Source organism: Vipera berus (genome assembly GCF_964194415.1).
Source record: "Vipera berus genome assembly, chromosome: 11".
NCBI lineage: Eukaryota > Metazoa > Chordata > Lepidosauria > Squamata > Viperidae > Vipera > Vipera berus.
Window position 1 is genome coordinate 11,921,540 of NC_138214.1, and position 71,324 is coordinate 11,992,863.

Sequence of the window (71,324 nt, forward strand, 5' to 3'; positions counted from 1 at the left end):
CTAACCTATCACTTGTTAACCATGGTTTGTTGAACAAACCACTGTGCTAAGCCTATCTTTGGTTTATAAGGCTACAATGGCTGAACCAAGACTTCCATTGAGGCTTGATATCTGAACCCAACCACCAACTGCTCTTCAGATGCCATTTTAACAGGTTGTTGAACTTTTTCAGCAGGATTCCTCTTTTTTTGTTACTTTCTTATTTCAGACTGAAAAGTAGGTTTTGAAGGTATCGGAGATCTTTAGGGATAAAAATATAACATGCTATCTTCAGAAATCATACAATACTTTCCTCCCCAACCACACTTGATCTGTGGTTTCCTTAGTGATAACCTATTTGCAACTGATGCATTGTTTTGCTTCTCAGCAGTTCAAAAGTAATTTTCCATTTCCTGGGTTGCGCATGCAAGCAACTCAAAAATAGATATATCTTATTTGAAAGTCAAAACGGTGGTTAGAGTACAGCAAATAGAAGAGAATGTTGACAGGATCTTATAGCCTTCAGCTCTTCCTGTCTCTGGGCAGTTTTTATTTATTCATTCAATTTGTATGGCCACCCATCTCACCATGTGATTCTAGGCAGTACACATTTTAAAAATAAACACCATCGCAAGACTACTTAAAACTTAAGTATTAAAACTTACAATATGGAGCAGCTGAGAGTAATTCACCCATCCTAACTCCTAATTCACCCATCCTAACTCCTAAATTAATTAAAAGAAAAACCTGGCTTTCTGCATGCACTCAGGGCTTTTTTTATCTTTGTCAAGAAATGATCCAGATCATTTAATCTAGGCAGGCTAATATAATATAAGGAAATAACAGTTAGATCTAAACTGTGATCTAATTGAGACTTGGCTCTAAGCCTTGATTTAAACACAACGCCTCATAGCAACTTTAGTCCAAAATGGCTGTTTTTTTTTGTTTTTTTACAAAATGATCGTTTTCTCCTGTCCTGATAGACAGAAATAGAATCCTCTATGAAGTAAACTTTTCCCATCTTTATTATATAACTCTTTTCTCTCCAACCTGAAATATAACCTATAATCACATGGCTAAATTTTGGCCACTTGGTTAAACAAATTTCAGCCATATAATTTCAGTTTGTTCAGGCGCGTTGCGCAATACGTTCACATGGTGCAATAAGATTGTGTGTTTGTTAGTAGGATTCATTGGGCGGGGGGGGGGGGGAGGGGTGCACGAAGGGAGGCTCAGCTAATCTCATTGTACACATGTTGTACTCTTCACAATAAAGGTTGATTTGATGGAAGATGCTTAAGGGTGGAAATTAAAGCAGAAATATTCCCTTTCCTACTTTGCAAAACAGGAGAAGGAAGGAAGGAAGGAAGGAAGGAAGGAAGGAAGGAAGGAAGGAAGGCTTTCCTTTGATGTCAGTCTTCCTCCAATGATGCCACTCACAACAGCTGTGGGATTCGTTGTCTAGTTTGGAATAAACAATCCCCAGCCAAAACTTCCAAGAGAAAAACAATGGTATTTTTATTTTTACTACTTTGCAAAGAGGGTGTGTTACATATAGGCAGGTACAGCAGAGATGCCTTAAATCCGTGGTGGCGAACCTATGGCACGCGTGCCACAGGTGGCACGCAGAACCCTCTCTGTGGGCACGTGCACCATCGCTCCAGTCCTAGGCCTTCAGCTGGGTTTTATAAAACCTTTTTGCTTTAGGCCTCCGCCGCCATACGCAAAAAACCCAAAAAGGTTCGATCACTCAATCAGTTTCAACTTCTCACGGGGGAAAAAAAAAGATCTCGCAAAGTTGGAATTGATTGACTGAACTTTTTAGTCCCACCCAGTCTGCCGTTACCACCGCAGCCACGCCCACCCAATGGGCCACACCCACCCAATGGGCAACGCCCACCCAGCACCACCCAGCACTGTAAGTGGGTTTGGGGTTGCAGTTGGGGCACTCGCTCTCTAAAAGGTTCGCCATCACTGCCTTAAATCATCAATATGCTTTCATTATATTCCCTAATACTGTCGCAAATTTACCTCCCACCTTTTCCTCATTGGCTGAGTACTCAGGCTGTCACAACCTATCTGAAGCGCCTAAAGTGAATACATTATTTCCCCGCCCCTGATTACACCTCACATTCCTCAAATTCTATGGCCCCTCTGCCCTTATTTACAAATTACCTTTTATGGCTATTATTTCCTTGGGGTTGCCTCTGAAGTAACTATCATCCTATCGGCAAATTCTGGTTAAAACTAGCTTTGAGCACAACCGGGGCCTGGTCCTACATACAGTTTCCAAGCTTCAGCCAAGCTTATGAGATTAGTAATATATACAACATATTTTGTTCACGTCTTCTGCGGTTTCTGTAAAAACAATAGGTTTTTTTTCCCCAGACAGGGTTTAGGAACAAATTCCAGCTTTATAACAATATCTTTATTCCAAGATATGTTCCATGTTTTTGAATAAGCTACATTTGGCAGAGTTCACATATGATAGGGATAAGCCACTGAGTCACCTGCTGCGCTAAGCCAAAATCAAACAGAAGAAAACTGGTTGTGTTCACATACAAAGGTTAGTTACTTTTGCATGCTGTGTGGCACAAACTCAGGCATTTTTTGTAACCCCTCTGGCTTCTACTATGGTTTACATCCATCTATCCAATTTTGGTTCACTGAAGACTGCGTTGAAGTAAAACATATCTTAATACAGCCTGGGAACGCATCCAGGGAATGAATAAAGAGCAAATAAAGTAAATCAGATTATTTGGGGGGGGGTTTCATTGTTAGATTTTTCAGGGGTTTTTTGGGACGGGGAGAAAAGATAAGGGTGAAAGATGGCTTTTCAGTAGCTGTAGATGAAATAGAATCGCTGTTGGATCTTGATTCTTCCCGCAAAGTGTTGCAATGTGCTATTCTTGCCTAACGCTACCACCAACCTTCCAGTATTTCATCACAATTTTAAAGATCTGCTAAGGGCACAAAACGGTTATAGTAATGAAACACAGCCAGCCACATTTGCTTTCTGTTTAATCCATTTCACAACAGCCATTTGTTCATGCTGGCTACCACCAGTCCATCCTGTCTCTCTCCTTTACAAATAAGTCTTGGGAAGTAAGAAGATGAGAACCCGTTTAGCCCTGACATCCACAACTGAAGTTGGCTCTCCAGAGCAGCTTCACCAATGACTTTGATCTTGGTTTATTGAATAAATGAGAATTTAGGTCCTGCCTGGCTGAGGAATTCTGAGAGTCGAAGTCCACAAGTCTTAAAAGTCCCCAGGTTTGGAGACCCTTGCTCTAATGCATTGCAGAATCTGTGGCCAATGTAGAAAGATACCTCTGCACCTTTTCACGTGTACACTCTTCATGTTTCCAGCCCCCTTCTCTTCTTCTGAATCTGCAGTTTGAACGGCGGATCGTTTGCTTTCCAGCCACCAAAGCAACCGCAGCTTCCCAAGCTGACCCCATTTACCAGGCTTCGTTGAGACTACACCACATCCTCAAAGCCGTGGTTAGTTTGCAGCTCAGCCAAAGCCGCTCTTCCAGCTGTTATTTTGTCGTTTTTAAGTTAAAAATTTTAACTCTTGGAAATAAAACAAAAAACCAAAACCAAAACTCTTCCGCCTGAAGGGGGCGCCGCGGAGCCTCCTCTTGCCCTTTCGCTTTCTCTGGGCTGGAGGCTCGAAGTGCGCACGCATCCGGTCTCTCTCCTCTCTCTCTCTCTCTCTCTCTCTCTCTCTCTTTCCCCCCCCCCGCCCTGGCTCTCAGGGGAGACCGAGCGCGTGCGCACTTCGAGCCTCCAGCCCTGGCAGAGAAAGACAAGGCGAAGGCCCGCCTTCCTCCCCTCCCTCCCACCGAGCGCGTTCCTAGGGAACAGGCCCCGCCGCGCCTGCGCATAAAGCTCCCCTTCGCCCCTCCCGCCTTGCTTCCGCCGCAGGCTCCGCCCACCCAGCGAGGGAGAGGCCGCTGCGCAGTTCCCGGATTCGGCGGAGACAGAAGCGGCATCGGAGGCGCTCTCGCTGCGAAGGAGCCTTTCCCCTCACAAGCGGCCCTCACAGCCCGCCCCCCCCGCCGCCGCCATGGTGAAGATCGCGTTCCAGTCGCCCTTCGCCCTCAAGGACGAGCCCAAGAAGGAGGCGGCCGAGGCCCTGGTGGCCGAGCAGGTGAGGAGAAGACGACGCGCCGCCATTTTGTGTCGGGGGCCCAGCGGCGGGCCCCGCGCGCCTTGCCCCCCTCCCTCCCTCCCTCCCCCGGGCAAAATGGCGGCGTCCCTCAAGCGCCTGAGGGAGGGAGCGAGGGGATGGGCTTTGTAGTCCTCCGTCGTGCGAGAGGGAGCCGAAAGAGGAATTGTGGCCCTTTGACTTCCTCCTCCCCTCCTCGACGGGAGGTCCGCCCCAGTTTGTTTATCGAAACTGTGCGTGGGGCGGGGGGGGGAGGGGGAAATAAACGCATCTATTTTTTAAAAAATTCCCACTTGGGCGGTGTAGAAATTGTATACAAATGCGAAAAGTTGGAGAAATAAATGCAAATAAGTTGGAGGAATAAATGCAATAAATTGGAGAAATGCGATAAGTGGGAGAAATAAATGCAATGAATTAGAGAAATGCAATAAGTGGGAGAAATAAATGCAATAGGTGGGAGAAGTAAGTGCAATAAATTGGAGAAATGCAATAAGTGGGAGAAATAAATGTAATAAATTAGAGAAATGCAATAAGTGGGGGAAATGCAATAACTTAGAGAAATGCAATAAGTGGGAGAAATAAATGCAGTAAATTGGAGAAATGCAATAAGTGGGAGAAATAAATGCAATAAATTAGAGAAATGCAATAAGTGGGAGAAATGCAATAAGTGGGAGAAATAAATGCAGTAAATTGGAGAAATGCAATAAGTGGGAGAAATAAATGCAATAAATTAGAGAAATGCAGTAAGTGGGAGAAATAAACGCAATAAGTGGGAGAAATAAACGCAGTAACTTGGAGAAATAAATACGATAAGGTTTCCTCAGCCCACCCTTCCCCCCTCCCCCGCGGCAGTTAGGCAACGCCTCCCTTGCTGGCAGGAAAGGCACCAACATCTGTGCAATTCTGGACTGTAAAGTGTGGGACTGAAAGGTCAACACGCCACAACGTCTATAGCCGGGTCTGCACATATAACGTGGGCTTCCTTTTGATGTAAGTAGAATATATAGGCCAGCATTGTATGCGTGCAAACGATTCTCCCCTTATTTGGGATTCGTGGACTTTCATGTCTTAACTGGCATTTAACAACCACCACAAAGCACCTTCTTTGATTGGGCATCTTTCCTCCCCCCCCCCCACACACACACACTTCATAGGATTCTGTGCCTATTATTGGCTTGGTGTGTTTGTGTTCTGTGTGCAGGATTTAGTGGAGGAGAGTGGAAGATTTGTATGTAGTTAGATAGTTATAATACTAAAGTCTCTTCTTTTTGTGTGTGTTAGTATGACTAATTCTCTATTGGTGTGAGTAGAGTCACAGAGCTATATAAATGAATGTAAATAGATATACATATATTTTCATTTGTAGAATATACTTTCTTCTGCCTAATTTGAGGATCGGTCTCAATCCACCAGTGAACCGGCCCTGGTTGATGGGTTGATCCTTGAAGACTAAGGAGGAAGGCAGAAAAGGGCCTTTGGCTAGATGGGTGGCATACAAGTTTAATAAATAAAATCAAGTAGAGACAGGAGTTGCAGGCATTTTCTTAATTAGTTCTGTTTGTTTATGCTGAGCGGTAGCAGTACTGCCTTGTCTAGGAGTGGGGCCTAGAGATATTTTTGGAGATATAAATTAGGCTTGCAAGTGGTGTATTATTTTGCACCATAAACAGCTTCCCATCCCTTTCTAAATTGAAATTCTTTTTTAAAAAAAAAAGTTAGCCTTGGAAGGAAGGTAGGAAATGGGAGACAGGGAAACATGTTGCCTTCAAGTTGAAAATAAAGATATAAATCTAAAATAATGGAACGTGTTAGCATGGGGATCAGGTATTTTTTCTTCTTCCAAGTGTAGCTTTTTGTTTTTAAGAAGCTTAATCATTTTCATGCTTATATAGAAAGTTCCTGGGTCTCAGAGAATAATGAAGATACTGTGGATTTTCATCTTTCTACCTGGTTTGTAGCATTTCCTTAACAGCTTTTTAAGATCCTAGCAATTCCATTAATGAACCCTTCATTGTAACAGCCTTACCCACTTCAAATGCTTCCAGATTATCCTTGCTCCTACTATTTTGCAAAATACTAGTTTTACATGAAAAATATATTTTACAATCAAATACTTTTTTTAGCTGCCCTTATATGAGAATACCATGTGATTCTATTTGCTTCGAAAGGTATTGTAGGAACCATTTGACCTATAAACAAAAAAAACCCTTTTTTTTAAACATATTAAAAAGTAGGTGATGGCAAGGCTGGGTTAGGATATAATCTCATTGAAAATACTTAATTCATGAGGTGGGAACTACTGAAATTAGTGATTTTTATCTTGGCCTTAGCATGTTTAAATAAATTTGGAGGCCTATATTAAACCTTGCAATTTGCTTTGAAAACATGGTAGTGCTAAAAACAAATTTTCCTTCAGAACTGATCCCACATGTTGAATGGTTTTGGAATGCATGCTGGTGGGGATTTTTGACCAAAATTGGAAGGAAATTTGAAAGAATTTACAAGGTACATAACTAACAGCACAAAGAATGTATTTTGCTTTTTGATGGTAGAGAATATTAGGCAAACAACAACTAGTATATATATGAAGTCTGCAAAATTATCTGATTTCCTGTGTCTGCTTTCACTTTCAGAACAGTTTATAAAAAGTAAAAGCTTTGTTGACAGTGTACATGTTTGTGCCTGATTATGTTTGGAAATTACTGAAAACATTCTTTTCATGCTGCTTGTATATACAGGACAATTTCAGGCAGTTAAAAGTTCCTGATTTGTGACAAGCGTTGATGGTTTGTCCCTAATGGCTGAGATCATATACTTGACTGATATTACATGAGTTCTCTTTAAAAGGCCATGTAAAATCCTACTGCGAAATGCACAGAAATGGATGCTTAAATTCTTCAATCTTGCACAAAATACATGCCTAAACATATGTAAGAAATATGAAATAGTTTTACCATTGATTCATGTTTCAGAATTCCACTAACTTGCAGAGTTCTGTTTAAGTTCCAGAAATTGTAAAGGTTGTATAACATCAATTTTTAATTGTTTAAAGAGAAAAGTCTAGGATAGCAATTTAACAGTCACAACTGGATATCAAATAGAAGCTAGTGGGCTAAAGGACTGCACAAGGAATAGTTATATGTATTACCGTCTAATATATATGGATTTTAAAGATCTGATTTTATTTTCATTGTAATAGTTCAGCTTATGCAGAGTAAAATCTCTACACCCAAGAAACTGGGCCAATTTCATTGTGGATTACAGGACGTTTTAAATCCAAACATAATTTGCATAAAATTCATAAGGGTTTTTGAGTCTTAGTCTTCCTAAGCCCCATTAGACGTAGCATCGTTTTTTAAACTGTCCCACCATTGATTATTGTACTATAACAGTTTTAATGAAAAAAAATCATGCTTCAAGATCAAATTTATATGGGATTAGTTCTAACCTCTTTAAATGTGCAGTGGTTTCAGTGTTATAGATAGATCCATATTTTAAAATAGGGATATTCAACTTTTTTCAACCAGTGGGCATGTTGGGATTTTTTTAAAAAACAACAACAACCAATTCTTGATTAACTTACCTATTTACAGAATCCCTGTCAAATCTCAATTTCAAAACACTATTTGTCAAAATACTGCAACTATTAAACACTCTTTTCTAGTTTTCTTTTGCTCTTTTTCTGGGTAGATGTGTGCTTTCCAAACAAAAAAAAATGGTAGAATTCTCTCACTGTTTATTTTTGTTTCCTAAAAGTAGGATATGTGGGCGTCTTGGATATGAAGATGAAACTAGAAATTGGACCTCTGTTTTGCAGTAGGCAGACTTCCCATCTTAAAGTCACAAATTGCTGCATTGTAAAAGTGGGAAGGGCCAGGTGTATTGGCAGTGCCTAGAGAGCTGTCTGCAAGCACAGTAATAATGCCTTTACGCTTTGTGTTGGCAACACCAGTCTTAAGCTGTGTACCTAAACATATTGTATATGAAGGCCAGCTCTGTACACACCCAGGATTTCCCTTAGCAGAACATGATAAAGATCAAATGTTACCTAACCCAGTGGTAGTTTGATTAGACAGCCTTAGTTTCCTGTCTGGTGGCCAGACAACGTGGGTTATAGGGAGTCCTATCAAACATCAGATAGGAAAGTTGCTTTATTTGTTGTCACAGATGTTTCCTGTGTGCTTAATCTACTTTTGTATTAAGTCAGATGACAACCTGCTGAGCCAAAATGTGCACGTAGTATATCTGTCTTCTTCCCCACCCCCAAATCTCCAGTAACAATTGGGCGGCCTGCTTTTCCAGTATCTGAAGCTTTTGCAAGCACAAAAGCATTGCTGTGGATTATCTTTGCAATTTAGCACCAGTCTTGTTCTGAGAACGTTTAGAAGAATGTTTATAATACTGGATATTTTTTTAACTTCATCAAAAAAAAAGCCTCACGGAAAGTGGAAGTTAAAAAATCATAATAATTCATTTTCAAATGTTTATTGAGGGAATTTTGTTACAGAACTTCAAATATACTTTTTGGAGCCTTTGTTCTATTTCATAAATCCTTAGGTACATAGGTAAAGGAGTTTTAAGATTGAATGATACAAGTAAACAGAATATTTCTGTAGGCAGGGGTACTTTACCTTGAACTATGAAATGCTGTGTTAGCATTTGTGTCAGTTGCTGATACAGAAGGTTTGTTGGGAATTTCCAGTGAAGTATAAAGAAATCTGTTTCTTGCTTACACAGATAGTTGGCTTTCATTTTGTTTCATTCTAGGTCAGCATAAAGGCTCCAGACAAGTTGCAGCATGATTTTTTTTATGTCTGACTTGATTGGACTACTTGTGTTAGCCAGTGTCACAAAGCAGCATTTAAAAAAAAATTCAGGATAGAGTCCATTATTTGAACAAACTGAACTTCATAGTTTGTATTTTGCCCATATGGACTCTTCATGAGTTGTTCATAGTTGTGGAAAACATGTACAATTGTTGTTATATGGTAAATTCAAGTAAAATCTAAGTCTTTTATTTGTTGAAGATGCTCAAATAATTGCAATGGTTAGCATTGTTCATTGAAACAAATCTGTGACAGTTGCATATATTGGGTTCTGGAGAACTCTGTTCCCCCTCCCATAGAATTGTGATTTTTGTTGTTTGTTATTTGCAGTTCCGCTTTTAACTAGTATTTTTGCAAAAAGCCCCCACATAATTCCAAAGAATTCTGAGCATATCTAAAAATACTTCCTCTTCATAGCCATTATGAACTTATTCTGTAGGATGGATAGTTAAAAGACCACAATTGATAGGTAGAAACCAGAGAGTAATTGTAGGAAATGGAGTACTAGAATTAGAAACAGCTTTTAATATTTCTTGCCTCAAATTGCAACAGAGCATTCTAACGACTCTTAACATTTTTTTTAATGCCCAAGTAATCCTGGGGGATGAGTAGAAATTCAACAGCTTTGAGATAATTAGTTATCAAAAAATTCATTCTAATTCTCAGCGCCATGGTAAAAAATCTATAATCTGATGGCAAAATTAGAGGAGGAACATTTACATTATGTGACTTGGCAGCTGGGTTTGTGAAGCCATGAGAAATAAGGGTCTTTTGCTTTATCTTGTCCCCTGCCAAGGTGACCTTTTACACCAAGTGTTTTGGTGGAACGCGAGTTGAATCTTATCCTTGTATTTAGGGCAAACACTAACCTTGGGCCAAAACCCTGTTGTGTCTCACATTATCTTTCACTTGCGAGGGCAATGCCACCCTATTGATTCAAGGACAATAGTAATTAAAGATAATTTCATCTTTTCAATAGAAAATTTAAAACAGCTTTTTCTCTGTTTTCAAGGACCCAGAAGTTGCAACACACAACCGTGGAGGTTCCTCTGGAAGATGTCTGCTGACTCTTTTGGGACTTGCCTTCATTTTAGCTGGAGTAGTGGTTGGGGGAGCCTGCATCTACAAATATTTCATGCCAAAGGTATTGGAGAGTTGGCTATTATCCCACTTATTTCTGAGTTTATTTCCCCGATTTTTAATTGCTTCAATCTAACTCCAGGCAGCACACATTCAGTAATATGCACAGTAATGATGGCAAGCTAGTCCTTGACGGTCTTCCAAAATAACCCAGTTTTTAACAATCTCCTGGAAGGAAATGAAGGAAGGAGCCACCACAATCACAGAGAATAAACTATTTCTTAGGAACGGGACACCAATAAAAATGCCTCCTTTTGGGTGATCATTCCTTGGTAAGAAGAGGTCCTTAGTGTTCCTGTACTGTATACACTAAAAAGCAGAGACATCACCCTGCCAACAAAAGTGCGTATAGTCAGGGCTATGGTCTTCCCAGTTGCAATGTATGGCAGTGAAAGTTGGACCATAAGAAAGGCTGAGCGCCAAAGAATTGAGACATTTGAACTATGGTGCTGGAGAAGACTCCTGCAAGTCACTTGGACTGCAAGGCGATCAAACCGGTCAGTCCTAGAGGAGATCAACCCTGACTGCTCTTTAGAAGGCCAGATCCTGAAGCTAAAACTCAAATACTTTGGCCACCTAATGAGAAGGAAGGACTCACTGGAGACGAGCCTAATGCTGGGAAAGATTGAGGGCAAGAGAAGAAGGGGACAACAGAGAATGAGGTGGCTGGATGGAGTCACTGAAGCAGTGGGCGTGAGCTTAAATGGACTCCAGAAGATGGTAGAGGACAGGAAGGCCTGGAGGAACGTTGTCCATGGAGTCGCGATGGGTCGGACCGACTTCGCAACTAACAACAACAACAACACTGTATATTGGGTAGCAGATTTTACCCAGGTAGCCAGTTCCAAAAGTAGCCAGTTCTCTTACAAGGCTTTATAGGTGATAACGCATACCTTAAATGGCAGCAATCAAAAGAATCTGCTATAACAAGGGGCCGTGCTGCAGTGTTCCCCAGTGGTCAGCTGTATTCCATACTAGTTGAAATTTCTGGCTCATCTTTAAGGATAGCTCCATATAAAGCAAATTACAGTAACTGAATCGAGAAGTGACAAAGGTTTTGTGTGACTGTACCACTTCCCCCCATTTTGTGTTCTCCGCATAAACAAATGACTTGAGAAGAGGAAGTTTTCTTTGTCTTCCTTCTTGTTTGGTGAGCCAGAAAAATTCAAAGGCAGGTTAACATACTCCAGTCCTTGTCCAAATAGCGGTCAGTGCACATCACGGCCAATCTCTCCTTGCGGCCTTCCAGGATCCAGTAAGAATTTGATATTTGCAGAGGTTTGGGGGGGGAAAAAACAGAATTGGTACCATTTTCTTTGCCCATTCAGGGGAAATTACTTAAGCAACTCCAAGATAGTTGAACTATAAAATGAATAACTGCGCCTTTAAATGAATATTAATAGCTGGCGATTTCTTTTTTTTTTAAAGAGCAAAATGTTCCGTGGTCAAATGTGTTATGTGGGAGAAGAAGATCGGAGCCAGGCAGCCGAGCCGTATTTCCTGCCCATTGCTGAAGAAGCTGATATCAGAGAAGCAGATAACATTGCCATCATTGACGTACCTGTTCCAAAATTCTCTGACAGTGATCCGGCTGCTATTGTGCATGATTTTGACAGAGTGAGTCTTTTTTTTTTTAGGGCGGGGGAGGGAACTGTGGGTTCTTTTTTTCTCTTTCTTTTGGTAAAAAAAAACGATGGATGAAATCTCTTTAATGAGGATTGGGTTTTTATGCCTTTTTCCTTTTTCGATATTCTGGTAGTCTTTTCCCCTCCCCCACTCCTCAGTTTTCAAGTGCCAGCAGCATGTGTATACTAAATGTAAAATAATATTTATTAGGGCTTTCTGGGAGAAGTCTCAAAATAGGAAGCCTAATTGCACAAATTCCAGGAACAAAAATTGTATTGCCAAACGTAGGAGGAGTGATTTCATTCTTGAGAGCAGAGATTTTCTATCTCTTAAGGGAGGCTCTCCTTAAACAGATGTCCCCCCCCAAAGAGTTTGGCCTACAATTCCCATCATTCCTAATCATGGCTGACACTGGTGGGTGTAGGTTGGGAACGCGCCAAGTTGGGATAGCTGTCTGTGCCTAATAGCATTACCCACTGGTACCAAGGCAGGGAGCTGACCTTGAGAAAGAACCTAGAGCGCGGGTTTCAAACTCATCACATGACATGTCATGACATATTGCGACTTTTTGGGGAGGGGCATTGCCAGAGCTGGGGTGGGTGCAGCCTCTGTATGAGTACGGCAGTTTGATACCCCTGACCTAGAAGGCTGCTAGGAAAACACCAGGTGCAGAAAGGGCATGCAGTAAGGCCAGAGGTGGGGTGTGTGGGGGGAGAGTCTTACAAAGAGATCACACTACCCCTCCCTGGAATATAAGGGAGACAAAGCAAGATGCGGAGATTTTCAAGACTTATTTTGGCCTGTTCTCAATAAAATGTAATTTTAGTCTTGTGGAATCTTGTTTCCTCTACATACAGTTGGCTGGGAATAACAAACACTTGTTTCTGAAAGCATAGTTGCAGTTCACAAAAATTACCTTGGGACTGCACAGGCTTAGACATGCTTAGCACAGCCAATTAACCAGCAGGCCTTATATGGGACTGCTCCCTTATTATGTCTAATCCTGTGAAATATTTATAGTCATTTCCAGTCAGCGTTAAGATAATTGCAACGGCAACATTATCAGTTTGGAAACATAGAAAATATGTCATTCTCTTCTTTGCTTTCTTGTTTATTTTAATGCCTAACCTATTAGGACAGTGGGTTCGTTTCAGTGTTTCTGGTTATCTGAGAATGTTACAAGTGGAAAAGAATCCAGCATTGTCCTCCATTTTACCCTCTTACTTTTAACCTGATTTTTTTTCTTGATCACTCGATTCCCTTGGATTTTTGTGCTATGCAGGCTGTTGTGCAACAATTGGATCTTCTGATAATCCCATACTTAATGCAGCTTGTCCCTCCTGGCACCTTGATTGTGTTGTATCTGCAGTACTCATCTGGCTGTTTTACATAAAAAGTGCTACTGATGTGACATCTTTATTTTCTCTCTCTTAAACATGAATTTTAAGTCACAAGTTAATGTGATTCATAGAAAGCAAGTCTTCAACATTTATCCTGGGAGATTGATCATGTGTTGAGTTGCAAAAATGAAATGTGTTTACAGATTGCTACTGTGAGAACAGCTTCCTATGTTGTTGCATTGAAAAAAAAACAATTTGGGGATGTAGCATAAACAAAGTTTGTTACTTTTGTTTTCAGATCAATTATGTTAATTTTGTTGCAGTAAAACATCACTCTTTTGCAAAGGGCTGATTTGAAACAAGTGGCAGAATTGAAAATCCATCACTGGATGTTTTTTCCCCCCTTATATTCCTGTAGCTCCTGACAGCCTACCTTGATCTCCAGCTTGGTAACTGCTATGTGATTCCTCTGAACACCTCTATTGTTATGCCACCACGGAATCTGATCGATCTTTTTGCAAAATTAGCGGTAGGTAGCAATTAAATGGAGCATGGAAGATATATGTGTGTTCTTGTTGCAGTGCACATCTGCCCAAAGAAAGTTTAGAATAAACCATCTTGCGTCATTGCTAGAATTGCTGTAATGAACAGTTGGTGAACTTGTGACCTTTCAGATCCTGTGCAAACTGATGAGTTGCATTTTTAAATCTTGAAAGTCTGAAGCATCTGAACTTGTGGGTGCTCACCAAAGTGGGCTCCCTTTAGAGTATCATCTATCCCCCACCCTCTGTAACATGCTTAATTGCCTTCAGGTGTAACTTTGGTCTTGGTGGAGTAATCCCAAATGTCTGTATTAAGAATGGTATTTTTCCCACACACACACAGATGGGTTCCTACTTGCCTCAGACTTACCTTGTTCGTGAGGAAATGGTTGTGACTGAAGAGATAGATAACATATCAGATCTGGGTCTCTTCATTTACCAGCTCTGTGTAGGGAAGGAAACCTTCAAACTTCAGCGCCGAGAGAAGATCATTGGTGAGTATTTTATTTTGAATTGTTACTGCATTTCAGGATATGAAAAAGAAAGCAAGGGAAGGGAAAGGGAAAATTGTTGAGCGTTTCAGAGTGTGATTTCCTATCTTAAGGGGAAAAGCTGCCACGGGAATAATAAAAGTTCAGTAAACAAGTGAGTTTATTTATTATTATTTTATTTTAATTCCATTTATATCCCGCCCTTCTCCGAAGACTCAGGGCGGCTTACAAGCTTAGCAGTTTGTTAAATGGAAGGATTTTCCACCAGGAATTACCTCACTAGGATCTAGCTGTTATTCCTGATGGGTATATAGAGAGCCCTAAGGTTTGAATTCAATTCTAGCTAAACCCCAAATTCTGCTCTTTAGCTGCAGTCAAGCCTTACAGAATCGGGAACCATTGCTATATCGTCAGACAGAAGAGAGCAAATGTTCTTCCAGGGTGTGAGGCTGCTGTAAGATTTAAGTAGTGGTGCCAGATAGATTAGCAGTCATTTCCTGGCTGATCCTTTTTTGTGTATGGAATAGGGTGTGGTGAGAAGGAATGTGTAACTTGAGTTGGCTTCCTTAGTATTAGCTAACAAAGTGAAGGGCAGGGCCCGTTACATAATATCTATCGGAGCACCCAATTTTATACTATCGCTCGTGTCTTGCTGAGTATACGGCTGATATTCAGTAACCTTGAGTAGTAGTGAAGGAGACACCGTAGAGTATTACGTTTATACCATTTTGTACACCCTCAGCTTATAAAAACTTTTAAACTAAGAGCAAAGTGTTTGGTTGTGCTTTATATACATGGAAGTTAGGAAGTTTTTTTTATTAACTCTGTAATCCTGCTGCTCTTATTTTAAGTATTTTTCTGTGGTTATGTGCATTCCAAACAGCTGAGGTGACTTACACAGCCACTTTACCAGTGTTGGCAGTTGTATTCATGCCCCAGATGGCTTCCCTAAATCCTTTCAGCATCTTTGCTGAGTACTTTAATCCATCCCCTTTTTGAAAATTGGCACTTGCCTCTTGAAAGCTAATGTTTGAGAGTAGACTTGGGCTCTCTGCAGATAAAATTAGGTCACAGTCAAGTCATCGTGAGTTCTTAATAGCACCATACTTGCAGCATAGGAAATAATATAGAAAAACTATGGCCATATTTACAAGTTCATGTTCATTCTCTTATTACAAGGATAGCAGTGGATGGATGACATTTTGGCCCAGGATATTTTCAGGTGCCATTTAAGGATCACATAAATAGATGACCATTTCTTGCACAATTTTGCTTGTGACCAGCAGTGTTGTTGTAGTAAAAACAAAGTATGGAAAATCTGCAAACATCTAGAATTCTTTCTAGCCCTTTTACCAGCAGTGAAGGGGATGCTTAATTCTTTTTCCTTATGCACGGTAAATTAATGTGTTCTTTGTGGTGTTTCTGCTTTCCCCTTCTACATTACATTTGTATATATACACTGGGAAACAAGGGGCAAGCTGCATAGGATTTGCTCTCAAGCACACAATGGTGACCTTATTTTGTGAATCACCAAATTCTGAGCCACTGCCTAACTTCCTTAGAGTTGCATTGGAGGGATGTCTTTCTTTGCAATTCCTGATCAGAACAGTCCTCTTTTTAAACTCAGCTTTTCTTTTGCTGGGCTTCTTTACCTCAAATTTGCTCCCATTCTGTTCTGTTTTGGGAGAGTTAGCCTGCAGATGGCATCTTTAGCCCCTTCATGTGGCTTCTATTGTTTCCATTAAGATGGAAACAATAAAAAGGCAATGCCAGCTTGAGGAGCACACTTTGAATTCCATACTGTATTGCAGTCTTAGCCCCACCAATGTCCAAAGAATGAGGTTCATGGTGATGACCCTTTTAATAACAACTGAACATGGTTTTCCTGGTGTTTTTTTCTTCCTTTCATTGACCTAAAGCTCCAGTTGGCGTACCTAAGCAGTTACAGTCAGTCACTATAACTCAGTTTTTCAAACTTAACTTTTAAAATGACTTCAACTCCCAGAATTCCACAGCCCTCATGCTTTGGGAAGTCATTCATGCTGGACGACTGAACTTGGAACATCTGTAATCTATGGAAAGAAAAACCTGTTCTATCTAACCTGCTCCTGTTCCCTGGATAATTGGCATTGTGTTTTTCCCCCCCTGTCTTTCTAGGCCTTCAAAAGCGCTCTGCTGAAAAGTGCCACATAATCCGTCACTTTGAAAACGTGTTTATTGTTGAAACCAAGTTCTGTCAGCAGTGAAACGTATAGGGCGGAAAATGACAATCACGCATCTTCATTAAAACTCCAAGCTTTACACCTTCAGTTTCAGAATTAAATGTGCAGTGATAATCAAAAGCCTTATGTTTCCTTTCTGTGAATTGCTCAGATGAAAAGAGAAACCCTTGAAATCCACAGTAGGCTTTTCTTTGAAACTTGTGGTGCTGCTAATTTTTTCAGCTCCTTCAATTTTGAATAGTAACATTTTAAAATGGATTATTCTCTTAAAACATCTGTATGTCTGTTTTAGACTGAAGAAACAAATTGAAATCCAAATACCAGTTCCTCCATAAACATGTAACCGAATCATTACTTGACTCTTTCACAAAAACTAATACATTAATCTCTAGTTTGCACATTAGTTTCTGGCTTCATAAAAATGTTCTGCACTTGGTTTTCCACTAAGGAAGCAAAGAAGACATATCCAAATTTTAAGGGTTTTATTTAAACTTCATTTGTGAAGCATGTAACTTTAACCTTGATAATCATAAGCAGCTAACATTGCTTTTTCATTTTGTGCAATTACTGTATTAAATTTGTATGTATATTTGGAGCCGATCTTGAGCTGACTTTACTACTTTTAATTCCTCCCTTCTGTTTGTTGTGATATTTAGTTGTATAGCTAAAGCACATTTATTCTTAAAAGCTTTTCCATTGGTATTTTGGGTCACTGGACCTACTTCTTAACATCTTAAATCCAAATGTTATGTGATTGATATTTTTATTAGGTCCAGTTTTCAAGTGTTTCCATAGCTATAAAATTCCTATCTTGTGAAACTTCTAGAGCAGACCTTACGAGCAAGTTACCACTATTATTGCAGAGAGCTTATCCTTGTTTGGGATTGTGGTCTTGAGTTGGTAAAGGGATTTCTAGAGAGCTGCAAACCGAGTATTTTATAAGGGACTTTATATTTCACACAGATTGTGCAACCCTCTAATAAATGTTTCTCTTAAGATGATGGTGGTGGCTTCCATTTTGTTCTGACTGCGAAAGAAACTGGGGAAAGGGCATATTTTAACAAGGTTTATGAACTGTATAGCATTGCCTCAGGTCTCAGATTTCTTTAGGATGCTTTTATGTCCATTTCAACTTCATTGGGAGTCCAGAAGCCCCTGAATGGATGAGCTGATGCACATGTCTGTAGTGGGATATTCCGTTTGTTCTGAAGTGACTGCTTAGTTCTTCTGCGACAAAGTAATCGTAGTAGACAAAACAGAGGAGTAAAACCTCTAGCTGTTATGCATTAGATTTCCTTGCCTTTTCAATTGGTTACAAAAATAAAGCCACTAGTGGATAGTTCAAGGAGAAAAACGTGCCTTTGTGATTTGTACAATGTACGTTGCAGAATTCAGTTTTCTGTTGCTGTGATTTGTTAGCCATAAATCCTCTCCAGTGGATTTGCGTCATCATCTCCTTTCTTGAATAACGATGCAAAATCCTCTAGACCAGCTTTGTCACAACAGAGCGTGCGAGTTTCCTAAGCTTTAGGCTTTCATTTGGCCCTTTAAAAAGATGTTTATGTAATTCCAGATGGCAGTTCTTGGTAGCGAGGGAGTTAAATGTCATGTTTTTGTTCCATAGTGCCTGTTTTATTGTGTAGAACCTATTATAAACAACTGTTCACCAGTTGGGACCTTTTCTGATCTGGTTCCAGGAAAGAGGACAAAGCAGTTCAGTTTGATTTAGTATTAATTTGCTTAATAGTTCATGTATTTTTCCCACATGCAAAGTGCACAGCTTTTTGTTGCGCTAATCATAATCCGAGGCAACTTTTGAAGGGGTAGCAGCCAGTGCCTCCCACGAAGTAGTTGTGGATTGTGAACTGCTGCCTGTAACTTTGCAAGCAATAATTCAGGTGGGGTGGAATTAAATTTGGGGTTTTCCTCTACCATTCCAGGGGATTTTTTCGGTCCATGGATAGGAGACAACGGTGACCTTGTGCTGCTGCAGGTAAATGGTGTCTGAACCAATTACATTTACGTTGGTTTTTTTTCTAGGACTAATAACTGCGGAGGAGTAATCTGGGCAGTGCTCTTGCTGGAACTTGTCTGCTCAGCATGTCAGTCACATGCTTTATAATTTAAGTATAATTTTCCTCCTGGCCCAACATTCAAGTAGGGGGGAAAGAAATCCCGTCTTCCCACTAGGTGGCAGTGTTGGCAGTCAAAAGGATATCAGTTGTGTGTTCAATGAAGATAGTTGAGTTGTGTTCACCAGCAAGAGGGCCAGTAAGTGTGGCAGGGTGTAAATGCAAAAAACGCTTTGAGTAAAGGCAAGTAATCTTGAGAAGGTAGGAGTAGCAGATGTCCATCTCCACATAATACAGGTGGTCCTCAAGAACCTTTCATTTAGTGACTGTTCGAAGTTATAACAGTATTCAAAAAAAGTGACATAACTTTTTCACACTTAAAACTGTAGCAAGCATCCCCGTCACATGACTGAAATTCAGATGCCTGGCAATTGGCATGTATTTATGACAGTTGCAGTGTCCTGGGGTCAGGTGATCACCTTTTGCCACCTGACAAAAGTCGATGGGGGAAGGCAGATTCACTTTACAACCTTGTTACTAACAAGAATTGCAATGATTCAGTTAACAACAAATGGATGGGGCAAAACAGCTATCTTGCTTAGCAACAAAAATGTTGAACTCAACTGTCTGTGGTCGTAAGTTGAACCTTGTAGGTCCACCCCACCACCACTGCCTATCCTTGAGACTGTAACATAACCCCAAAAAAATTCAACTCTTTAATAGAGGTTGTGCACTGAGATAAAAGAGCTGGTTTGGTCTAGTGCTTAAGGCATCAGGTCAGAGGCCAGTAAATGGTCCTAGTCCTGTTTTTGGTGTGAAAGCTGGCTGGGTGACTGTGAGTCAGTTCCTCTGCAGAACCCACTTGTGAAGAAAATAGAAGGTGTGTTAGATATGTTCATTGCCCTGAGTTATTTATGGAAAAGGATTTTTTTTTAAACTGCTCAAATGGTCCCAAAATCTGGCCAGGCCTTTTAGTGATGTGATTCAATGGAAGGCCGCTGAAAATTTGAGAGGAGGCAGAATTGCAGCAGCATCAGAGGATCAATTCAAATAATCGCACTCAGTTTGATCTAAAAAGGAGTGAGGAGGGACTAAGAGAAACGGATCTCTGTAGCCACTTCATCAGAGTCCCAAAGCAGCTGGTGCTAGAATGAAAGAAACCTTTTCTTCCTGGCCCTTCAGCCATTAACACAGTGCAAAAAATAAGTTTGTTCACCTGCTCCAAAACACTGTGGTTTCTTTAATAGGAGATTAAAAGAGAATCCCTCAGAGCCAAAGCTCAAACCTGCAGTTAGCCATCCTGACTGGCATGTTGGCTATTGATGCACGTAAGCCGTGTAAAATAAAATGATTCCCTTCTGGTCTGCTTTCTCATTTTTGCACCCATTTTAGATCAAGGCCAGTTGGAAAGGACAGGAGACCTAGTTCAGCATAGCTAGAGGGCACCGTTCTCCCCATCTTGTCACGGACCATCACAAGTATATTTCAAAAGGCGAGCTGTCTTAACCGGTTTCTTTCCAGGAAAAGCACATCCTTGATTTAAGAAGTGTGAAATCCAGGGGGTTAATTCAATCTTGAAATAGTTGCCCTATTGCAGACAAGCCAAACTCGTGACGTCCCGTGATGTCGCGCAACGTATGGAGACAGTTTTGCCATTGCCAGCAATGGGTTGGGTGTGGCTTCCATGTGACGTGCAGCCTGCGGGCCAGCAGTTTGACACCCCTGTCCTATTGATACGTTGTCATGGTTAGATATTCGCCTATCTAGTTCCCTAAATATGGATGCCAAAGGGTTGATATTATTTGTAGTACCGTTAGTTAAAGTATTAAATCATTTTTATGCAATTTGAGAGTCAATGAGTCAAGGAGTTGAGTTTGAAGAACCCTGCCCCATGTGCTTCTAAAAACCCTAAATTTATGCAGTAGCTCTTCTTGACAACTGTAACTAGTGCCTTGACTATTGTATCAGTAAACAAAGGTCAAGCAACATTATTAATGGGCCGAATAATTCAAAATAAAGTTGATCATCAATGGCCCTCTGCATTCTGCCTAGCTGAATTGACTGGTTTCTTTACAAAATGAGGTGCAAAATTGCTTTCTGTTCTCATGTGCAGCTGCTTTTTCACCAAGAAAGCTACACAAACGAGCCTCGATTTTCTTTTTCTGATTGAGATGTTTGCAAGAACAAAAAGGGGAAATCTCTACTAAAACTTCCAAAGGTGCATGAAAGATTCTGCAGTGGCAGTCAAGTATATTTTAATGGTAAGCAATAGCCTCCTCAGTGGTTTACACCCCCCAAAAAAGGCTCCAGGGTCACTTAAAAGCTGAAATGAAAATAACTTGTATCTTCTGGTACAGCCCAATCTTGCTGTATGAACACCTCGTGTATGATTGTGAATGAAATTTCTACAGCTTTGCAAAAATTTTGAGACTGGAGTGAGGATGAAACATCCTGTCAAAACAGCCCAGGACCATCTGACGCTTTACGGTAAGTTATTTTGATTTTGCATATTTAGTTTCAACAAAGAACTTCCTAAGTCAAAAAATACGCTTCTGTTCTACTTCCGCCGAGAAGTGCAGATCGAATGTTCACATCTTTGTTACCCACTCAAAGATAACATTTTGACACGTCGGGCGTGTTAGGAGATATTTTTAGGGGAGATGTTGCACTGACGATTTCTTGCTAACTGTTTCTCTCAGCAGGTCAATGACTGAGTTAATGGGCATCATAGGGAGAAATGGGTTGCACAGGCCAGGTGATTTCTATTATATTGCCAACCAATTTGCCGGCACGACAGCCTAAAATTAACTTATTTCTGTTGCTATGTGAGACATTTGTTAACTGAATTTTGTCCCAGTTGACGACCTTCCTTGCCACACTTGTTAAGTCAGTCAGTGCAGTTGTTAAATTAGGGACACGGCTGTTAAGTGAATCTGACTTCCCCATTGAGTTTGCTTGTCAGAAGGTCGCAAAAGGGGAATCACAAGATCCCAGGACACTGCAACCGTCAAATATGAACCACTTGCCAAGCATCTGAATTTTGATCACGTGACCAGGGGGATGCTGCAATGGTTGTAAGCGTGAAAAATGGTCATAGGTCGCTTTTTTCCCAGTGCGGTTGTAACTTTGGTCACAAAACGAACTGTTGTAAGTTGAGGGCTGCCTGAACGCCCAGTTTGGGAGTACTGGATCTCTTTAGCCAAGTGGCCACTTTTTAGCCACATTACAAGCAGTCCTTGCTTAGTCACCAAAATTCATTCAAAGGTATGACAAGACACCCTTCCACCCTCCCAAGGTGCTTACAACCCATTCTAGACGTTATGCTGGTCGCACACCCAACCCATGAGCTTATAATCACATTTTGGGAACCTGGCAAGCAGTTCACCTTAGCAATAGCACCACAAAGGCAAAGAGGGAAGTTGTAAGAAGCAACAACAATCTTAACCTAGCATTCGGTTAATAAATCTTGTTAGTGTTCTGTACCAGCCTGCTAGCGGCCCTGCAGCAAAAGCAGGGACAACCCCTTTACAAATGGCAAGAGGCTGGAATAAAGCCTGCCAAATTTATTCACATAAAACAGCAAGACAAGACACCAACCATAAAACAGGAGCTATGAAACAGGAACTATCCAAACGGTTGCCTTCAGCAAACCAGCCCTCCCACACATTCCCCTTAAATACCGTTCAGGGCGTGGCCTCTCTCTGCCTCCTTCCGAGGTGCCCCATTGCCTTCCTCTGTTTACTCCTGATTGACTGCCTCCTGCGTTGGGCGTCCTTGAACAGGGCCAGCTGTGGGTCATCTTCATCCACGCTGTCAGGCTCACAGAGCTGGGTCTCCGTCATGACCAGGTGGGAGGGGCCTGGCTGAGGGCTCTGCGGAGCCTCAAAGCCATCATCAGCAAGCTCTTCAACAACCCCCTCCTCCTCCTCTGAGTCGTCCAACCCAACTGCCGAACCCACAGGCTGACCCTGAATCACAACAGTTAGGATTAGCAACAGCACTTAGACTTATATACCACTTCACAGCCCTCTAAGCAATTTACAAGATCAGCGTCTTGCCCCCAACAATCTGGGTCCTCACTTTAGTGACCTCGTAAGGATGGAAGGCTGAGTCAACCTTGAGCCAGTTAGAATCAAACTGCTGACTGGGCAGAGTCAGCCTACAATGCTGCATTCTAACCACTGCTTCACCAGGGCTGCTCTTTGGACCATTTCTGTTTCCCACAATCAGGTGATCATAATTTTCAACATTATTATTATTTGTGTGTGTGTGTGGTTTTCTGCCTTTACTTTTGCTTTCTGGCAAAAAAAACACCCCTTGGATAAAATGGATTTGCTTAACAACCGACACCAAAAGGGTAATAAAATGACACGGTGACCTGTTTAACAACTGCAACGACTTCCCGGCCATAATTCCAGGCTGAATTGCAATCATAAGCTGAGGACCATCTGTACTTTTGCTTGACTTGAGGGGCCGACAGAAACAGAAGTGTAAATCCTCGTAGACAAAGCACTGCAGTTCCCTCCCTTTAACCTTCAGACCAAGAGGAAACAACCACCCAATGAATTATCCCATCTGAGGTCCAGATGAAGTTGTAAACCCTAATGCACAAACAGTAATCAGTGGCCCCTGCGCACTCCTAACAATGGTACAATTTTAACATGGTTGTGGGTGGGCATTTAAATTACACTGGAAAGCAACTATTAAATAGTGTCATTTTACAACAACAAAGTGGCCCACAATGAGATACTTCTAGAAGAGAGAATCTTAGCTGACTTCGCATTAATCTGTACAGCCAGTTAACAAAACACAATTACCTAAGCCACATTTAAAATTTCCATCACACGTTAAATGCTGTGCTGTGCATGCAGTGCAAAGGACACGAATAACTTTCTGAGACAAACCTCAAATTATGCAAAGCTTTCCGGAACAAACTGGTTACATAGGTCGGGGTGTGCCGGTAACAGCTTAAAATTAATGATGCCTTCCTTCACACACAATATTAAACCAGTGGCCAACTTCCCCAACACAAGGATATCCCATGCTACCTGATCCAATATAATTGAACATGCTAGACAGACTTGACCAATTAGCATGAAAAGACTGATAAAAGCAAGAACTTAAATGGTTTTCAATATTTGAGGGGCTGTCACAGAGAAGAGGGGGGTCAAGCTATTCTCCAAAGCACCTGAAGGCAGGACAAGAAGCAACGGATGGAAACTAACCAAAGAGAGAAGCAACCTGGAACTAAGGAGAAATTTCCTGGCAGAACAATTAACCCAGTGATGGCGAACCTTTTAGAGGCCGAGTGCCCAAAAACCACCCCTGGCCCACCCGCTCCTGCTCCACCCTCGCTCTGCCCCATGCCTGCTGCCCCACCTGCCTGCGGGACCACACACCGCCTCCATACCTGCCACAGTAGATCGCCCAGGTGGCCCAGCAGCACCATGGCCATGCCATCCGCCTGCGCCCTGCAGCATCATTTGCGCGTGATGGCGCGAGGGTGGAGTCTTGTCCTCGCTGCCCAGCTGCCATGTCCTTGGCTGTGCTGCTCCGCACGGGCTGTGCTCGAGGGCAACTCTCCTCTGGGGGGGCTGCTGGTGAAGAGGGGGCCATGCGGGGAGGCAGGCCTGGGGTGACGGTGTGTGTGCCCACAGAAAGGGCTCTCGAGTGCCGCCTGCCTCCAGAAGCTGTGAATGCTCCAACACTGGACGTTTTTAAGAGGAGATAGGACAACCATTTGTCTGAAATGGTATAGGGTCTCCTGCTTGAGCAGGGGGCTGGATTAGAAGACCTCAAAAGGTCCCTTCCAACACTGCTATTCTGTATTCTAAAGAAAACAATAGCGCTTAATACTGCTTTACAGTGCTTTACAGCCCTCTCTAAGCAGATTACAGGGTCAGCCTCTTTGCCCCCAACAATCTGGGTCCCTATTTTCCAACCTCATAAGGATGGAAAAAGGGATGTGGTGGCTCAGTGGGTTAGGACGCTGAGCTTGTCGATCAGAAGGTCGGCAGTTTGGCGGGTCGAATCCCGAGTGCCATGTAACAGAGTGAGCACCTGTTACGCGTCCCAGCTTCTGCCAACCTAGCAGTTCGAAAGCACGTAAAAATGCAAGTAGAAAAATAGGGACCACTACGGTGGGAAGGTAACAGCGTTCTGTGCGCCTTTGGCGTCTAGTCATGCCGGCCACATGACCACGGAGACGTCCTCGGACAAGCACTGGCTCTTCGGCTTTGAAACGGAGATGAGCACCGGCCCCTAGAGTCGGAAACGACTGGCACGCATGTGCGGGGGAACCTTTACCTTTTTAAGGATGGAAAGCTGAGTCAACCTTGAGCTGATCAGAATCAAACTCCAGGCTTCGGGCAGAGATGGCCTGCAGAACTGCATTCTAACCACTGCATCACCAGGGCTCCTAAGGAACCTTGCCATGTTGCTTGGGCAAATAAAATGAAATTCTCACAAAGGTGAATAACAATGAGATTTTTGATATTCTCTTCCTCTTGCCAAATAACCAAGAAACACAGAAACCGCACATAAGGACACATTCATAGGTGTCCCCGTAGAAGAAACGGCCTCTTTTGCAAACACAGCATATCTCACACGAGTGCATGGTAGTAACATGTGCCACCTCAGCTTGGTTTCCTGCCTTCACAGCATCAGCCTTGGCACATTTGATCTCTGTTTCCTATTGCAGTTATTATTTGTCACTGTTCCTTTTGAGTTGTGGTTTCCATGCACCTGACATGATAGTTGTTAGCAGAATGAGGTGAGAATTATCGGTCACATCATCTTGCTGGGCTAGAACTGGTGGGAGGTGGGATTTTTTTTTTAAAAAAAGTAGTTTGTTCCATCCGGAAATAAAATTGAAAGTGGGTGTGGAGTAAAGGTGAAGAGAGCTTTGTTGGTTCTGAATTAGTTTTATAATGATTCAACAGTATTATTTCTTTCAAGGTGCAGCCCTTAATAAAACAACTGCAGCCCCTAGTAAAACAACTATGTCCGATAAAAAAAAAAAGACAGGTGTGGAATCAGCAAAGGGGTTGCAAGACAGATCCTTACTCTCCTTGACATGGAAGTAAAATCTAGTTATAAGGTGACTAAAAAAACAACCCTGAGTTGCTTTCAACTTTTTGAAGAGTACAACTATTTTATCCTGCTTTCCACAAGTTAAGTGCTTTGTAGAAATTTGCATGAACTTCCCAGTCGGTTTTGTTGTTCCTGAGAATTCTGGGAGAATGAAGAGAGCATCTTCTAGGGAGCATCCAGATTTGGGTAGTATTTTAAATTGCCCATCCGACATTTTAAATATTGCTAAACTGCCAGTGAAAGGAAAGGAAACCATGCTCAGAACATGGGTTGATGAGATACACACACACACACACACACACAGAGAGAGAGAGAGAGAGAGAGAGAGAGAGAGAGAGAGAGAGAGAGAGAGAGAGAATTCAATCACAAAGGCAAAGAGAGTAGTTGTAAGAAGCAAAAACAATCTTAAAATATTATCCGGTTAATAAATCTTGTTAGGAGTAGACTTAGACTTATATACCTCTTCACAGTGCTTTTACAGCTCTCTCTAAGCGGTTTACAGAGTCAGCCTCTTGCCCCCAACAATCTGGGTCCTCATTTTACCCACCTCGGAAGGATGGAAGGCTAAGTCGACCTTGAGCCAGTCAGGAACAAACTCCTGGCATTGGGCAGAGTTTGCCTGCAATACTGTATTCTATCCACTGTGCTACCATGGCAGAGATATCAATAGCAATAGTACTTAGACTTATATATCTCTTCACAGTGCTTTACAGCCCTCTTTAAGCGGTTTACAGAGTCAGCCTCTTGCCCTCAACAATCTGGGTCCTCATTTTACCCACCTTGGAAGGATGGAAGGCTGAATCAAACTTGAGCCGGTCAGAGTCGAACTGCTGGCAGTCAGCAGAATTAACCTGCAATACTGCATTCTAACTATTGTGCCACCACAGTTCTATATGCACATCACTATCAAGTTAATGAAACCTATGGCTTGTGCGGGCCTATCGTGTGAAGCAAACAGAGCAGTTAAGTTTTGTTAACCTAGATTTAAGATTGAGTATCTTGTGTGAAGGGACTTTCATGGTCTTAGGGCAGCCACCAGCCAAGACTTCCCGATTTGCCAGTGCCGCACCACCATCCCCGATGTCATTCCCAACAGCAGATGTCAAAGACCGAGAGGGTTTTTATGGAGAAAAGTTGGGAAAGCAATGGACAGGTTTCACAATGCTTAAACAGAACCCTGATGGGAAATTACAAGGTTGTATAACTCTTGCGAAATAAACACAATCTTCTCCAAGTGATCTACAGAGGTGGTCCTTGACCTTTGACCACAATTGGGGGGGGGTCACATGTCCTTGGAGATTCTCAATCGTCCAGGTCATGGTTGTCCCAAAGGTGCTTTTCCAAAAGGCAACTGGATTTCTCCTTGGGTGTTTTTTTTCCTTGAAAATTTCAGTTTAGAACTGAAGAAGCTCTCTTGGATGAGAAGTGAAATGTTTTCAAGGAAAAAAGAAAAGCAAGAAAGTTCAGTTCCCTTTTGAAAAAGCACCTTTGGGATAGTTGGGGCCGGAATTTCTACTGCTAAGCAAGGTGGTTGTTAAATGAGGGTTTTTTTGCCAAAAACCCCTCCCTCCTTTGGGGGTCCTCCATAATTTTTTAAAGTGGGAAGGGTCCCGAGAGGAAAGAAGTTTAATAAATACTGGCAGAGATCATCTTTTTAGCCTGGAAAGGTAGACAATGATATTTTTTTAGCTTTTTTACCCCCCTTTAAAATGTGTGTATTTTACAAGGCAGTTAACAAACATTAAACCAAACAAAATCAAAGCCTAAAAAGGTAAAATTACATTAGGAAAGACAAGATAGGTTAAATAGAATCAGCAACAGAGAATGTGCCTGCTCTGGATGAAGCCATAGTTTTTCTACGAAATATGTCATCCATTATTCCATTATTCACAAACTGTTTCACAAAGACTTTACATAACATATGTTATCATATACATCAAATTTATTAAAGTACAAAAATGGATTTTATAAATTATTTCAGAGACATTTAAATTAAGAGTGCACAGTACTAATGTCATTTACAAAATAAAATTAAAGCTCTAGAAAAACACTGCATTACTTCATACCTCTGATGAAGAGAGCACTCTTCCTTACACAGTTTCTCCAAGGCCACCTCTAGATTACTTGACATACTAATGGTCGATATCTATATTGAAGACAAGCTATGGTAAATCTGTGCTTTTCCCAAAGTTATCATGGCATCAAATAAAGGTGTTAATCAAAACAACAACCCCATAGTATGAGTTTCCTATCAATCACCCAACTATACTTATTTCGGATGGCTCCTTTGCACATCCACAGTGCATGTTATGAAATGGAATACTGTCCTGTAAATCTTGCCTTGAAAGCCGCCTTCGAAACTCATCTGTAGTAAAGTAATAAATTATAGGGTCAAGACATGAATTTAAACTGGCAAGGCACAAGGCAATTGCGTGGAAGATCAAAATAACCTTTCGGGCATAGGAATCTTCTATCATTTGGGACTTGACCAAGTAATTCAAAGGGAAACTGATGTGATAAGGGCCAAAGCAAATTAAAAAGACAATGGCGCAAGTCAGGATCATCTTTAAGGCTTTCCGTTTCTCCCCAAGGTCTTGGGAAACGGAATTCTTTTCTTGGAGAGATAAGATGGTCTTCCAGGAACAATACAAGATGATCAACAGAGGGGTTACAAAGCCAACCAGCTCACCTAGGGACATCATTGCTATTGAGATAGGTTCATCTGCAGTCTTCAAGGGCAGGTCCACAAAGCATTTATTGTCAGCACAAGTGTCGTTGGAGGTGAGTCGTAGAAGGGGGAAAGGTAAGCAGCCAACACAAACCACGACCCATCCAACGAGGCAGATGTACACGTCGTAGATGCGTTTGCAATCGCTGAACTTCAGAGGGTGCATGAGGAACTGAAATCTCCGCACACTGATGCAAACCAAAAAGTAAATGCTTGCATACATGTTGACGTACTTGAGGTAGAAGCAGAACATGCAAAGTTCCTTCCCCAGGTGCCAACTTTTAGACAGGTAATAGAAAATCCTTAGTGGCAAAGATAACACTTGAGCCAAATCTGCAATTGCGAGATTGATCATGAAAATCACGGCCCGTTTAGTTTCTTTCATATACCCATAAAAGACCCAGAGAGCCAAAACATTCCCAATTAACCCAGGAACCAGGATGATTGTGTATATGATGGCATATAAGTGTTTCAAAAACTCATCTTCATTGTAGTTTGAGTCATTGGTTGCCATGGTTTTCCTTGTGGAATATGGGAGTGGCTTGGGAGTTATGTAAGAGGATTAACTAAAACTGTTGCTATCTTGAATTCTCTGGAAGGACATGAAAAGGCTGAGGCACTACGTATGTAAAATCTGAATATTTTGGTTTTGTTGCATCATTTTTTCTTTCGCAAGCTTGCAAAAACAGATGTTGCTTCAGTTTCTTTGTAGGGGGATCAATTTTTTAAAAAAAACAAACCAAACCCCCAGAATCTTTAGGATCTTTTTGCTTCTCTAATTCTTCTATGCTTATCTTTGGATCCTCCTTCAGCTTTCTTCATTGTGTTGTTGAGTTTTGCCTAAAATAAGCTTGTCTGATTATGGCATGCGTTTGATTTTTGAAGCAACTTTATCACAGAGTCTTGAGTCCTCTTTCTCAAGTAGGTTTTGTCTTGAGTAAAGGGAAGACAGATAAATCCCAAATGTACGATGTCGATAAGAGGCAAGGAGAATCAATTGTCATCCAAGACATCACAGCCACCACCTGTGCGAAGAGCTTCTGCTCCTTTTCAATTGCCATACCAAAAAGGACTTTTATAGCTGTTATTCTGCAATACAGCAGAGCTGATCACCTGCAACTGAAGAAAAATACAAATAAAAGTTTGTGTGGTCTTATGCAAGGCAAGAGTGTCTCAAAGTTGACTTGGTTATAGCTTCCATCAACCAACTCATCTCACCTCTGTTGGATACATCAGGGAGAGAGTTGGAGCCTCAAGGTCCTCCCCATTGGCAGAGCTTACACCAATGGCTACTTGACCTGCCATCCTAACCTTGACTTCATCAACAGATATTCTACCTGCCTGGTTCAGAAAGAAAGGTGAGAAAATAAAGCTGCTTCTATTGAGGTTGGGATTGCTTTGGAAGTCATTGTAGAGAGGAATCTAGATGTCTTAATGGACAACCACTTAAGTATGAGCCAACAGTGGCCAACACACTCTTAGGCTGCATCAACAGGGGTAGCATCAAGATCACAAGAAATGATAGTGCCACTCTATACTATACTAGTGAAACCACATTTGGAATACTGCCTATAGTTCTGGTTACCACGATGCAAAAAAGATCTGCTCTCCAAAGCACCTGAAGGCAGGACAAGAAGTGATGGGTGGAAGCTTGTTAAAGAGACAACCAACTTGGAAAGAGAAGGAATTTCTTGACAGTGAAAATGATTGATCAATGGGAGAGCTTGCCTTCCAGACTTCTGGGTGCTCCATCGCTGGAGGTTTTAAAGAAAAGATTGGACGTCCATTTGTCTGAGATGGTATAAGGACTCCTGGCTTGGGCAGGGAGTTGGGCTGAGAAGACCTCCAAGGTCCCTTCCAGTCCTATGATTCTAAAAGCATCCAATACAATAGCAGGTGCATCATGACTGGCACAGATCCTATAATACTTGCCATTTGAATGATGACACATGAGGTTCTTGGCCCTCCAAAAATAAATACTCATGTTCCATTCTCAAACTATCTTGCAATTTCTATTCCTCTTGGTCAAAGTGCATTGTCATCATCATCATCATCAACAACAACAACATCTAGTAGTATAAAAATACTTTATAAACAAAAATGTTTTATAAACAAGTGGGTCTTATTTCACTTTTTCAAGACTACTACGCCAGTCCATCTATATTTTGAGAGTTGTCTGTTCTGAAGCAGGCAGGTAATTTCTTTTCCTGAGTCTATTTCTTTAAGTCCCTGATGGTACATGAACAAATTGATTTAGCAAATTTGTAACAGATGCACTCCTCTGTTTTCATTAGGTATCTTGTAGTAGGATTAATAGTAAAAATCACTATTTCTTAATTGTTTTGTGCTGCCTGTCCCTCTATTCCTTGGAATCTACCTTAATACACAGTAGATTTGTTGAGGAGAAGTAGAATCATTTCACTGTGTTATTTTAGAATTCCTTCCCTCCCCAATGATGTTATTAGATATCATTATATTTGATTAGGAGCAGTCTGTTCCCTCTGAAAGTTGAATGAAAGTATGACTTCCATAACAAACATATCTTCTGAGATTGTGATAGAACTGCAGGGAAGCATCTCCATCTAGCTCATCAATCAATTATGTACAAGGTGAACATAATCTTGCTGTAATTCTTACTCTGCTTTATCATGGGAGTCAGAATACATAATCTATCAAGTGTTTAATAGCTATTCCAGTACCATTAATAACAAAAGCTTCTAAATGTCTACTTTTCAGGTGGCTTTGATTGTGATAGATGAGGACCATTACTTAATGTTCAGTGGTTTGGGGAAAAACATTAAGTCAATGGCTTTTCCAACCCTTCTGTCACAGTTATCTGAGCCATAGTATAATTCTTTAATATAAATAGCTAAGATTTGATTCCCCCTCTGAAGATTTTTCAATGATTAATTAAAATGCAAGATGCTATATCTCATATTATCCTACTAAATCATTTCCCCCGATAGTGTGCCTCTCAAACATGCTGTTAGCAGCTAGTTGACAAGTCTAAAAACATAGTTTCACACAGTTGGAGAGATTCAGCATGAAGAAAACTGGCATAAGGAGCATCTCCTAGAACTCAATTGGTAGGAACAATATAAATCAGCAGAAAGGTTACACCCCCTTGCATTATATTTAGCATCCTAAAGTCTATAATTTTAAGTATAAAGAAATGGGGTACAATCTTTCATTTGCAAAACACTAAACATAGATTAAGAAAATATAGTTACTGCTTTTATGCCATACATAAAGCTAAACAATAATCATAAGCTGCTGCTGGGCAGGGGACGGAGCAAGGGATTGCAAGATTGGCTGGGAAACCGTCATAGAATGTTGAACTAGAGATTACATTACTGTAGCAGCAATGTAGCAGTAGCCAGCAGCCTTGAAGCAGCCAAATGTTATTCCTTAGAGAGGCATGGGTCCTGGATTTTGGACATATTCTGTAAATTAGCTCATTTGAGGTTCCTTGCTTCAAAAATTTTTACCTTATGAGGCACTGTTTTTCCCAGTTGAAGGTGATGTTAATGAGAGTTTTAGCAGTATATAGATCACAATTATTCCGCACTCACTTTATCATTTTATCCTCATAACAAGTCTGCTAGTGACTGGACCAATATAACCAAGTGTAAAAAGAATGCAAATGGATGAGCTGATAAGGGGAAAATGACAACTTAGTTTAAAAGGGCCATGAGCAAGAAAATCATATTCATTGAGACTCTATTCTGTTTGGCATAGAAAATTCAGCAGGCTTCTGAGATGTTGTTCTACCCTACAACAATAAGGTAACTCTCTTGTAACTCTTGTGGGTGTTTCCTGACATGGTCTACCTTGAAGGCTAACACCAAGTAAGCTTCATGGTTTCATTATAGATTTGAATGTGACATTTCCCTTCATGCTTAACCAGGGAAATTTCAAAGACAGCAGCTGCATTTCCACTGAACATGGTTATTTTTTCATGATTTGGTGTTTGTGTGAACACAACTCATTTGATTCTTTTGATACCACTAACAATAGATTAGGGATGGCCACCACCTCTTTATTTTAATCCCCCTGTTGTATAAAAAGAATTTAATCTTGTGGAACATCTGATGATGTTATCTAGACAGGTAGTGAAACATCTGCAGGCCAACAACCCAACTCGTGAGCATCAAAGACTCCATAGTTCAACCCTGAACTATAAAGATTATCTTGTATTGGAGAATTTAAGCTTCTAGCTGATGACTACAAACTGATGCAAACAAACTGGTGTAGTTAACCTACCAGGATTCAAATCTCTACTGCCTCAAGTTGAAAAGAAAGATGTGTTTATTTTAGATCCAAAAGAATGGAAAATCCAGGAGCGATTACAAAAACCATCATTTTTATTTATTTTATATTACGCAATGTTATACAGCTTTCCTCCAGTACCGGTCTTATTTACTCTTCCTATCCCTCTTCCATTTTTCTCCTATTTAAAGGGCAGTGATTAAACTTTTGCTTGCTTGCCATTGGGCATTACAGACCTTTTACTGGAAAAGCTCTTAATACTGTACCACATTTTGCCTAAGCCTTTTTGCCAAATAGATATTGGATATTTTGCTCATTAGAATAAAAATGGAGAGACTGGAAGAGCTTGGCAGGAAAAGAAAGAAAGGGAGGAAAAAAAACAAGAATGTTCAGCTAGTAAAGGGGAATATTTATAGCTCAGAGTTGAAATGAGGGGCCCTTGGTGCTCTCTGAGCTTGCTTGTTTTCTTGCAGACATTTCATTCCCCAAACTAGGTAACATCTTCAGTGCTAGTAAGGGGTGGGGCTTGCCTGTCTGTGCTGGTGGGCGTGTGATCTTTGAGATTCTTTGGCTGGGCTTTTTGCTGTTGACTTTTTGGCAATTTCTTAATTGGGGTATTGTTTAATTGATTAGGGGACGCGGTGGCTCAGTGGGTTAGGACGCTGAGCTTGAAGGTCGGCAGTTTGGCGGGTCGAATCCCGAGTGCCGCGTAGCAGAGTGAGCGCCTGTTACTCGTCCCAGCTTCTGCCAACCTAGCAGTTCGAAAGCACGTAAAAATGCAAGTAGAAAAATAGGGACCACTCCGGTGGGAAGGTAACAGCGTTCCGTGCGCCTTTGGCGTCTAGTCATGCCGGCCACATGACCACGGAGACGTCCTCAGACAAGCGCTGGCTCTTCGGCTTTGAAACGGAGATGAGCACCGCCCCCTAGAGTCGGAAACAACTAGCACGCATGTGCGGGGGAACCTTTACCTTTTACCTTAATTGATTACTGGTCTGATGTTAACCTTGGAGTTAATCTATGCTGATCTGGGTGCTGCCCATAAAGGAACAAAAAGACCCAAGCACCTCCCCACCAGCCCCCAGATCAGCATAGACTAATTCCAAAGTTAACTTCAGACCAACAGTCAAGGAAACAATGCCCCAATCAAGAAACTACCAATGAAGCCAACAGCAAACTGATAGGAAAGCCACTAGAATATAAACGAACTGCAAACTGCATCCCTTTCTACCGGTAGCACTGATGAAGTTACCTACTTTGGCAAGGAAATGTCTGCAAGAAAACAAGCAAACTCAGAGAGCGCCAAGGACCCCTCAGAGCGTTCAATTATTATTATACATTGGTAGTTTCAATGTGACCATGTTACAGTTTTAAGAGAGATCAAGTTTAATCCATGGATATTGTGGGCAGACCCATGTTGCCTTTCGTAGACACACAACCGTTCCAAATTAAAGAAAAGTGTCTTCTCTCGACTGGGCCAAGAACGTTGGCAAATGTTAGATAAAAGACTCCATAATCTGACACTAGTTTTCCTTTGGGGGCTCTGATAGACATATTGTCGACATGCTGTAGGTTGCGTTGGCTGGGATTGATTTATTTATAAAATGTCTTTCCAAACAGCAGAAGTTTATTTAGTCATTTCATGGTGTCTCATCCCAGCAGCAGAACTCCCACAGGTTTCCACAGATACAACTGAAAAACCAGACAGTGACACACTCCCCACGGGTAACCATTCTATCACTTCATCTTGTTCCGAAGGCTCTTACGAAGCAGAATTGTTTTGATCCTTTTTCTTAGACACAAGAGGACAGAAACCAGTTAAATCTCTTGGGAGAAATGATTCCAGAAGTAAAGGGCTACTGTAGAGCAAGATTTCTCTATCTCTCCCCCATGACTTGAATGGAGAGGACCTTAAGTTCTCTTTTCTGGGATGAAGGAACAGCTGTATGGATCAACCCTACCTGGAGGGGACACATGGGGATACCTGTGAGCCAATTTATGAAGGCCTTTACAGGTTAAAACTAGCACTTTATGGCTGGCTGGGCACCTCTGGGAGCATTTATGAGTTTTAAGTCAACAACAACAACCACAACAACGATGATGATGATGATGTTGGAAGGGACCTTGGAGGTCTTCTAGTCCAACCCCCTGCTCAGGCAGGAGTCTCAATACCATTTCAGTTCAATGCTTGTCCAGTCTCTTCTTAGAAACCTCCAGTGTTGGGGCATTCACCGCTTCTGGAGGCAGGTTGTTCCACTGGTTAATTGTTCTAACTGTCAGGAAATTTCTCCTTAGTTCAGTTAAGAAGATAGGATTAAGGCGTGGACTACTGTATAAGAAGCAATTTTAAACATTATGGATGCATCTTATTTTCGCTTTTGGCAACCATATTGATTAAATGCATCTCAAATTCTTGCTTAAATTTAAAGCTGTCCATATTTTTTTTCAATGTGTGGCTCCCAACCAAACTGGGATTGTGCTACTAGTAATATTTTTTTTAAAAAAAGTTAGCTGTGGAACCAGTTCTTCAAAATGGAGAGATGGGATTTTTTTTTCTGCTGTAATTCTATGGCAAAATTGCAGACAAGTTTAACAAAAAGAATCTCCTGTGGGTGTGTCAGTCGTTTTTCAAGAACTTGATTTCTTGTCCAAAGTTAGGTTCCTTTATCAAGTAGGGAAAGCCTTGAGTTTTAGCCAGATTTAATCATGGCTTGGAGCAGAATCCATTAATTTCATAAAATCTCAGTTGTCATTTTGACTTAAATAGATCTCTTCTTTTTTTTTTTTCTTCCTTCTGTTCAATCGTGCCTAATTCTGACAAATTCTGCCTGCTTGAGTCCTTGCAATTTTCTTGGGAAAGTTTTCCAGAAGTAGTTTGCCATTGTCTCCTTCCTAGGGCTGAGAGAGAGTGACTGGCTCAAGGTCAGCAAGCTGGCTTTGTGCTTAAGACACGATTGAAACTCATATTCTTCTGAATTGTAGACTTGTGCCTGAATTGCTACATTTAACTGACTTTCAGATTTACTCTAAGCAGGTAGCTCCGTACACATATTTTTTAAAGTAATATTATGTAATATTATGCATATATATATATATATATATCAACCTAGCAGTTCGAAACCACGTAAAAATGCAAGTAGAAAAATAGGTACCACTACGGTGGGAAGGTAACAGCGTTCCGTGAGCCTTTGGCGTCTAGTCATGCCGGCCACATGACCATGGAGACGTCCTCGGACAAGCGCTGGCTCTTTGGCCTTGAAACTGAGATGAGCACTGGCTCCTAGGGTCGGAAACGACTAGCACGCATGTGCGGGGGAACCTTTACCTTTTTTTATATACATATACAGAAAGCCAGGAAGCAAATAGCAATTATTCAACAATACTACTTCAATCATTTCTTGCCCTCCGTCATAAATTCACTTTTTGATCTCTCCAGAAAGAAAGAAAGAATCCAATTCCTTTGTCTGCAATTTCAGAAACAGAACACTGTATAAGAAAGATGCTTGTATACTTACAAATCGATTTAACTTTCTTTTTTCCCCAAATGGAGGTGCACACATGGCTATTTGAGGTGTTTGAATGTATCAAAGTCTATGGATTTTTTTTTTTGCAGTTGTGAAATCTTAGACTTTCCCAGCATGAGTTCCCCCAACTCTAACCCTGATGAATTGTTCCTCTCTTTGATTTTATTTTTAATTCCGTTCGCAAAGGTAAATGCTTTGAGGGAAACACAATGGAGTTTCAGCAAATGGCTTCCCAACTGCTTACAAGACACATCTGCCTGCTAAGATAAACCCCACTGCATTAAATGAAAGTCCTACCTTTATCATTTCTCGCCTGTGCCTTCAATCACCTCCTTTGCAGTCTCCGTGTAAGAACAAAAGTTTGATGCTCCGGTGCGTTTTTCCCCTCCTCTGCTTATTATAGAAAGCAAAACTGCAACTCCTCTTTTCACGTGTGGCCGAAAGAGGAGGTAAAGCAGTGCGGATGTTAAAAGTGTCAAACTGAGGCACTCGTAAACCTCTACAGCAGATGTATTTTTTTCCAACGTGCACCTTGTGAGGAATACTGAGTGATGAGCAATTTCAGAAAGTAGCACCCAAGGGTCACAGTTCTGCTATAGTGGTGGAGTCTATATATAGGCCACCGTAGGAAGAAGGCAGTGAGTGGGTCCTTGACTGACATGGCACGTCTGCCACGGAGAAGGGCCAACCCATGTCAATGTGACAGAGAGTCCTCGCCTCCTGGCCAGAGTTGAGTCCACAGTTTCCATTTGCGAAGCAAGAAATTGGTTAAGTGAGTTTTATGAGCATTCTTGCCACAGTTGTTAAGTGAATCATTGCAGTTGTTACGTTAGTAACAGGGTTGTTAAGTGATTCCGGCTTCCCCATTAGCTTTGCTTGTCAGAAGGTTGCAAAAGAGGATCACGTGACCCCAGGACACTGAGGCCGTCATAAAGATGAGTCATTGGCCAAGCGCCTGAATTTGGATCACGCGACCGTGGGGATGCTGCAAAGGCCGTAACTGTGAAAAACGGTCATAACTCACTTTTTTCAGTGCCGTTGTAACTCCGAACGGTCACTAGATGAGCTGTTGTAAATCAAGGACTACCTGTATTGGGTATCTTTTTAGAATCGACTCCGGAGAGCGTTTAAGGAAGTTGTTCGATGTAACTTTTTAACCAGAAGCTGGCTTTTTCTCACTTGCACTAGAATAAACAATGTAGGGGATATATTCATCTTATTTTAATGGGTTTGAGGGGAAAAATAGGAACCAGGAAATCTCTGCCATACTGGGAGACAGCTGAGTGATTAAAATGTCTTCCTTAGTGCCTAGATTTGCATAGAATGGCAGGCAGTGTTATAACAGGATTACATCATCTCTGGCTCAGCTACAATACCTCTTATTGTTTGGGCGCTACTTACAGTTAATCCTCAACTTACCACTGCTCGTTTAGTAACTGTCCAAAATTACGACGCTGAAAAAAAGTGATGTATGACCATTTTTCACAACTTGTGACCGTTGCAGCATCCCCATGGCCACGTGATCCAAATTCAGATTGTTTGACAACCGACTCATCTCTGTGACGGTTGCAGCATCCCCGGGGTCATGTGATCCCCTTTAACAACCTTCTGATAAGCAAAGTCATCAGGGAAGCCCGTTAACAACCGAGTTAATTGCAGTGATTCTCTTAACCACTGTGGCAAGAAAGGTCGTAAAATGGGGCAAAAATTCACTTCGCCGCCTTGCTTACCGTGGAAATCTGGGGCTCAGCTGTCAGCGTAAGTCGAGGACTCCCTGTGCTGCAATTCTTTCACTGCAAGTTACACTTTCTAAATCTGTTTTTAAAAATCAATTCCACAGCCAGATCAAGACTTTAATGCTTTGAGGTGAACTCGGAGCGCCCGAGTGCTAACTGAGCGTGTAAAGAGCTTTTCTTTCATTCTTGCCAGTTGGTGCCTGGTGACCACTTAATGCTCCTTAATGTAAATCCTGAGACAGAAAGCAGCTTGGGCTTTTAACTTGTTGGCACGAGGACCTTTCTTCCAATCAGCTTGAAAATGCGGATATCTTGCAGCAATAAAACGCTCAAAGGCTGGTTTTGTTCCTCCTCTGTAAACTGGCTCACCTCAGAGCTGGGCAATTCTCCAGCTGTAGGCCAAGGGAGACCTTGGACTTAACTCTGCTGCAATTCAGGGGCAAAAATCAACCACGCTAACAATTTACAGAAGAAGAAAATACTTGTAGTGCAGGGTTGAACAATGAGATAGTTGGTGCTCTCTGAGCTTGGTTTTCGTTATTGTTGTTGTTGTTAGAGGAGGAGGAGGAGGAGGAGGAGGAGGAGGAGGAGGAGGAGGAGGAGGAGGAGGAGGAGGAGGAGGAGGAGGAGGAAGAGGAGGAGAACTACTATGGGATCCTTGCTACTCTTCGAACATATTTGTTGTCTTGCAGATATTCCATGGCCCATCTAGGTAACAACATCAGTGCTAGCAGGGAGTGGGGTTTACTCCCTGTTTATATACAAGTGGCTTGCCCTGTCAGTGTTGGTGGGGGTGTTCTTGGTGATTCCTTGATCAGGATATTATCTCCTGCTTGCTGATTGATTGTCTGCTCGATTGTTTTATCTTCTTGGCAATTCCTTGATTAGAGTATTGTTTGCTGCTTGACTGAGGTGCTGAAATATCTGCAAGAAAACAACCAAGCTCAGAGAGCACCAAGGGTCCTTACTAACAACTTAAGCAATCAAAGAGCCGTCTCTGAAGTCTTACAACAATTAAACATCTAAAAGAGTGGAAAATGATGTCACCACGTTAAACTGTCTCTGCAAAGCCAAGGGGTAAAATGGACGCCCCAGAAGAATTAGCATCGCTCAACTCTGGCTTAATCATTGAGATTATGGATTCTCTACTCTAAGCCGCCTTCAGAGTGTTACATTTTTGCTCCAATAAATGTATGCATGTGTGTGTGCGGGCATTGTGTGATGTGGCAGCTCTAGGCAGTTTCAGTAAGGCATCTCTTTCTCAAACAGACCCCCTGCAATCTGGCAATTGCTGTGAATGCCTAATGCACAAGAATCCGGTAAGTCCAGTCCTCTCCTTCAGCCTGGTGTCCTCCTGTTTCTCAGGTAAGTGATAATTTGGTGGGTTGTAGTTCCAACATCCCTAAAAGGCGCCAAATCTAGAAAATTCAGGTGAATTTAAAAAAAAAAAATCTCGTTCACTCTATGCAGGACATGTGGGTGTTGCTACCATCTTGGTATTAGGGTGGCAGAATATGCCCACCCGTTAATGATGCAATGAATGGAGAGAGGTCTCTTAGAGAAAAAAGAAAAAGAAATAGGTATTTCCTGCTTTAGCACCAGAAACATGGCTGAATGCCCAGGAATCCAACCCAGACTGAAGAAATGAAAGTCCTGTCATTGGCTGATGAATCTGCTCGTTTCACTCTCTCCAGCACAGATTGAAATCTTGACCTTTTTTGCTCCCATTCATGAAAGAATTTGCAAAGATGGCCGAGTTCTGATCAAAGAATAACGATAATGATGGATTTTACTGTGGAAATGATAGATGGCAGTATATGATTTTTAAAAAGGACAAAGGCCTTTGTCATTCTGTTTTGCTTTACATGGTTTCTCTTAGATGGAGGCCTTCGCGGAACCTCCCAAAACAATTGCATTTGGTTGATTGCTGGGACTAATCCAGACATATTATTCTCTCCCTAATATCCCATCAGGCATAGGCCTGTAGCCCTCTTGAATGGAAAAGTCTGCAGACCCCAAAACACTTTGCATTGGAATGGATTTCAATAAAACTTTGTAGAAATATAAGTAGTATAACAGCTTAAATCATGGTTGGCTTCACACATGGCATCAAAATGTGATGTGTTTTGCCCTGGGCTTAATGTGTGGGATAAATCCTGAGATTGTGGTATGCAAACCAGAGATATGGCCTGGTATATTATGCAAGTCCAACCAACTGCGGTTTATTTAATAAATAATGCCTAAGAAGCACTGCTTAGCATGATATGAAGACTATCTAGACATGCAAGATTGATCTCGGTCAGATGAAATCTTAAAATGCATGTTAAGATTATATTCAAATGTAATATTCATTCATGGTTTCCCAGACCATGATTTGGCAGTCAATCACCCATCCCCTCCTGCTTTCAGCTTAATTTTTCTGCTAATATTGCATACAACTGAATTTTCTCAGCATTTAACCTCTTCTTTAAACAGTGATGAATCATATTACTTGCAGTAGAATCCAGGATCCGAAACTGTGTTTTGCAAAGAACAAAATATGTGATTCTTAAGATATGTGGTTCTCCTCTACAGCAGCAATGACCAACCGTTGCAGGCCTCATCCAACCACACTGAACAATTGTGTGGCCTTGGAAGCCACATAATAAAAAGTTGGCCAGAGTGCTAATGGTGGGGGATTTCCATTGTAACCTTCCTGTCAGCAAATTTTGTTAAGAAACATCTTAGAAGCAATCTCCTATATCAAATTAAAAGCTATTAATCCCGAAGGGTTAAAAAGTAGCAAAAAGAAGTAGTTATATGAAAAATTACCTGGAATGGTATGAATTTGAGACTTAGGGGTGAATTTTGAATTAAGCTTAACGATATGTTGGAAGAGTTTTATGCAGTGTGTAGACAATATCCTACATGAAATGATAAATTTAACAGATTTTAGTCAGAAGAAATTGTCTCCATCTTTATCTCTCTATCTCTGTCTCCACAAGCTGTTCCAGTTAAAATGCATACATATTTAAATACTATGATAATATATAGTCTTGGCACCACTTTCATTTCTATGCCCCAAGTCTTCTCTTTTGCCTCCCTCACCTTAACCTGAAAAAGCACTGTCAATCAGTGATATATATATTTCATTTACTAAAAGAATTTCAGCAGAGACGTGCATATATCATAATCTGGCAAAACGTATATGACAATACATTTATTAGCATGTTAATGTTTAAGGTGCAACATTTTGTTGCTCCTGTTGAAAATGATTGATTGTCTGCAGTCCTTTTTATTTCTTTTGGTGGTGATGAACTGCATTGTTAGGACAGAAGATCATCAAATTCACTTAACTCCATATGTACACACCACTGCCATCCTGTGGAAATGTTTATTTTCTCACCACATCCCTTAAGACTAGACTTGCCTCCCCAGTAGCTGACTTATTGAAGTTGCCAACTTATTGCACTAGATGGAAAAATGAAGGCGGTAGACCAGAGTTTCCTTCAGCCCTGAATTTCTGTTTTATTACATGTTTTGTAAAATGGTCATTAAAGATACATTTCCTATCTTTTAAGAATCCAGATTCCCCTTCTCCTCCTTCCGTTTAGCAGTAAACCATAAAAGCAGTTTTGAAATGATTCAAGGAAAAAACACTCGTCTAAATTTAGGTTCCCTGGGCAAATGTTTCCAATGTAATTTTTCCCCCCTAAAAGACCCCTTGTAAATTCATATTCATTTTTGCAACTGTATGTTTGAGTGCAAGTTTGCTTAACACATGCATGTCTGTTTCGTATGTTTCGACCATCTCTCACACCTTGTTCCTAATGTGCATGTTTAGGCATAAACTGCATTGCCAAATTCTGAGGTGTGTGGGCATTGGAGGCAATGTTGCTTTGAGAAGCTTGAATCTATTCTTTTTTCCCCTTTCCATTCAACCATTTATTTTCCAGTTCTCCGAGACTATTTATTTTTGTGTTTATTTGTAAAATGTATTGGTCGCCTACCTTACTTCAGGGTAACTGGGCGGCTTACAACTTTAAAAAATATTTGGACAAGCCCCTGCAGTTTTCTTAGCAAGGTTTTTCAGAAGTGGCTTTCCATTGCCTCCTTCCTAGGGTTGAAAGAAAGTAGCTGGCCCAAAGTCACCCCAGCTGGCTTTGTGCCCAAGGCAGGACTGGAACTCATGGTCTCCTGGATTTCTAGCCTGGTGCCTTAACCATTACACTAAACTGGCTCGCATTCAGTTTTAACAATAAGTTAACTTAAATAATCTGCCCAGTACCACCAATTTTGATGTCAATCCAGAGTTAGTGGCCACCTTTCTCCAAATTTGGAGAAAACACAGGAACTAGTTCCATGGAGGGTGGTTTGTCCGCAGACTCTCTCTCTCTCTCTCTCTCTCTCTCTCTCTCTCTCTCTCTCTCTCTCTCTCTCTCTCTCTCTCTCTCTCTCTCTCTCTGTGTGTGTGTGTGTGTGTGTGTGTGTTTGTGTGCTGCCTGCATCCAGCACATGCATAGATGAGGTTCGCTTTTTTGCATACTGGGGATCCTGGCAGGTTGTGGACTGTGCAGGGTCCGGCAGTTAGGGACCCCTGTCCTAAGAGATCTGTGGTGTGGCAGACTGGAATGACTGAACTTATCCATTGGCAAGTTTGATTTTGTCTCTCCTTTTTTTCCTGGCATCTGGTTTGCCTGTAAACTCCTCTCTGATTTTCTGATTTCTTTTTCCAAGAATGCAATCCAAACCCGCTGTGGCTTTCTACTTTGTACATATGAGAATAAAACAAAACATCTTAATCAAGAGGATAGCAGGATTTTGATAAGGGTCCTGTTTCTCCCAACACAATTTCCTTCCTCTCCACCCAGCATTTCTAGTGTTTTACACGTTAATCTTTTCAACCTCCTGGCATCCTAGATCCAGGAGCAAAATACAGTGTATTAAAATAGTTCCCTTTGATATCACCACAATGTAAAGGGATCGTGAATTCCTGATGAATGAATGAAATAAATGGTTTAGTTTGGGTGGTCTGAAAAGTGCTTTCTTTTCTTCAAAAGGCAATTGAATTGGTTTTTTTTTCGCCCCTTGAGGAAGAAGAAGAAAATATTTTGCTTCTCATCCAAGAAGCTTCATCTGTTCTGATGGAGGGGTGGGGGTGAGGGTGGAAGGATAGGTACTGAGAGTTGGTTTTTTTTTTAAAATCCCATTTATATCCCGCCCTTCTCCGAAGACTCAGGGCGGCTTACAATCTAAGAAGCACAAATCAATGTGCTTAGCAATAGCCTTCATTCTATGTATATGCCTGCTTATTAGGGCTTTCCCCCCCCCCCAAGCAGCATTATTACAAAGTCAGCTTATTGCCCCCAACAATCTGGGTCCTCATTTTACCTACCTCGGAAGGATGGAAGGCTGAGTCAACCTTGAGCCTGGTGGGACTCAAACCTGCGCTAATTGCAGGCAGCTGGTGTTACTTAGGGAGGCCTTAGCCCACTGCTCCACCAAGATTGGATGGTGGGGCATATAATAATAGGTTCTGACAGGAAGGTGAGGGATGGAAGGATTGTATTTCTTTCTAGTCATCTGGTCATTAACACTCTCCCTGAGAGCTCTTGAGGCCACTTGGGGGTTTATCTGTGCCCTCAGGGTCACCGGAGCTAGGTGAAATTAGTTGTGGAATCTTCTTGGAACTACTGCAAGTTGTGCGTTGTAGACTGGAGATGGGTGGTGTTCAATTCTAACACAGATGGATTCTATTGCCCCTCTTTCAAACCAACGATCCTCTCTCTATCCAAAATGTGGACTTTCTCTTCTTCCTCAAGGAAAAAAAACCACCAGTCCAGTTGCCTTTTGAAGAAAAAAAAGCGTCTCAGAGACAACTATGATCTGGATGACTGAGGATCTTCACAGATATTTAGTTTGTGTTCTGTATTTCTTACCACTGATCCCCTAGGACAGGGGTAGGCAACCTCGGCTCAGGAATTCTGGGAGTTGAAGTCCACGAGTCATAAAAGAGCCGAGGTTGCCTACCCCTGCCCTAGGACATTATAGTGAGATTTTTTTTCCTGCTAAAAATGGTGACAACCCCCCCCCCCGAATGGCCCATTTCATTTCCCCTAAATTCCTCAACATTGGGACCATTTACAGATGTTCAGAAAAAGTTTGCACAGCTTTATGCATTCTGTGCATATTTCTCTGAAAGTATATAGTTCTGTGTGCTTGAATGGCTCTCTGGGTGGTGATATGTTTTTCTCCTTCATAAGCTTTTTCCTGTACGCCTTTTATATCTGTATGCCTTTCCCCAGATTATTATTTTTTTTTCAAGTTGCAAACTGCACCACAAGTTTTGAAAAGTGATGGAAATAATCTCCCTTCAACTTTGATCTCTCTTATCTGTCTGATGGATCTGAAACTATTAAATTCATGTAAGCAATTTGACAGAGCCTATTTCTTAAACTCTGTCGATAATATAGGATGATGTTCTTTCCCATTCCTAAAGCATTTGCCCAGTTTGTTTTTTTAAAAAAAACCACACATCTAATCTGATAATGTTTTCTTGAGGTTGAAAAAAAAAATTAACATTGCTCTTCAGATGTCTGTGGCCCCAATGTGCTCATGGGTTTCCCCAGGAGGACCTCATAGCTTCTCTGGGCCTAGCTTGATTCATTTTTTAAGATTTGTTGCAAAACAAAGCTCTGGGGTCTCACGTTATCTGTGGCTGCAGCACACGCATCATAAAGTAGGCTCCTACTTCAAGAAACAGGTTGGTTCCAAAACTTAATTCATTAGTTGCTCCATCAAGCAGTGGCCGCATGGAACATCTATTGTGAATCATCCTGAGTAGAACTTAAATCTCACCCATCACCAACCCAACCCAAGCATTTTCAGCAGATCCAAGTCCATAAATCCAGCCGAGAATCATCAAGACTTGAGGAATCAAACAATGGGAGATCTTCTGATATGGACCTCTATATATCATTGATTAGCTAAGAAGACAGAGGGGTCTCCAGGCTATCATTTTCAAGTCTTTGAGGCCGAAAGGATCGGAAATAGGCCATTAAAACATTTTCGCTTCTCTTCCCAACCTCCTCCTGCTCTTTGGCAGTGGAAACGGCAGTCCTGTTGTTCTCTAAACGGATGAACCGGTGGAGTAAGGCAGCCCTGCTGTGTCGGAGTAGCCTTTGCTGAAATTCTGATGTCATGAAATAGTAGAGAATCGGATCCAAGCAGCAATTAAGGCTTGCAAGGCACAAAGAAACGGTGTGGAAATTCAGAACTTGGTGACGGACCAAGCAGCTTCCAAAGACACCTTGTTTGACCATCATGAAGATCGGGAGGTTCACGTGGTAGGGGGTGAAGCAGATGAAGAAGACGGCCGCACAGCCCAAGATCAGATGCCAAGCTTTCCGCCTCTCGTCAGCCTGTTGCAACGGAGCTTGAGGATCCTGCAGGGACTGCCTCATCTTCCATGTGCAGTAAAGGATTATTACAAGAGGGAGCAGAAATCCAGAGAGCTCAGCTACCACCATCAGTGTAACGGAGGCTCCCCTTGTCAACTGTTTGACTCCAAGGTCAGCAAAGCAGGTATTGGCATTGTTGGTTAAGCTAGGACTTCTCAGGATTGGGAGGGGCAAGCAAGCAGCCCCCACCACGATCCAGATAGTAGCACTTATGGCAACATCATGTCTGTAATTCCAACTTTTGGTTCGGAAGGGATGAAGCAGAAAGAGATACCTCTGGATGCTGATGCAAGTGAGGAAGCAGATGCTGGCGTACATGTTGAGGTATTTCAGGTAGAAGCAGAATTGACAGAGGAAGCTTCCAAAGGGCCAGTTGTGGTTGATATAGTAGTACATCCTCAAAGGCAAGGAGAGGACATGAGCCAGATCAGCCGCGGCCAAGTTCATCATGAAAATGGCTGCTTTGCTTTCCTTCTTGATGAAGCAACACAAAACCCACAGAGCAAGGCTGTTGCCCACCAGACCAGGGATGAAAACGATCACGTACGTCGCTGCGTATAAGGAGGCCTGGAAACCCATGGAAGGATCAGAACAATTTTCAGAAGAATTGGCAGCCGGCATCTCGGTGCGGTCAGTGAAGTTCCTGAGCACAGTGGTGGCTGAGCAAATCCCTGTGAAGGACAGGAAAATCAGGAGCAAACACTTATTTCCTTCTACAGAGAGACAGGTGAGAAAGGAAGGCTGCAGCCTTGAACACACATGCCACGTTCATTGGTCAAATCATATTTGTCACTTCAGAAGAATCATAGAATCCTTGGGCTGGAAGGGACTGTGGAGGTCTTCTAGTCCAAACCTCTGCCAAACCAAAAATCTTATCAGATCTGCCACAACTTAAATCTCTAGATAGAAACCATCCTTGGCTCCCTTTGTTGAGAAAGGTATAGTTTATTAGAGGTCAAGTGTATTGCAGTGTTGCAAAGCCAGAACTGAGAATTGCGCGCCAAAATCCCTAAGTTCAATTATTTTCCCTCCCTTAACTATCTCTCATTGTCCACCCCATTGTAACCAATCTGGTTCAGGCAAGATGTTTTCATAACAGTCAGTCCAAGCGTGGTTTGGTATGGGGCTCCCTCCTTCTTCCAGCTAGGTGACCTTGAGGTAGCTTCTCAAGGAGATACAGCACTTACTTTCGTCTTCCCCAAGCCTCCCCCCCCTTCATTCCCCCTCCCCACTGTTCATGGCAGTCTGTCACTGCACAGCAGTGAAGCACAAGGAAGACTAAGGTGGCAGCCGACATTATCCTTATACCATCGGCTAGATATACCTTACCGCAACTTCCCAAACTAGCTGGAAACTCCACATTATGTTGCAATTTGAAATCCAAGATATCTGGAAATCGAGAAAGCTGCTGTTCTTACCCAATTTAGTTCTGAAGGCACGGTTTTCTGGCTTCTTTGCTCCTGCAAGCTCCATGGATTAAATCACAAGGAGGAAGGGAAAGAATGACCAACGTAGGAAAAGGAACCTAAGTTATAATTATTTTTAACCAGGGAGTTCCAATCCTGCTCTAAGTCAAGGGGTGGATGGGCATGAATGGGAGGCATGGCTGTTCATTTCGAGATGAGCCAGCTTTAAATGAGTTCTCTTTCCTTCCTGTCTCCTGATTCTAAGCTGCTTAATGATTGTTCCTCCTGAGGATACCCTGCTGTGAGTAATGTAGCAGAAGTCACAAGCCAGGAAAAACCTCTCAAACCCTCATTTGCCACTGAGAACCCACAATTTTTTCAAGCTTTCTTGCTTAAATGAGATTATTATTATTATTATATCGTATGGCACACTCACATCACATTTTGAGAAAAACACGAGAGATAAGAACACAAAATATGAAACGTAGAATCTAAAATATTATAAACATGTCTAGATGACCTGTTTCACTCCAGGTAGCTCAATAGTGGCAGCTGGGAGCTATCAGTAATCTTCAGGTCACTAAAGGGATGGATGTAAATGAAGGACTACCTGTATTTGAATACATCTACTCATCCCATCTGGCCTGGCTGATGGCTGAGTTGCCCTTCATTTGGCACGGTTCAGAAAGAGAAACTTTTCTGCCACGGCCCCTGCCCTCTGGCATACTATTCCCCCCAAAGTATGAGTGGCCCCTACCCTTGCCAACACATGGCCAGCATCTGGCCATGATGAAAACTGGGAATTTTGGAAATCGCTAAGCAGACTGCACATGGGTACAGCAAGATCAAGAGTTTCCTTGAATCAATGGGGACATTTGGCCACTTCTGCCTACTGTGAATATGGAGGTTTGTAGACCTCTTGACAGCACAACAGAATGCAATTGGTGTTACATCCTTCAGGGCAAGCGCACCTAAATGAGGCTTCTGCACAATTTAAATTTTATGTTCTGATGTTTGTATTTATAAAGGTAAAGATTCTCCCTGTCCAGTGATGTCCAACTCTAGGGCACGGTGCTCATCTCTGTTTCCTAGCCAAGGGAGCCAGCATTGTCCAAAGACACTTTCTCTGGTCATGTGGCCAGCATGACTGTATGCTGAGGTGCAGGGAACTCTTGTTAACTTCCCAGCAAAGTGGTACCTATTTATCTACTCACGTTTGCACGCTTTCGAACTGGTAGGTGTGCAGGAACTGGGCCAAAGAACGGGAGCTCACCCCATCACACAGCACACGGGTCTCAGACCTGGGTTGTCGGCTTTCCAGCTGACAAACTAAGCGCTGAGCCAGCGCTCCCCTCTGTCTGCATTTTTACCTAGGACGCTGAACTTGTCGATCAGAAGGTCGGCAGTTTGGCGGGTCGAATCCCGAGTGCCATGTAACAGAGTGAGCGCCTGTTACTCGTCCCAGCTTCTGCCCACCTAGCAGTTCGAAAGCACGTAAAAATGCAAGTAGAAAAATAGGGACCACTACGGTGGGAAGGTAACAGCGTTCCGTGCGCCTTTGGCATCTAGTCATGCCGGCCACATGACCACGGAGACGTCCTCGGACAAGCGCTGGCTCTTCGGCTTTGAAACGGAGATGAGCACCGGCCCCTAGAGTCATAAACGACGAGCACGCATGTGCGGGGGAACCTTTACCTTTACCTTTTATAAAATTATAATAATGATCCTTCTGACCCAAATAAATAAATAAAACCCTGCCGGCCTTTCAGAAGACCCTGAAAACTTGGATGTATCATCTGATCTGGGAATATAAAGGCAATATGGAGATTATTAAATGATTATATAATATATATAGTTAGAGTACGCCTTCCTCTGTTTTTTTTTCACTATTGCGATTTTAAATGCAGCTTTTGATTATTATTATTTTTTTTTAAAAAAACAACCCTTCTTTTTAATAGTAGAAAACTTGGGTTTTATTTGTGTTTTAACTATGCAAGGCTGCCCAGAATCCCAGGCAAGTGAGATGGGTGGCCGTATAAATTTAATAAATAAACACAACTAAAAACAGAGATTCTTCATGACAGCATTTGCAGGAATCCTCTAAAAAAGGTAAAGGTTCCCCCGCACTTGCGTGCTAGTCGTTTCCGACTCTAGGGGCCGGTGCTCATCTCCGTTTCAAAGCCGAAGAGCCAGCGCTTGTCCGAGGACATCTTCCGTGGTCATGTGGCTGGCATGACTAGACGCCAAAGGCGCACGGAACGCTGTTACCTTCCCACCGTAGTGGTCCCTATTTTTCTACTTGCATTTTTTACGTGCTTTCGAACTGCTAGGTTGGCAGAAGCTGGGACGAGTAACAGGCGCTCACTCTGTTACGCGGCACTCGGGATTCGACCCGCCAAACTGCCGACCTTCCGATCGACAAGCTCAGCGTCCTAACCCACTGAGCCACCGCGTCCCTTTTAGGAATCCTCTAAGTCCACCCATTTCTATTTTGGGTCTGTTTGTTTACAGACTATTTTTATACCTTCCTATCTCGGCTGCTGTGTCTGTGCATGGTGGGAATCTAAAGGTTCAACCTTGCCTGAAACTTTCTACCCTGTTCCTTTTCTTCCTCTTGCTGCTGATTCATTCAAACTCTCCAAGAGGAAAGTAGCCACAGTTGGGTGTTGGCTTAGCTATTATTTAACTCCAAAAGGTCTCCCCACCCCTTTCCTGGTTGATAGCCCAACATTCTGATATTGCCAAGCTGCTGTTTTAACTTTGAGAGTTCTATGGATGGTTTTAGTTTGTTTATATTTTTAGCCAGTGCTTTTTTTGTAAAAGAAAAAGGTGCCGGAACTCACACATGTCATACAACCCGCCTTGCCTAACCTACAAGGTTCCATCCAAAAAAGGTGCCGGAACTCCGTTCTGAGCATTCTATGAGAAAAAAAGCCCTGTTTTTAGCAATGGGATGTTGCTGACTGACTTTGTAGAGACTTTTCCCCTACTTGCCTGTTCATCCACTGCTCTGGGAGAGAGCTTCACTTCTGCAATGTGGGGTTATGATCTTTTCCAAAAATTGTGTAATTAAAACAGTCATGTACCCCTTCCTCCAAAAAAAAAGTTATGACTCTCCGTTCAGGAAAACGATGGGAACTCGGTGGACCTTGACCTAAACTCAGAACTTTATGAAACAGCACGATTTCAACCTAACCAAGGATTTCAGGGAAAGATTCTTGAATCTAAAACTGCATTTATCGGAGCAAATGTTTATGGAGATTCTCAATCGTCCAGTTCATGGTGGTCCCAAAGGTGCTTTCCCAAAAGGCAACTGAATTTTCTTGGTTTTTTTCCTTGAAAAATGTTTCGCTTCTCATTAACTTCTTCAGTTCAGAATGGATGAGAAGCAAAACGTTTTCAAGGGGGGAAAAATCCAAGGAAGTTCAGTTACCTTTTCAGAACAACCATAGTAACAACCTCTTGTAAGTCTGAATGTGCCTTCCTTCCTCTTTTCTTTTAACTTGATAAGAATGAAGGGGAGTTGGGTACTTTCCGAAGCACAAACCACTTTCTTGGTCTGGAGCCAAGCCATGTTTATCTGATGATTGCCTTGGAAATAGATCGTTCCTCTGTCCTTCTACACTCTCTACAGCTCATTACAGAAGCAAAATGAGGATCAGCAGTGAAGGTGCCCCAAATTACAGCAGCAGAACGTATTTTTTGCTGGCTTACAGGAGAAAAGCCCTAAATCTGTAGGATCTCTGGATACTTTCAGACTCCTTGACCATCCCAGGGCAAAAGAAACTCAAAAGGGAAAAAAATGAGCATATTCATAAGTGCCTTTTGCACACTTGAGGAAGAAGCAAGCTGTGGGAGATATTCCATTGATACAGTAGTTCCTGGAAGATTTGAATTTAGGGGATCAAAGCTATTTGGATTGTGGTAGCTTTTACTTAAGGCTGTTATCTTCAAGGGTCAGTCCTGCAAGAATCAGAAGACTTAGGGCAGAAATAGCACATCTGGACTACCAATATTTGGACAGCCACTAAAGGAGAAGGGGAGAAGAGAATTCATATTATTTGTTTCTTTTTTTAAAGGTAAAGGTAAAGGTTCCCCGGCACATGCGTGCTGGTCGTTTCCGACTCTAGGGGCTGGTGCTCATCTCCGTTTCAAAGCCGAAGAGCCAGCGCTTGTCCGAGGACGTCTCTGTGGTCATGTGGCCGGCATGACTAGACGCCAAAGGCGCACGGAACGCTGTTACCTTCCCACCGTAGCGGTCCCTATTTTTCTACTTGCATTTTTACGTGCTTTCGAACTGCTAGGTTGGCAGAAGCTGGGACGAGTAACAGGCACTCACTCTGCTACGCGGCACTCGGGATTCGACCCGCCAAACTGCCGACCTTCTGATCGACAAGCTCAGCGTCCTAACCCACTGAGCCACCGCGTCCCTTTTTTCTTTTTTAGAGGTGTCATAATATTGCTGGGAAAGGTTGAGGGCAAGAGAAGAAGGGGACGACAGAGAATGAGGTGGATGGATGGAGTCACTGAAGCAGTAGGCGTGAGCCTAAATGGACTCCAGAAGATGGTAGAGGACAGGAAGGCCTGGAGGAACGTTGTGCATGGGGTCGCGATGGGTCGGACACGACTTTGCAACTAACAACAATATTTTCCTTCTGAATTTTTGCATCCCAATTCTGGTAGACCTTAGGAGCTCAGGGAGATACATGCTCACAGTTTAAAATAACACTGACTGCCAAGAAAAGAATGAACTGCAACTTGACCCTAATTGTTTCTAGCTGTATGTCAATTTTCCTTTTGTCATTTGCCTTTTCAGAACTCACAATTAAGCTATTCAGCCCAACAAAAACTCTTTCTAAAGAGTTGGGAACCATATTTTTTTTTGCATTTGATAAAGCGATGCTTTTTCCCTCAGATAAATAAATACTAATAAAAAAACCCTTGAAGATCTTAATGATTACAGTAATACAAAACAGGAGATTGTTAAATTAAAGAGTGAACTATGACAGTTACTGGTAACAGGCAGTCTTTCTGAAGAAAAAAAAAACAAGCCTCGCTGCTCAGTTGATTTCCTTGGCAGGAAAACCTTGTTTTTCACTTCAAATGGATGATATAGATGCAGTTATTTGAGGGTGGAACTTGCTGCTGATTCGCAAACCCAGATTGTTGGGGGCAATTAAGCTGACTTTGTAATAATGCCGCTTGGGGTGTGTGTGTGAAAGCCCTAATAAGCAGGCATATACATAGAATGAAGGCTACTGCTAAGCTTGTAAGCCGCCCTGAGTCTTCGGAGAAGGGCGGGATATAAATGGAATTAAATTTTTTTTAAAAAAGCCTTCAGAAGCGCCGAAACCCACTTCTGTATAGCCAATAACTGAATTCTTTCCTGCAAATTCACTCTGAAATCAGGACGTGAGGATGCCAGAATCTGCAGCTTTTTACCCTCTCTAGATTTTAGGAGAACAGCCTTACCTCACAGCACTTTGCATTCCTTCAAGTGATGATGAACGCAGAAAGGCATAAGGAGCGAAAAGCAATCGAAGCTTCCTCTGAACGTCGGATGTTTTGCTCATTTCGGTCACAAGATTTCTCATGCAGTCTGAACCTCTTTGTGATAATTTCGGAAGGTTGAGCAGGCTCTCGAAAAGTTTTTCAGAAAGACGAGGGAAGGTCCAGAGCTGTGATTGTACGAGAGGAAATCCTGGATCTCCTTTCTCTGCCCCACTTAAAATACAACCACAGCTTTCTGGAGAGGGGCCAAAACAACAGATGACATTGCAGCGATAGCGGAGCCTCCAAAAACTGCCCTCTGCGTCACACAAGTTTGTGATGTCTGCCTTTTTTTTTTTGCTTTATTTCTTTTAACTTTTTAGCCATAAATTTTATTAAAAGCGTTAAAGGGAACGTAAGAACGGACACAGTCTAATGCAGAATAAAGAGAACAAAGAAAGGGAAAGGGGAAAAAAAATAGGAAGTGTAGAAAAAGCATAACAAAGAAATAGTTTATCGATTGATTAGCGCTTTGACCGTATCAAAAATATAAAACAAAAATAAAATACCAATAGTCCTGGACGTGTGATCACAATTCAGCCCAAAATTTCTGTGGCTAAAGTGAATTTTGCCCTGTTTTACTGCAATCACTGCCGTTGTTAAGTTAGTGACACGGTGGTTAAGTAAGTCTGTCTTCCCCATCGACTTCGCTTGTCAGAAGGTCGTAAAAAGGGGATCCCAGGACCTTGGGAGACGGCAACGGTCATAAATACGAGTCAGTTTCCAAGCCTCTGAAATTTTGATCATGTGACCAAGGAGATGTTGCAATGGACATAAGTTGAACAAATTGTCCTAAGTCATTTTTTTTCACCTTTTTCAATTCACGGTTGTAAATTGAGGACCACCTTGTACCTTGTAAAATAAATCCAGGACCACCTTGTAAAATAAATCCAGGATAAAAATGGATAAAAGAAAAATACATTATTGTTAAGTACAAAGAATCGGCATTCAGGTGAATACACTGCCTTTACAGAATACCTCATTCCGTTCTCTGCGATGGGTCCTTTGGCAATTAATGTAATTAATCTCAAAACTGCTGTGCTGGCTCAGGAATTCTGGGAGTTGAAGTCCACGAGTCATAAAGGAGCCAAGGTTGCCTACCCCTGGTATAGAAGGATGAAAAAGCAGACAGCCCCTTTTTGACAACATAAGGGTCTATATCCCTGAAACAATTATATTAATTATATTGTTATATTTAGATATAGAACTGTAGCAGAAAGTCATGTAGCCTGACAAAGGACTAAATACAGAAGGCATTTCAAAACAGGTTCTGGAATATTTCAGATGCTCAACATTACATATCTGGTTAGACTCTAGAAACCATAAAAGTAAAATAAGAAATTGTTTTGAAAGCTGAACGCTTTCTCGGTCTGTTGAAATGGCTGTTTTAACCAGAATGTCACAATAAAAATCTTAACATCCTGTAAGGTGTGTTTTGATCCAGGGCTTCCTGCAAGTAGTTAGATTTAAAGAGAGATGCTACTGAACGTTTGCTTTTGCTCATATTGTCAAATTATGCTTAATTGATTGTGGAGAAAACTTACGTTTGCTAAGGAGAACAAAGCAGTCCATGTTTAATTTACATCTATACGTTTAACTTATATGTTTCTTGTAACCGTGGAATAGAATAAGAAGAATATCGCCAATATTTCGAAACCACGCCCAAACTTCTTTCTTTACCACGTCCCCATCCTAAAAAATACTGAAGTATATAACCAATTTTTTGGCCCTGATTGGGCTTTTATTTTTAGTGAAGATGAGAGGGGGAAAATCAGGAATATGATTATTTTTTCCAATGGTAAAGAGGTAAGCTTTGACATTCTTGATGATTTGCTAATTTTTGTATAGAAAGCAATCAGATTATTATTATTTTTTTAAAAAAAAAGAACGTTAAAATGGGATTTTCAGTTCCTCTCAACAATTGTTATATATATTAATAATATTAAACCATAGTCTCTGGTTAGATTTGCTTGCTTTTTTAAATGTTTTGGCCTCGGATAGGCAGTGGTAGGCATTAAATGTGGGAGGCATGAAATATTTCCTGTCAATGGCTGTCTGTAAAAGTTAAAAATAACCCACAGGATGCACCTGAATGAAAAATAAAAAAGAAATAACAAAGATAAAGAACCAAACACCCACCCCCCGATAAACATATGGAAACCAGAATGTAGCTATATATTTGAAATTACATAATTACCCAGATCACATGATTAAAATCGTGGGCGCTCCATCACTGGAGATTTTTTAAGAAGAGACTAGACAGTCACTTGTCTGAGATGATATAGGTTCTCCTGCTTAAGCGGGGGGGGGGGGGCTGGACTAGAAGACCTCCGAGGTCCCTTCCAGCTCTATTCTATTCTAAAATGGGGACGAGTTGTTGCAGCGTGGACTGTGCTCTTCCTTGAAAAGCAGTGAACATAACTGACAAAGAGTACTCTTGTTTTCTTTCTCTTTCAAACCAGTTCTTTTATTTATTTTACTATTTTCAGAGTGATTGCTTTGTTTACTTGCAGAATATGTACATATTTATAAAGATGTGTTCAGTCAATTCCCCAATGAAGTTATACTTTTGAATTGGACTAAAACAAAATTCTGTTAATTTTTACCAGAAATTAATCTGGTAAATATATATATATATTTGTTTTCGTAGATTTTCACGGGTATAGGTATGTAGGTCTTGGTGTATTCGGGTCTTTTCCCATGTAGGATTAAGGGTGTCTTGGCGACGTTTCAATGAGGTCCCACTCATCATCTTCAGGCTGGTGTCTTCGGTTTCGTGCTTGTTCGAGCGAAGCGTGTGATTGGAGCTGCCGTCTCCCTATAAATACTGGTGGGGATGTGTGGGGTGCTGGCTTTGTTGCTGTAAGTGGATTGGTTGGCTGTGATGTTACATCATGATTGGTTGATGGGGTTATTGTTAGGGGATTAGTTGGCTGATTTGTAACATCCTGTGTGGCTGAGGTGCTGGCTGTGTGCTCGTTAGTCCTTTGTGTTGTAACGACCTGGGTAATGGGCTGTGTGATGACATCCTGAGCTCTATTGTAGTGATTTCCTGAGTTCTGTGTTGAAATATCCTGGGTGGTTTGCTGTGTTATCCTGGGTTTTAGCATTGTAATCTCCTGAATTCTGTGATGTAATGTCCCGAGCAGAAGGCTGTGGTTGAGCTTGTCGATCAGAAGGTCGGCAGTTTGGTGGGTCGAATCCCGAGTGCCACGTAGCAGAGTGAGCGCCTGTTACTCATCCCAGATTCTGCCAACCTAGCAGTTCGAAAGCACGTAAAAATGCAAGTAGAAAAATAGGGACCACTACAGTGGGAAGGTAACAGCGTTCCGTGCGCCTTTGGCATCTAGTTATGCCGGCCACATGACCACGGAGACGTCCTCGGATAAACGCTGGCTCTTCGGCTTTGAAACGGAGATGAGCACCGGCCCCTAGAGTTGGAAACGACTAGCACGCATGTGCGGGGGAAGCTTTACCTTTACCTATATATGTATATATGTATATGTATATATGTATGTATGTATATGTATATGTGGGTATATATATGCACATATATGTGGATATATATATGCAAGTTATACCTTTGATTCTAGCTTGAAGTCAGTCAGGAATTACATTCCCTAAGTAATTTCCCATTACTTTCCCATTAATCCCATCAGTGGGGTCAATATGTCAGTGAAGAATCAATTATCCAGGCCAAGGGTGTCTAAAGATTGAAATCATGGTAACTGATCAAACTTTGTAAATCTGAGACATTTTGTTGTTCAAGCAACTTCATCAGTCAGAGCAAAATTGGTTAGACAGAGAATTTTGCTCTGACTGATGAAGTTGCTTAGATGAGCAATGGAATGTCTCAGATTAGCAAAATTTGGTTCGCTTTTCATGATTCAATCTTTAGATCCATTAGTGGGATCAGCAAAAAGCATTAGTACTTCCAAAACTATCAAAGCAAAATAAAGTGGGTTCAGCAATTGCCCTCCTTAGTTAGATCTGGGAAAAAGAAATCCATGTCTCTGTAGAGCTGTTTTTGGTTTGCGTAGCTTAGCATTTGCTCATCCCCACCCAGTTTAAGACTCTTGATTGGAAATGATGAGTGTCAGGCTGAGGTTGTAGAAAAAAATTAAAACAGATCATGTGATAGCTATGTGAATCCCATCTTTGTGATCTGTAGAACACGGTGCTGCAGATCCCAATGTTTCTCTTCAATGCAGACTTCGAGATTGTCACTGAAAGCTTTTGAAGACCACAACATTAACTTAGAGCCAGCAATGTGTCATCTACAGCTGCTTTGACTCATGCAATTTCCCCTAAAATGGTTTCCATAAAACAGATTAGCAACCACTGATCTATCATGTTGGATGAACCCAACCAACTATTGCTCAATCAACGAACCAAAACTTTAGCATGGCTAATTTAGTCCTTCACAGAAGAAGCACTTTCCTTGCTTATCAAACGACTTCTGAAGGACAAGCTCCTGTAGGTTGGCATCCGATCATGGAATTCCGATGTCACAAAAAAATACAGGAACGGATCCAAGCAGCAGTTGAAGCTTGCCAGGCTTAAGAAAAAAGGGTGCAGATACAAGATACTTTGCTTTACAGCACAGTCCCTCACCACATCTTCTTTTACCAACATGAAGAAGAAAAACATGACGTGGTAGGGGGCGAAGCACACAAAAAACACAAGGGCACACATGGACACCATCCGTAAAGCCTTCCGTTTTTCACCGGCATTTTGTAAAGGCATTTGGTTTTCCTGAAGGGAAGCTTTGATCCTGGAAGTGCAATAGACAATGATTGTAAGAGGGAACAAGAACCCAATCAGCTCGGCAACCATTAGCATCCCGATCAAAGCCGCCTTGTTCTGGAATTTTTCAATGTTGAGATCGGAGAAGCAAGCTTCGGAGCTCTGGCTGTTTCTCAGCAATGGGAAGGTCAGACAAGTTATGCCAACCACCAACCAGATGGCAGCCGAGATGGCCACATCGTAGCCCTTCTTCCAGTTTTTGGCCTTAAAGGGATGGAGTAGGAACAGATACCTTTGCATGCTGATACAGGTGAGGAAACAAATGCTGGCATACATGTTCAGGTACTTCAAGTAGAAGCAAAGCTGGCAAAGGAAGAGTCCAAAGGGCCACCTGTAGTTGATGTAATAATAAATCCGCAGAGGTAAGGAGAGGACATGAATAAAGTCCGCAGTGGCCAGATTCAGCAGGAAGATGATGGCTTTGTTTTGCTTTTGGATAAAGAAGCAGAGCATCCACAGAGCAATGCTGTTGGTTAGGAGGCCTGGGATGAAAATGATGGAGTACGTGGCAGTATAAAATGTGTGTTGGAAATGTCTTCCGGGCTCAGAGCAATTCATCTCTGGGTTTCCCAGCATCTCAGTTCCATTGAAGGTAGGGCGACTTGGAAAAGTCCCACCATTGGAGTGAGTCTGGACCCTGTAGGGAAAAGATGGCACGTTAATAAAGCTATAGGCAATAGCACATAGGTTTATATAAGGTAAAGGTAAAGGTTCCCCCACACATGTATGCTAGTCATTTCCGACTCTAGGGGCCGGTGCTCATCTCCGTTTCAAAGCTGAAGAGCCAGCGCTTGTCCGAGGACGTCTCTGTGGTCCTGTGGCCGGCATGACTAGACACCAAAGGCGCACAGAATGCTGTTACCTTCCCACCATAGTGGTCCCTATTTTTCTACTTGCATTTTTACATGCTTTCGAACTGCTAGGTTGGCAGAAGCTGGGACGAGTAACAGGCGCTCACTCTGTTACGCGGCACTCGGGATTTGACCCGCCAAACTGCCGACCTTCTGATCGACAAGCTCAGCGTCCTAACCCACTGAGCCACCACGTCCCTCTAGATTTATATACTGTCCCATAGATTTATATACTGTCCTATAGTGCTTTACAGCAGTTTACAATGTTAGCATGTTGGCCCCAACCATCTGGCTCCTCAATTACTGACCTCAAAAGGATGGAAGGCTGAGTCAACCTCAAGCCCATAAGGATCGAACTTTGGTAATTTTAATAACTTTTAATAAAAATAAAAAAGAAATGCTTCTGCGGCTTGAGAATGGTGGAGTCATTTTGCCCAGCCTGTACATTGTTGCAAGTTGCCTTCCACCAACCTGTTTGTTCATGCATTTCCTATTTACTAAACTGTTCTTGCATACTGTTCAAAAGTTTCCTGTTTAGCATCTTTGCCAATTAGTTCTTATTAAGACAGCAGCTTCAAGTCCATCACTCAGGCAGGAAGTCAATAAAAATCAAATTTCCAGCTTCTGTTTTACATAACGACAACTCTGTGGGAAACGGTTCTTACTGCATGTTGGCGAAAGGGCTTCTGTGATTTCTCTATCCCTGGAGGATTAAATTATGATGAATATAACTCAAGATTGTCATTGACCACAAATGTATTCTGCCTGAGTTTCTTTCTAAGCTGGTTTTACCAATAGCTGGCTAAGTGCAAGCTTTATCATCCACTTAAGAGTTTCTACTGTACAGAGGCCCAGTCAGCAGTAAATTAGTAAGAAATGGGGCTATCGACAGAAGAGAATATTTGTAGTTCAGGATTGAATTCTGGGGCCCTTGGTGCTCTCAGAGCTTGATTATTTTCTTGCATACATTTCATTACCCAACTAAGTAACAGCATCAATGGTGGAAGGGCGTGGGGTTTACAGAGAGGAGAAGGAGGAGGACTGTGGGGTCGTTGGTGCTCTCTTAGCTTGGTTGTTTTCTTGAGATGTTTCATTACCCAATTAGGTAACATCATCAGTGCTAGAAGGGAGCGGGGTTTGCTTTCTGTTTATATGTAAGTGGCTTGCTCTGCCAGTGTTGGTGGAAGTGTTACTGGCAGCTCCTTGATTAGGCTGTTATTTACTGTTAGCTTATTTGTCTGAGTTGGCAGTTCCTTAATTGGGGTATTATTTGCTGCTTGATTGTTGGTTTTGTGTTAATCTGTGGCTATGCCTCCTTGAACAGCATGCCGACAGGGATGGCTCTCCCTCACAAATCAACCCACAGAGATTTTTCATAAGATGTAACTTACAGGCAGGACCTGCACCCAAGGGATGCTTGGCTTTCACAACAGGAACAAACAAGAAACTGAAGTTGCAAACTTAATTTCAAAAACTCTCTTTAGGCCAGCTCATGCCTTAAAGGGAGGGGCAGTAGAGCAATGAAACTATGGGTGCATGTAACTTTTTTTTGGTTTTTATTTCAAACAATATCAGGTAACTACATTAACATGAATCCAAGATACATCTAAAAAAAATAGAAATATAAAGAAGGTCTACTACAACTTGAATAAAGAGAGGGGTACTCCATTTCAAAATTTATAATATTTAAAAAGTATACCACATTATAATCTATTGCTATTAAGTTAAAAACCCAGTTTGGTGTAGTGGTTAAGGCATCTGTCTAGAAAGTGAGAGAAGGTGAATTCTCGTCTGTCTTAGGCCCAAAGCCATTCACTCTCTCTGAGCTGCAAGAAGGATGTAATGGTCAACATCTTCTGAAAAAACCTTATTAAGGGAATTTTCCAAGCAGTTTCTGAAAATCAGACATGACTGAACCAAAATTTGAGGTAAACCATAAGATCCAACCAAGCTTAATAAAATTGTGGTTCCTGCTTCTGACATTTTATTTCCTTCACTCAAATCTGTGATGTTTTTTTCTAATGTGGCAATCGAAAAGGTCTTGCTAATTGCAACTCAATTGTTATATTACCTAGAGTTCTCAATGTTGCACGATCATTGTTTCGGTTGCTAAAATTAAATAGATAAATCAACTCTTTATTTTTAACTTCATGGTTTTGTCCGGTAGATAAGTGTAATAAGCTTAACTTTGGAAAGTATTCAGGTTTTTTTTGTTTTGTGATGGTACTTAACTCTTCAAAACATTTTCACCAAAGGGGTATAACTTTATAAGGTGACCACCACAAATGAAGAGAAAAAAAATCCCCAAAACAAACCTTTATTTTTTTTGGACAACCTCCATAGCATTTGGAAGAATAATTTTAATATGTATGAGCCAGCCTAACAGGAGTCAAATACCAACAATGTTTAATTTTCCACTGCACTTCTTGTATTGAAAGTGAAGTGAAACTGGTTTCCATAAGTGTTGACAATTTGACAAAATCAATATCCTAAGGTCCAGATGGCTCTTTTAATTTAAATTACAGTAATAACCTATACACTTTTGAAATTCCTTTTGGTTGTTCTGAATAACGAAGTTATTTGTATACAATTTGTAAGAATTTGATAAGGCTGTATTGCTGAAGTTCTAATATTTCTAGTGGCCAGAATTATTTTATCTATTTTATTCTGGAATTAGATCTTGTGTTTTGTTTTATATTTTTTGATATGATCTTAACGCTATTCAGCTAAACTATCCCAGAGGAGATTTGATTTGATACTGAAAAGGTGATGGTAGTGTATAACCAATTTGTTGCTGTATCTGATCTTTATTGAGAGGCTCACCATGGCTATAACAATCTTTAAATCTATAAAATTCATGTTTTCAAAGAATTCAGTTTAGCCAAAGGTGCATGTAACCTTTGCAGATATCTGAATTGGAATGCAGCAAGGTCTGCCTGCAGCTTTTGGACAAAACCAATTTTGTACCGCATATTATACGCCTTCCTTCAGTGGTCTGATAAATAGGTTTTCCTAACTTATGCAATTGAAATGCAAAGCATGATCCTGGTGAACAGCTATTCCAAAAAAAACAAAAACAAAAAAAACCCCAAACCCTGGACTTCTAGATTTACTGGTTCTGCTCAATTAGCTGGGACAGCTATGGGTGATGGCCGTATCTTTGCCCAGGTGTGTCTTGTGTGCCTATGGCACCCATTCCTGGACTGCCAGGCCCTACTCAGAGTCAGTCCTTGCTCATTTCCTAGTGGGATTATTGCAACGTACACCATGTGGGGCTAGAAGTTACAACTGCTTCAGAATGCAATCGCTCATGGTTTGTCCATATTACACCGTTGCTGCTTGAGCTGCATCGGCTCCTAATTTATTTCTGGGTGCCATTCAAGGTGCCTGTTATCACCTTTAAAGCCCTACATCGGTGTTTCTCAACTCTGTCAGTTCGAAGATGTGTGGACTTCAACTCCCAGAATTCCCCAGCCAGCTATTAAATGTTGTCATGTAGTGGGACTTCAGAAGCAGGCCTTTCCCATTAAAAAAAATAAACCTCCCCTGTTCCACCAGACCCCAGAAACTAAGTTCTCTCTTTCCTATTTTTATTCTTTTGTGCCTCAGTCAAACAGCAATTTCACTCATTGTGTTTATCTGGCGACAGTCTCCCCAAATTTTCAGGAGAGGCATAAATTGGTATATTTGCTCCTCCTAACTTTCACAAGTGCGGTCATCTGGCACAGATCGTAGGAAAACAAGATCTTTACTTTTTTTTTTTTTGCTAACTGAAGAGGAACATTCTTCCACAACTGCAGAGGGGGGGAATAAAATAAATAAAATAAATAAAATCTACTTCATCTGGTATCCCACACTTCAAATTCTGAAAGCCTTACCTCATTTGGAGCATCAGCAAAAGCGAGGTGCGCAGGAAAAAAAGGGCAACTTTTGGATAGCAAATTCTTGCTTGGTTCTCTTTTGGAGAGTGACTCAAGAGAGGAAAAGAAAGACCGTTGATTGGCTCTTGTTATGGCAACGGAGTGAACGAGGATCTCTTCACAGGAAGTTAAAAAGAAGAAAACTTTGCATTTTGCTAACCACAAAAATAAGGCTTATAGGCAAGTATTCCGTCAAACGGTGTTGTGGTGGTTAAGAAGATATTAAACCTGATTGGACACCTGGTTGCAGTCATTTTTGCAACTGCAAGACACAACAATCTGAGCTGGGAAGGCCTATCCAAACAATGGGAGTTTCTGCTGGTAGCAAAAGTTGACTCAGGAAGTCAGACAGAGACAACGCAACAGTAACACATAGATAGAACTCTTTTTATTTTCAAATAAGCTTTGGCATTGAAGGGTTTGGGGCAAATGAATCAGGTCCTCTCTGAACTTTGGAACTGTTTTGGAAAACTGGATTTGGATGTCTAAATCAATTTGAACGGATGCTTCAAACTCCTTCAGTTCAGACAGATTTAAGATATGAAGGCAGCTGGATAAATTTGAACATGTTCAGTTCAATGTGATACTTCCACAGGACTGCTACTCAGAAAAAAATTACCAGCAACACAAAAAAATATGAAAGATGGCTCCGCCTAAATCTAAGGAGTCTCAACAGGTTTTATTCAGAATCTTATTTGGTTCACATTTCTTCAGATCAACGTCTATTCTGGAGAGTCTCACAAACCTTTGTTTAAGACTATCTGTTCTGTACCAGCCTGCTACCGGCCTTGCAGAAAAGGCAACCCCTTTACAGACGGCAAGAGGCTGGAATATGTCTGCCAAATTTATTACAAAAACAAACAAGACACGAACCAAGATACCGGAGCTTTGAAACACTATCTGAGCGGTTGCTTTCAGCAAACCAGCCCTCCCCACACAAGTCCTTTATAAAGAGTTCAGGGCGTGGCTTCTCTCTCCCTCCTTCAGAGAAGCCCCATTGCCTTCCTCTGTTTACTCCTACTTGACTGCCTCCTGCGTTGGGCGTCCTTGAACAGGGCCAGCTGTGGGTCATCTTCATCCACACTGTCAGGCTCACACAGCTGGGTCTCCATGGTGACCAAGTGGGAGGGGCCTGCCTGAGGGCTATCATCAGCAAGGTCTTCAACACCCGCCTCCTCCTCTGAGTCGTCCGACCCAACTGCCGAACCCACAGGCTGACCCTGAATCACAACACTATCTAGAAATTTCCATCCAGTCGTATTAACCCTTTGAGGTTGACCAGACCAGGAAACTGACTCCACAAGAAAACTTAATAGAATAACAGAGTTGAAAGGGACTTTGGAGGTCTTCTAGTCCAACCCCCTGTTCAACAGGAGACCCGATGCCATTTTAGACAAACAGCTGTCCACTCTCTTCTTAAAAACTCCCATAACTTCTGAAGGCAAGCTGTTCCATTGATTAATTGTTCTGTGTCAGGAGATTTCTCCTAGGTTGCTTCTCTCCTTGATGAGTTTCCATCCCTTGCTTCTAGTTCTGCCTTCAGGGGCTTTGGAGAAAAGATTGACCCTTTTTTCTTTGTGGCAGCCCCTAAGATATTGAAACATTACTAGCAAGTCACCCCTAGTCCTTCTTAAACCTAGAATACCCTTTTCCTGTAACCGTTCTTCATATGCTTTAGCCTCCAGACTAGACGAAAGCTTAAGATCGGTTGTATTAACAGGTTCCTAGAAATCTGATTGTTCTGTTGCTCCTTCCCACGTAGACCTCATTGAGTCAGGTTGAGTCTCTTCCTAACACTATCTCCTTTTCCAAAGCTCAAGGAATGCCTCTGCCCCCCCCACTTTTTTGTGGGGGGAAAGTGGAGGAGTAATGGCTTCTGAGTATTTCTCCTCATGTCATGACCCTGAGAATATAAGCGTGTGAATATTTCTGGTAACATGTCTGCAATAACAGGAAGTTTTGACCAAGAGTTACACAATGCACATGTGGTGTGTCTCTTCATTAATTCAAAACAGCATATTAAGCTAGACTACAGCATGGTGTTTGTATCTGAAGTTCCTGACATGAATCCAAGATGAATAAATCCTGGATTCAATTCCGTTTTTGACCCGGAAAATTAGGTTAGCAAGTAAGCGTAGGATACTTCCTATGACAGACGCTGTCAGATGAGATATTGCAGAAGAAAACAATAACTCTTCATTTTATTCTTCTTATTAATAATAAATAGCTACCCACTTTCATATTGTTAGCCAGACTGTTATGTGGAGGTGCCCAGTGATGTGTGCTGGAGGGGTCCTTTGTGAAAGTGGCGTAAGCCCCTTGTGTGAAAAAAGTAATTTCAGTAGATTAAACGCAGGAATTACCAAATGTTTGGTACATCCCATTCCCTTTTTAAACTTTTTAGAAGCCTGCACTGTCCCGTCCCATTACATACATCCAACATTTTGTACACTCTGGGTCTTCACACACAGACACACCACACACACACACACCAGACTCTCCCATCAGCCCGTTTCCAACCAACCAATCACCCATACACACACAAACACCATTATTTTGTGAGTAAACTCTTCATAACACGTGGGGTAGTTGCTTAACCTTAGATGTGAAACTTGGCAGGAAATTACTTGACCAAACTCGCCTAAATTCTTGGTGTCCTCCTGTGATGACGTTACCCAGTTTGGTAATGAAACGTCTGCAAGAAAGCCATCAAGCTCAGAGGGCACCAAGGATCCCATTGTCTATGGAGATTCTCCTCCATCCAGGCCATGGTTATCCCAAAGGTGCTTTTTCAAAGGGCAACTGGACTTCCTTGGTTTTCCTCTTTGCACTTCCTATTTTTGGCCACACGATGGTGACCTATACCTTTAACCATTTTCTTTTTGCTCCCATCAAAAGACAAAACCTGATGTCAATCAAGGGGAAAGAACAGAGTACAATCCCTCGTGGAACTTTCAGCTTCAGAAAATTGTTCTTGCTTTACTCTGTTGTCTTTGGAAAAGGTTTTCAGGGTGAAGCAATTAGATTCCAGAGTAATAAAAATAAGAAAGCCCTGGAAATTTGCAAGCTAATGATCTTTCTTTCTTTCTTTCTTTCTTTCTTTCTTTCTTTCTTTCTTTCTTTCTTTCTTTCTTTCTTTCTCTTCCTTCCTTCCTTCCTTCCTTCCTTCCTTCCTTCCTTCCTTCCTTCCTTCCTCCCTTTCTTTCTTTCTTTCTTTCTTTCTTTCTTTCTTTCTTTCTTTCTTTCTTTCTTTCTTTCTTTCTCTCCCTTCCTCCCTTCCTCCCTTCCTTCCTTCCTTTCCTATGTATTATTTCTACCATTTCTTTATTCTACAGAAAATAAACAATTATTAAAATAGAAAAAATAGGGGAAGGGGAAGTGCAAAAGAAAAGAAAGGGAAAGGAAATAAAGAAGAAATAATTCCCAACTGTCTTTGAAACAATTGCAGAAACAAAATACATGAACTTTTCGATCTGAAATTCAATACCCGGTATTTCTAAACTCATAAACATTTCTTAATTGTCACATTCCAAAATTAGTGTAGTCTTTCTGCCAGCTTTTGGCAAAAAGTCCAAAAGTGGTGTTCATGTAGAAACAAACTTAGACAAAGTCTTTTCTTTAGTCAAGGTAGGAAGGATGAGAATCAATTAAGTCAGTCAGCTGAATAAAACAGGCACAAGCTGGGGAAAAAATGCATCTCCACTTTGTGGCTTGGAATGCACACTTCAATTTAAATGTGTCTCAAGTGGTTAAGAATTCCACAGAAGGGAACAGACTTATCTCGATCTCCAACCTTTAATTTCTACCAACGGTATCTATTGAAATTTAGATAAAGTAAAAGGAGAATTTTCTTTGCTAGCTGATGGAGAGAGTTCAGGAGAGGAAGATTTGATAGATTTTTAAAACTATGGATGAGGTAGAAGGTGATGGAAGGGCAGAAATATGGCTATCTGTGTTTTTTTCCCCTTTTTAAATGAGAGTCAGATCAATTTCTCCACCCTCTCTGTCCAACAGGAAAAATCACAGGAAATAAAGCCCATCTTCAAACAAAATTCCAAAAGTCCTGTTATTTTTCCTGGACCAGACTCTACAAATAAGATGACCCAATGTTGAACTTAGTCCAGGATTCCTGACATTGGTTTCTCTATCGAAATACATTTCAATTGGATCGTGGAAGCTTGTATTTCCCTTCGCTGGACTAATCTTTGCATTTCCAGCAGACTGAAAAACAAACAGAAGGAAAGCAAAGGAAGGAAGGAGAAGGCAATTAAGACACGTCTACCCTGAAGTGACTCCACCAGGGCAGGAAAAGTCTGTCCCTTGTCCCCTGTTCACCTATTTTGTTTGAGATATATGTTTCTTCCCCAAACAGGATTTTCTGGTTTCCTTAGCTACAAAGATTTTTACATCTAGCCCCAAATCAAGACAAATTAGAAAAAAACAAAACACAGATCGTTAGGATTACAATTGTGTATGTCCAGTCAAAAACTGCAAATATTTTCCATGAGCTTACAAAATAGTGTAGGATCTGAGTCAGTCACTGACACCAAAGCTTTGTTCTCTCAAGCTTTTGGGCACGTGCTAGAGCCCATTCCTCAGAGAAGTTCTTTATAATAAAAATAAAAAAGTTGGAAGGGACCTTGGAGGTCTTCTAGTCCAACCCCTCCTCAGGCAGGAAACCCTATATCTATTCAAACAAATGGTTGTCCAGTCTCTTCTTAAAAACTTCCAGTGTTGGAGCATTCATAACTTCTAGAGGCAGGTTGTTCCACTGGTTAATTGTTCTCACTGTCAGGAAATTTCTCCTTAGTTCTAGGTTGCTTCTCTCTTTGGTTAGTTTCCTTCTGTTGTTTCTTGTCTTGCCTTCAGGTGCTTTGGAGAATAGCTTGACTCCCTCTTCTTTGGGGCAGCCCCTGAGATATTGGAACACTGCTATCATGTCCCCCCTCATCCTTCTCTTCATTAAACTAGACATTCCCAATTCCAGCAACCGTTCCTTGTACGTTTTAGCCTCCAGTCCCCTGATCATCTTTGTTGCTCTTCTCTGCACTCGTTTCTCCACGTGCATTGGGCTGTTCAAAGCTGTTGTATTTATATGCTTCCTGTTTGTGTGCATCTTTTAGTTGTTAATTAGGCCATTGATTGTTGGCTATTAATTTGTTAATTGTTGTTTCCTTTTGCCAAATACCTGACAGGCAGGTGGTAAATCAGCACTCCTCTTGATTGACAGAATACAGAACGATAGACTTACAAAATAGTATTCTTTTAATGAGGTCTTCCAGAAATAGACAGAGATATAACATCCTTTAGGGCAGTAAGGACTATCTAGGAAGAGCATGTCTCACATCCAGAATTTATGGGCATCAGCCAAGATCTTGTGTCTCCTATATATTATAATCACCATAGTCATTATGATGTGCTCTTAATTTACTCTGAGATTATTCTTAAATACTTGTCATAGTTTACTTGCTATTGGTCTCAGAAGGATATGAATGGAGGAAAATAGACTCATTGGAAGTCAACTTTCCCAAGGTCTTCTCAACCTGGAACCAGTTTTGAGCATCCAGGTTTTTTTTTAAATAATTTGTCTAAAGCTTTGGCATTCTGGATGATGGCAAGACCGCTGAAAAACTATGCTTCCTAAGTATTTCAAGGAGTTGGGGTCCTTTCATCTGCGATGTTAGATGGTCAGTTAATCTTGCAATCTTGAAGGAATGGCTGTAGATGACCCTCTTGATCTTCGAAGCATCTTCATTGTCAATTAACATTACTTCTCTTTCATCCAAAAGCTTAGTCTGTCTGTGTATAACTTTGTGTGTCAACAGATGGCAGCACCGGACAATTTTGTCAGAATCTAAGTAGGATTGGAACTGGTTAGTAAATTAATAAGGAAGTTCAGAAGTTGGAAAGTTGAAAAACCGTCATAATAGAAGGCAATGGGGAAGCACTTCCAAATGTTTGCCAGGAAAATGGCATGTATCCATGCAGTCACCCAGAGAGGAAAAAATACATTAGAAGAACTCAGTGGCACTACCATTTTTCTACTCCTATTGATGCCAGAATTGCAAATGTCAAGAAAATTAAGGTCTCCATTGACAATCTGTAGTTGAAATACATCTTTCAGCACATTTCCCTAATATTATTCCGTCCAGCTGGGTTGGGACCAAAATTTCTGAAGGACATCAAGCTGGAGAAAGTTGGTTTAGACTTGGATCCAGAGTTTGCACGTTGTGATGTTGTAACAAGCAACAGCTAGCATGGACCCACAAGTATAGGCAACACCAATCAGATGGGAAGAGATTGGGCAATCCTGATGAATTTGGGCCAACTTGGGAGTTAAATATTGTTGTTTTTTTTAAAAATAAAAAATCTAGGCTTATTTATTTGGTTTTTTTAATGCTTCTTTGCGAAACAATATGTCTATTCTCCCCTTTACAAAGCAATAAAAAAAAATCACACCTTGAAGATGGGTGAGAACTTCTAGTACTGTTTTTTTTTAAAAAAAAATAACCCTGAAACTTGGGATACATTTAAAAAAAACTTCAGCGGAAATTCTGCTGAAAACCACACGGCAGAATGAAAGAAGCAGCCGCTAGTCTGAAATACCTTACCAGATGGTTTTCTGGATAAAGATCAAAGCTGCCATCTGACGGTTACGGTCTCATGATCCCAGAGATTAATCAGAAGTTGCTCCAACGCTAAGAACAACTTCAAATAAGAAGTATCAGAGGATCCTGGGATCTTCTGGTGTGAGGCTGACGACACTTTGCAAAAGAAAGGCAGGGAGGGGAAGGGAAAAGGAAGCGAAGTACTGCTGGACAAAACAAATACGGGATTTTCAGAAAATGTTAAGCCCCGCAAAACCAGGAAGATGTTCTTCAACTCCATTTATGAATGTGTAAAGCTGTCATTTTTTTTTTGGAAACAATCAACAGAACAATTTCCGCATTTTTCTGAAAAGGTACCGAACACAGCTCCACTTTTACTTTTTTCAAGGATGTTTCTGGACTTTGAAATGTTCACTTGTTTAACATCTAAGTAACTAAAGCTAGAATGAGGTGGCAATAGCACTTAAGACTTATATATGGCTATGTAGTGCTTTTGCAGCCCTCTCTAAGTGGTTTTCGGAGTCAGCCTCTTGCCCCCAACAATCTGGGTCCTCATTTTACCGACCTTGGAAGGATGGAAGGCTGAGTCAACCTTGAGCTGGTCAGGATCGAACTTCCGGCAGTGGGAATGCAGTTAGCCTGCAATTCTGCATTCTAACCACCACACCACCACGGCCCTTAGCAAATTTATTTATTTTATTTATTTAATAATATTTATATACCGCCCTTCTCCCGAAGGACTCAGGGCGGTGAACAGGGCAAGAATAAAAAATACAAAGTTACAAAAGTTAAAAAAGGAATTAAATATATGCCCACTAAAAACAGTAAATGCAAATATTAAAACACAATAAAAAACCCCACCAATCCCCCATCAGGCCAGGCCGGCTTGTTCGAATAAGAATGTCTTTAGATCGCAACGAAAGGAGCGAAGATCGGGCGCCATCCGGAGCTCAACCGGTAGCTGATTCCATAGCTCCGGGGCGCCCACAGAGAAGGATCTCCCCCTGGGGGCCACCAGTCGACATTCTCTGATCGGTGGCACCCTGAGGAGGCCCTCTCTGTGGGAACGCACAGGGCGGAGGGAAGTTGATGCCGGCAGCAGGTGTTCCCTAAGGTACTCCGGACCCCTGCCATGTAGGGCCTTAAACACCATTACTAGTACCTTGAATCTCACCCGGAAGACAACTGGCAACCAATGCAGCTCACGGAGCAGAGGTGTAACATGGGAGTATCGGGAGACTCCCAACACAACTCTCGCGGCTGCATTCTGTACCAGTTGGAGCCTCCGGGTGGTCCTCAAGGGCAGCCCCATGTAGAGAGCGTTGCAGTAGACCACGAGCGCGTGAGTGACCGTGCATAAGTCATCCCGGCTTAGATAGGGCCGCAACTGGCGCACCAGGCGAACCTGGGCGAAAGCCCCCCTAGTCAAATTGTCTTGTGATGTTTCAGATCGTCTCAAAGATCAGAGGAAAGATTCCAGACAGAGGAGAGAAAATTCCAACACCAAAAATCCTCTTTCTTGGCAGTCTCTCCAGAAACATTTGTAGGAGTTTCAAAAAGTTAAGATGGCAGCCAAGACTTATGCCTTTGAAGTCCTGCCCTTTTTGCAGGCAACCAAGCACACCTAGGACTTCCCAGTTCAACCCTGAGCTACAATTTTTTTCCTTCTATTGGGACAGAGTTTCTGTCATCTAGCTGGACCTGCCATTCTAGACTTTATTTTTAGACAGATAGATAGACACAAACACATAGTTCCTTAGCTTCTGAAGCTAGCAGTTGTTCTAACCCAGGGGAAGAAGAGCCTTGGTGGAGCAGTGGGCTAATGCCTCCTTAAGTAACACCAGCTGCCTGCAATTATTGCAGGTTCGCATCCCACCAGGCTCAAGGTTGACTCAGCCTTCCATCCTTCCGAGGTAGGTAAAATGAGGACCCAGATTGTTGGGGGCAATAAGCTGACTTTGTAATAATGCCGCTTGGGTGTGTGTGTGAAAGCCCTAATAAGCAGGCATATACATAGACTGAAGGCTATTGCTAAGCACATTTGATTTGTGCTTCTTAGATTGTAAGCCGCCCTGAGTCTTCGGAGAAGGGCGGGATATAAATGGGATTAAAATAATAAAAAAATAAAAAATAAAAAATGAGTTTGCTAGGAAATGTGTCTCCATCACAACAAACTTCCTCCAAGAAGCTTGAGGCCAGCTTTTATATGATGGTACTCTTTCGTTCCCCCCCTCCCCCCCCAAAAAAAAAAACAACCATAAGGAGATTATGAGACTGGATTCCAAAACAAGTTTATTGCTGAACAGAATTCTCAGCTGCTCTGCTAAATCCATTTTTCTCCACTTCTGAGAAAAGTTCTATTCCTACCATGAGCGCAGCATTTAAAAGGAACAACACAGCCCCCTTGCCCTGAATGCTAATTAGTCATGTGCATGCCCATAAAGCACACATTTATGCAGGCGTTCGTTTTTATTTCCATTAATAATAAAAGAAAAGAGAAAGAACCCATCCCGTCTTGCTATTTGCAATGCTCAGCAACCCAGTAGGATCTCTGGATAAATTTATTTAAGGCCTTAAATGATGAAATAATGAATCTTTTCATCTACATTTTTGGCAGATGAAAAGAACCCGGGATTATACGTGAGAAAACTGACCACAACCCTTGGCTTGTAAAACCGAAAAAAAGAAAGAAAAAAAAAGGAACATTGTAAGCTTTGGCAGGACCTCGAATTTAAAAAAGAAAGCAAAATAATTAAAAAAAGACCCAGCATTATGCTAGGATTAGAGTCCCTTTATGTATGGGTTAACCTGGAGTCAGTCCAGCCCCAGCTGATTTCCCCCCCCCCTTTTGCTCGCTTTCAACTTTCCGTTAGGGAGGCTAGACTTTGGTCTTCTCCAAGTCTTTCAAGAAGCAGCTTCCTATTCCTCCCCTGTCCTCCCCCCAGTTTAAAAAAAAAAATTAAATAAACTTGTCAGAAGTTCT

At 41.6% G+C, this 71,324-nt stretch overlaps 4 protein-coding genes and 1 long non-coding RNA gene across 6 annotated transcripts; 2 read left to right on the forward strand and 3 right to left on the reverse strand.

Annotated features, from left to right (window-relative positions):
- The first annotated feature begins 3,908 nt into the window (after positions 1-3,908).
- ITM2A (integral membrane protein 2A) lies at positions 3,909-17,338 on the forward strand. Its single transcript, XM_081336402.1, has 6 exons — positions 3,909-4,135; positions 9,992-10,123; positions 11,548-11,736; positions 13,504-13,614; positions 13,971-14,121; positions 16,276-17,338. The coding sequence occupies exons 1-6, from the start codon at positions 4,052-4,054 to the stop codon at positions 16,362-16,364; spliced, it is 756 nt and encodes a 251-aa protein (XP_081192528.1). The 5' UTR covers positions 3,909-4,051; the 3' UTR covers positions 16,365-17,338.
- A 1,054-nt stretch (positions 17,339-18,392) lies between these two features.
- LOC308673170 lies at positions 18,393-39,715 on the forward strand. Of its 2 annotated transcripts, none has more exons than XR_014027591.1 (4): positions 18,393-18,442; positions 20,526-20,673; positions 20,770-20,899; positions 39,031-39,715. It is a non-coding gene; the product is annotated as an uncharacterized lncRNA (long non-coding RNA). The 2 variants fall into 2 exon arrangements; XR_014027592.1 differs by having other exon boundaries at positions 18,397-18,467; positions 20,584-20,673.
- On the reverse strand, positions 27,330-36,365 carry GPR174 (G protein-coupled receptor 174). Its single transcript, XM_081336386.1, has 2 exons — positions 36,323-36,365; positions 27,330-29,351 (listed from the first exon to the last, which is right to left on the reverse strand). The coding sequence occupies exon 2, from the start codon at positions 28,744-28,746 to the stop codon at positions 27,760-27,762; it is 987 nt and encodes a 328-aa protein (XP_081192512.1). The 5' UTR covers positions 28,747-29,351; positions 36,323-36,365; the 3' UTR covers positions 27,330-27,759.
- A 5,011-nt stretch (positions 39,716-44,726) lies between the features above and the next one.
- Positions 44,727-45,848, reverse strand: LOC308673167 (putative P2Y purinoceptor 10; the record flags this gene model as incomplete). Its single annotated transcript, XM_081336652.1, has 1 exon — positions 44,727-45,848. The coding sequence occupies exon 1, from the start codon at positions 45,819-45,821 to the stop codon at positions 44,727-44,729; it is 1,095 nt and encodes a 364-aa protein (XP_081192778.1). The 5' UTR covers positions 45,822-45,848.
- Positions 45,849-54,605: 8,757 nt separating this feature from the next.
- Positions 54,606-61,815, reverse strand: LOC308673169 (putative P2Y purinoceptor 10). The gene is made up of 2 exons (XM_081336654.1): positions 61,692-61,815; positions 54,606-57,599 (listed from the first exon to the last, which is right to left on the reverse strand). The coding sequence occupies exons 1-2, from the start codon at positions 61,703-61,705 to the stop codon at positions 56,570-56,572; spliced, it is 1,044 nt and encodes a 347-aa protein (XP_081192780.1). The 5' UTR covers positions 61,706-61,815; the 3' UTR covers positions 54,606-56,569.
- Positions 61,816-71,324: the final 9,509 nt, after the last annotated feature.

Bases quoted from the DNA above. Each gene is read 5' to 3' on its own strand.
- GPR174 (XM_081336386.1), bottom strand. From the start codon at position 28,746: ATGGCAACCAATGACTCAAACTACAATGAAGATGAGTTTTTGAAACAC.
- ITM2A (XM_081336402.1), top strand. From the start codon at position 4,052: ATGGTGAAGATCGCGTTCCAGTCGCCCTTCGCCCTCAAGGACGAGCCC. The intron at 11,737-13,503 runs GTGAGTCTTTTT...ATATTCCTGTAG, and splicing joins TTGTGCATGATTTTGACAGA to CTCCTGACAGCCTACCTTGA. The intron at 14,122-16,275 runs GTGAGTATTTTA...CTGTCTTTCTAG, and splicing joins GCGCCGAGAGAAGATCATTG to GCCTTCAAAAGCGCTCTGCT.